This window comes from Hibiscus syriacus, unplaced genomic scaffold (genome assembly GCF_006381635.1).
Source record: "Hibiscus syriacus cultivar Baekdansim isolate YM2019G1 unplaced genomic scaffold, ASM638163v2 tig00111540_pilon, whole genome shotgun sequence".
Taxonomy (NCBI): Eukaryota; Viridiplantae; Streptophyta; class Magnoliopsida; order Malvales; family Malvaceae; genus Hibiscus; species Hibiscus syriacus.
In genome coordinates this window covers 5,623-77,711 of record NW_024063114.1, presented here as the reverse complement: position 1 = coordinate 77,711, position 72,089 = coordinate 5,623, and the positions used below count along the sequence as shown (strand labels likewise).

The following is a 72,089-nucleotide window of genomic DNA, read 5'->3' as shown; positions in this document are numbered from 1 at the left end:
TGTTTTTGCGTTCCAAACGGAATTTTAAATCAAAAGCACTTTTACAACATTCTAAACGACCCCTAAATTTGAGTAATACGAAAAAGATGATAATCAAATTTAATTAAAAATAAAAAAATATATATAATTAATTAAAAATAATTAAATTTATCTTTATATCTTCATTAATTATTATTGAAAGAATTTTCTGACTTCTATATTGAAAACCCCTTAAAGTATTATAATTTATTCAAATAAATATTTATAATATTTTGTCATCTAAACAAGACCATATACTTTTGAGTAATACTCATGTAGGTTCCTTGAATTTAATTAGTCAATAATTTTCATTTTATTTTATAACATGTCGCACGTTCATTGATTTAATTAGTTGGGATTTTCTATTTTATTTTAAGACATGCCACAATTTTATTAGTGATAAAATATTAAATATAAAAATCTAACCATTTAATTGTATCTTATTAAAATTATACTTAACAAAATTTTAAATAAAGAAGAAAAATATAACAATTATAATAAGTTCTTGTATATGTTTTCCGTCTCTGAACATGCGTTTCCCTACCGATAACCTCGATCAAAGCACCGATACAAGTGGAGGACGGCAAAGAATTGCTTTTGCATACTCAAAACTTCCATCAGTCTAAAATACCAAAAATCCATGCCCCCTGCAGTATAATTCTAATCTCGTAGCCTTTTTCTTGATCTTTTATGCAATTCTTCGGCTTTGCCGATTGTCGGTGACGGTGGCGACCTTCTTGTGGTGATCACAAAGCAAAGGTTATGTTTCACCCCATGACGAAACATCCAAACAGTGACGATATCCACATATTTTTCCAGCCTATGTTGTCTGCAAAACGATAGCCAGCCGCTAGAAGTAAGCACGTACATATTCGAACCCCAGAGCTTGAATATCATGTTGTATCCGTTCCCTTCTGAATCGAACACCATCACCGGGATTCCGTTTCGAACATTCTCATCTTCTTTCAACGATGGTATCATGAAATTTTTGACGTGATCCTTGCACAAAAGCAACCTCGATTGATCTCTCTTTAAGTCGGTCTCCGTCAGCCGCTTTTGGTGAGGCTTGCTACATTCGGTGATGATACCGGCGAGAGCTGCTATCGGAGGGATAAACGGGGGTTCATAGCCGTCCAAGATTCTTTTGTTTCTTCCAACAATAATATTTGAACTCGCTTCTTCCTCTTGTTCTTGCTTGCCTTGGCCTCCAAGAAACAATTTTTTCTTCTTATTTAACGTTAATTTAGCTCGTTCGTCTAACTTTTCATGCTTCATAAGAATAAGGAATGAAGCAGCAGAGTACACCTCATAAGTCAACCGATCCTCTCCATTATCGTCATTATCGATAACTTTTGACTTGTGTTTATCAAGCTCTTGCTTCATTGTTTTACAAGATAAAGGGCACAAGGGTTTAAATCTGAAGAATATCTAAAGCTGAAAGTAGGGTTTCTTTGATAATGGCAGAGCAATGTAAGGAGGAATTGTAATTTATAAGTTTTTTTTTAATTTAATCTGATTTTAATATAACTAAGTTTCTATACTACTCGGATTAGGGTTTCCTTTTTCTCATAAAAATAGAACAAGAAGCATACTATGAGACAATATACGTCTGCAATTATCATACTACTTTACTATGTATAACACTTTAATAATATGATTAATTTAAAAACAGTACCCTAAACAGAAAGTATATTATCAGTCGATGTTTAAGAAGATTTGATTTTTAAATTTAATTATAAATAGCCAATGAAATCACAACACTGCCTGTTTAAGATTTGATCCAAATTTAATTTTTGATTTAAATTTATTCATGTACAAAACCTATTTAGAATTGAACTCTATATAAGTTACCCTATACTAATATCTATATCCAAACCAACTAATTAAACCCATTTACAACTTAATCTAACTAGTTTTAATTAAACTTATTCACAGATTACAAAACTGGAAAACCTACCTAATCGCTTGACCGAAACCTAAAATTACAACTTAAAGAATGGGTTGAATGCCTAACGTTCTGGGGGTCTGGACTGGTTTTGGAATCTGACTATCTGAGTAGGGGAATTCGCAGCTGCAGCAGGTTGTTTGTTGCGAGTATTACTGAAACTAACGTTGTATTATATGTGCAAGCTTTATTGCATCATTATAGTTTTTGTGATAGCCATTGAGATCGCTAACAAAACAAGTCGCTATAACTTTTATTATAGATTCGTGCAGACTGTTCTTTCCGATAACCACTCAAAGTGTTAACAAAGTAAGGATGCTTGGTTTATGCAGTACTAAAATAATGGATTGGCCCAGAAATCATCTACAGTATCATAGTAGTGTTGATGATGGCTTTGCCACAACTGAGAATTTGGTGATGATGCTACACAATCGAAGCCTTCTGCAATTAATGGCTGCTCCATAAAACTCAGTATCTCCCAATAGTTCTCAGATGAAACAAAAGTGTCTCTCATGCTATAACTGTTTTCAGATGAAGTAAAAGTACCACTGTAAGTCAATGGTTCTGGGAAACCAGCCATTGTAGGAATGTTAAGCAAGCTTGAGGACTCGACATCAGGTAAATTCTCCTCAATACTGGAATTATTTTCTGTGGTTGCTAATGCTTCACAATCGAAACCTTGTGCTATTAATGGCTGCTCCATAAAACTCGGTATATCCCAATAGTTTTCAGATGAAACAAAAGTTTCCCTCATGCTATAACTGTTTTCAGGTGAAGTATTGATGCAACTCAATGGTTCTGGGAAGTCATCCATTGTAGGAATATTTAGCAGGTTTGAGGACTCAGTATCAGTTGAATTCTCCTCAATAATGGAATAGGTTTCTGTGGTTGCTGATGTTGACTTGTTATTCTCCAATATTACCCTTTTCTTCAAGCGAGTGTTCCAGTAGTTTTTTATGTCGTTGTCAGTTCTTTGTGGAAGCCTTGCTGCTATGGTTGACCATCGATTTCCGAGCTCCTTTTGAAGTTGGATTATGGTTTCCTCTTCTTCCCTGCTGAAGTTTCCACGCCTTATATTAGGCCTCAAGTAATTCATCCAACGAAGCCTGCAACTCTTCCCTGACCTTTGCAACCCTACAAATCAAAAACCAACTGCTAATTAGAAAATCTTGACAAAATTAAAGTTTTTGATTACATTTTGTTCATTAAAGTGATCATACCAGCAAATCTGGGCATCTCATTCCAATTCCAAATGCCATATCTCATGATATAAGCAATCAGCTTCTGGTCTTCATCAGAATTCCACGTTCCTTTCTTTAGATATGGTTGTCTCACCATCTTTCAGACTTCTCTATAACTTAATTCTTCAACCACTTATGGAATTGTGAATCACTCAATCAATTCCATCTATATTTATATCGGTTGTAGATAGTGATCCGAAGATTTCAATCATCCAATTAATCAACCTGTCAAAGACGCGGGTTACTAATTACTGAATTCGTAGGTTTCTTCCAAGATCGTGACTTACGTTTGAATCCCATTCATAGTAAACAGTTTACTTGGAAAAAATGGATGAAGAAGTCTTTTTCTATTACATATATAACTTGGATCTCTGAAGTCATCCATGATTGTACATTGCATTTGCATGCAACTGTTCGGAAAAAAACAAGAAAGTGCTTTTCTAACATGGGAATAGTGTTAATGTTTTGTCTAAAATTTGGGGCTGCAGTAGATGTTGTCGAATATTTAATTCTTTTTATTCTTGGAATTAGGTTAAGTGGCAAATTTTAAATTAATAAGATCAAGGAACACGGTCTAAATTGTGTAGTTTCTAGGATCTAGTAGTGAGAAAATCCTAAAGTGACATATTTTTCCAAGGATAAAAGTCTTCTAATTTTGTAAAGTTGTGGATATTTTTTACTTTATATTGTTTTTGTTATTTTAGTCCTTTATCGGAGTCTTTGGAGTTTCTCATGGTACTGTAATAGGTGGAGTTGTTAAATCCTAGGGATAGCTTGAACTATTCGGTGCAGTACAGCTTCCCGCGGGGCCTCCACATCTTCCGTATTAGGAACAAAGGAGATAATTTCCAAACCCTACTCAAGATAATCTTCGAAAGCGTTACATGGATCCATTAATGCGACCTACAGACTTATTCAGTTGGCAGGAAATTTTATTATGGAGAGGCCAGCGTTATTTCAATGGTACTGTTGGTTGCTATTTTGCTGAAGAAATTATTTTTTGAACCTTTTTACCATCTCATCGATGGTTCCTAACCAATTAAATGATGTTGAATAATCGGGTAAAGACAACGGAAAGAACACAAGAATTTTAACGAGGTTCAGCAATGTGCTTACGTCCTCGGTGCCCTAGGCTGCGTTAGAATTTTTATTCAACGTCTCATAGGTTTTGGTTACATCTCCTTTTATAATAATAAACTCTTGTACATATTTACAAAAATAACCATATACCGTACCGCGGAGCTGCGCCCCCGCACCCCCAACCCACATAATCATAACCCCCACTACGAGACTTTCTTTGTAAGTATATTTATGAGTCATACCTAACAAATCTCCACCTTGGCGAATATCCTGCCCCTTAGGAAACATTCAATGTGGGTTGGGTTACCTTACTTCTTTAACAACTCGAAACATTCAACAAGTCCAAGCAATGCATGAACTTGTCTGTCGTAACTGGCTTGGTGAACATATCAGCATCATTCTCATCAGTATGTACCTTCTGAAACAAAATCTCTCCAGATGCAACCAACTCTCTGATCTAGTGAAACCTTACATCAATATGCTCAGTTCTAGCACGATATATTTGATTCTTAGCCAAGTGAATAGTACTTTGATTGTCACAAAGCAACTGAACTCCACCTTGCTGAACACCCAACTCTTTCACTAAACCAGTAAGTCATAAAGCTTCTTTTGCAGCTTCAGCCACTGCCATGTATTCAGCTTCAGTTGTAGATAATGCCACAACATATTGAACATTAGACTTTCAACAAATAGGCCCTCCACCAAGAGTAAAGACATAACCTATTGTAGATCTTCTATTATCCAAATCACCCGCATAGTCTGAATCCACATATCCTACAACCAAAGTATTATCCCGCTGACTACCAAAAACAATTCCATGTCCCACAGTACCCTTTAAGTACCTAAAGATCCACTTGACTGCTTCCCAATGTTGCTTACCAGGTTTAGACATGTACTTACAAACTTGACTAATAACATGAGCTAAATCAGGACGAGTACATACAGTTGCATATATCAAGCAGCCAACAACATTAGAATACAAAACATTTTCCATATCTTCAGCTTCCTTATCTGTCTTAGGGCACTGTTCTGATGAGAGCTTAAAGTGATTCGTCAATGGAGTGCTCACTGGTTTTGCGCTGCTCATTGCAAACCTTTCTAGCATTTTCTCAACATAACCCCGTTGAGATAGCCACAATTTCCTTGAGTCTCTGTCCCTGCAAATTTTCATTCCGAGAATTTTCTTTACAACACCTAAATCTTTCATATCAAATTCTTGACTCAATAAAGTTTTCAAACTGATAACATCATCTATGTTCTTCGCAGCAATTAACATATCATCAACATACAATAATAGAAAAATAAAATAACCATCATCAAGGCTCTTAACATAGACACAACAATCATACTCACATCGCTTGTAGCCAATCTTGATCATATAGGAGTTAAACCGTTTGTACCATTGTCTCGGAGACTGTTTCAACCCGTACAAAGATTTCTTCAATCTGTAAACTAAATGCTCGTTTCCAGGTTGAGTGAAACCTTCAGGCTGCTACATGTAGATCTGCTCCTCTAAATCCTATACTAAAAAGTAGTTTTTACATCTATCTGCTCTAAATGCAAATCCCAACTAGCCACCAATGCAAGTACTTCTCGGATTGAAATGTGCCTGATTACAGAAGAAAAAATTTCATCATAATCAACTCCTTTCTGCTTTGAAAAACCCTTTGCTACCAAACAAGTCTTGAACTTCTCCCTATATTTTTCTGTTGCTGCTGGTTTCTTCTTATACACCTATTTGCAGCCAATAGGCTTCTTGCCTTCAGGAAGAAGAACTAACTTCCATGTGCGATTGTGATTCAAAGACTCCATCTCATCAACCATGGAAGCCATCCACATGTCGCTTTCCTTACTAGTTGTCGAAACGATTTTTTCTTAAAAGATGAAAAAAGGGTGAGATTTTAAAAACCACATTAATTCTTAATTATCTCTTTTTAATTTAAAAACAAATGCGATTTAAAAGACCTCTCGTTTCGAAAATTTTTAGATTTCCTTTACGATCGAAAAATACAGTTCAAGGAGTCGCCACCAATCTTTGATTAGGGTGTGATTGGGCACCCAAAAATGCTTTGTCATTTTAAATAAAAATTAATTTTAATTAAAACAACAAATTGAGGTCTGCATTACCAAAATCTGAGTTCGGGAGTCGGTTACGTGTGGGGAAGGATTAGCACCCCCACAACGCCCTAAATCAGTACCTAGTCGATTAATTAACGTTTTTGCAATGAACTTTACAAATTCGAACTTAATTTAATTTTTGATCCCATAAAACAAAAATGTAAATTTAAAACATTCAAAAACACTCAAACAAATTAAATTAAAATTACCAAGTCATTTTAGAAAGATAAAGAATGTTCGATTATTTATAAATATCGAGACCAGATCTTAAAGATATAACAACCTTTTCTCGATATATTTAAATAAACGAACATTTCTTTTTCTTTCGTTCCCAAATTTTAGGTGACGAATCAAATTTTTTGGTTTCACTTTCGGGATACACTTTTAATTTAAAATCATTAAAAGCGGACCTCAAATCAGTTATGACTGCCCACTTACAATAATTTTAAATTAAAAGGGCATTACCCTTAATCTAATTATGCAATATGTCAAGTTATGCAAATGAGATTATCATGTATATTATGCAAAATAATGTCATGCAAAAACTAATTAAAATATGCCATGCGCTCAAACAAACTTCTAAATCTAAAAAAAAACATGTATTTACGACATTAACATACATTAGAATAAAACCATATATACAATAAAACATACTATTAATAACTCGACTTCACATTCAAACTTACCATGAAGGACCATAATAAAATAAAATTAAACTAAGCATGCAAAATAGGAATTAACTTTTAAATTAAAAAAACATGCTAAGTGACTAAATGGTCAAACAACCAAAATTACAAGTTACATTTCAAAAATAAAACATAAAAACATTTCAGGACTAAAATGAAAAGCGCTCATAAATATGAAGACAAAATTAATAAGGTGCAAAAGATTCGTTCAAGGACCAAAATAAAAGTTCCGTAAATTACATAACCAATGTAAGAACAGTGCAAAAATGACCCTAATATGGAATTGGACTAAAATATAAAACGTTTAAAATTAAGAGACAATATTAAAATAACAATAAAGCTCGAAATGTCTGATTTTGGGGACCGAAATGGAATGCGCGCATAATACTGGGTCAGAAATAGAAACTAGGAAAGTAACGGCTGAAACGACGGCGTTTTGACATATGATTCTAATTTACTTCTTCTCTCAACCCCTAAGCCAGACAACTCTCCCCCTCCCTCGCCGCTTTTCTCTGGTTTTTTCCCAACCTCATCTTCTTCATTCTTTAAACCATAGACGAAGCGTAGCCCTCAACCATGGCAACCACCACGGCTGCCACCTCCCCGACAACGAGCCTCTCAACCGCTAAACCAAAACCCCAACGCCTAGGCTCTAATTGTTCCCTCGAGACCCCTCAAAACCGAACCTACGTCCACTGTAGGTTTCCTTTTCCCTAAGTTTCGACGAGAAAATGATAAGAACCCCTATATCCGAGGACAATCCCGACCGAGACCTACTTAAAACCCATCAAATAAGGTTTAAAACCAACATGCATGAGATAGCAAAAAACAAAAAAGTGAAGGATTTACCTTCTCACGGGTCGTGGGTTCCTAGCAAAGACGACAAAGGCTTCTGGATTCAAGAGGTAAGTCTATTTTCTTGGTCTTTTTTAGAATGGTGATTTCTATTTTTTTGGATTGTTTTTGGTTTCGCTGTGGTTGATGTTTTTCTTCCTCTCGTGCTTGTCAATGGTTGTTAGTTTCTCTCCTCCTTTTTTGTGTTTTTCGTTGGTTTTCTTTTCACTGTTTCTCCTTTTCTTTTTGATTGTGTTGCCCTCATTTTCGTCCTTTTCTTTTTTTCTGAATGTCCCCCCCTTCCTTGATAGTTTCTAGTCGTTTTTTGTTTTCCCCCCCACTTGTGATGCCAGTTTCCAGTGGTTAATTATAACTTAAAAACTGACCATTACAGTTTCCTCATTACTCATGTATCCGTCCCACGACCGAGCAGTACTTCTCTCATTTTTCTACTTGTTTCCCCCATAACCGTTCTTATTTTGCAGGACTTCACATTGACTGGAGTCTGGAATCAACTATGCTGTCTTGGGTTGATTTGGGCTCCTACTGGTCCAAATTCGTATCGTGTATTGGATACGAAGCCTCCGATGAATTCCCCGGACGAAATCGAGCATCTACAGCTGCCCCTCTTTGCTCATTGTCGTATAACAAGAATAGAGCAAAGATCAAAAGATGATCGAGTTTGTACGGTCATGAGAACTTCAAAAGATTAAAGCACTCCACTGTTCCTTCGGGATAAATGAAACTTGAGAAGTCTTCAAATGACGGGTCCGCTCTCTATTCCTTCAGGGAGTATAAGACTCAAACAATCTTAAGCAAACGTGTCTGCTCCCTATTGCTTCAGGAGTAGAATTCGAATAATCTTCTGCTTACGGGTTCGCTCCCTCTTGCTTCAAGGAGTAGAACTCGAATAATCTTCTGCTTACGGGTTCGCTCCCTCTTGCTTCAAGGAGTAGAACTCGAACAATCTTCTACTTACGGGTTTATTCCCTCTTGCTTCATGGAGTAGAACTCGAACAATCTTCGACCAGCGGGTTCGCTCCCTCTTGCTTCAAGGAGTAGAACTCAAACAGTCTTCTGTCTACGGGTTTGCTCCCTCTTGCTTCAGGGAGTAAAACTCGAACAATCTTCTGCCTACGGGTTCGCTCCCTCTTGCTTCAGGGAGTAGAACTCGAACAATCTTATGGTTTGATTATTCTTCACTATTCTTTCATGAAGGCTCAACTTCGAAGGTTAAACCTGAAAAACAAACGTTGCCACTCATTAATGTATGCTTACAAATTTGAAAAACATTATACTCGAAAAATTTAAAATTTAAGGGAATCTTTGAGAATCCATTTCTCTTGCGGGATCTTGTCTCGCAACAGCTAGATATGAGAATCTTCTTGGACTAGGCTGCCATCTGAACATCTCTCTTTCTAAGACCTTGAATTGGTTAATGACTCCTCGTGCACATTTTCTTTTAATCAATTGATCCACTTCTTTGTACTCGAGAACCTTCAATTTCCTCTCACATCTGATGATCTGATAGCTTGCTCCAACGCTCTTCCGAGAAGGCTTAAAATGGCCCGAATGACTTATCACCTTGGTGTGAAAACATCCTACCCGAAGGACTTATGGATGACCCGAAGGATTTAATCATCATGCTCGAAAGACTTACTGATGACCCGAAAGGTTTCAACATCCTGCTCGAAAGACTTACTGATGAATTTGCTTACTCTTCCGTGAAGGCTTACCAGTTACCCGAAGGATTTAATCATCATGCTCGAAAGACTTACTGATGGGTTTGCTTCACTACTCTTCGGTGAAGGCTTAAAAATTACCCGAAGGATTTAATCATCATGCTCGAAAGACTTACTGATGGCACTTACTGATGGATTTGCTTCACTACTCTTCAGTGAAGGCTTACAAATTACCTGAAGGATTTAATCATCATGCTCGAAAGACTTACTGATGGCCTGAAGGATTTAAGCATCATGCTCGAAAGACTTATTGATGGCCCGAAGGACTTACTAAGTGAGAAATTTTGGAAATCGCCTTTTTAGTTTTCAAAGGTTTCATTTTCTTAAAACACCACTTTCTTATTTTTCAAATTCATGTGAAAACATCCTACCCGAAGGCTTTATGGATGGCCCGAATGACTTATCATCTTGCTCTAAAGACTTACAGATGACCCGAAGGATTTCATCATCATGCTCGAAAGACTTATTGATGGCCCGAAGGACTTAAATTATTTACTGGGTAAGAAACCTTACTTGTTTTTCAAAATCTCAAATTTCATATTTTAATGAGAAATCCTTCTCATTTCACTTCATAAAAATGACTTAATGATCGGTCCACGTGCCCCGCTTCAAAGCAATGCTTCCTCTTATGGATTGACCCCTGCGTTCTTCAGGTTCTGCCTCACTAAACATGATTCCCTGTATTTGATGTTTAACTTCTACCTTTCAATTGTCAGGATTTTAACATCCTGCATCTTCTCTTTTCACTGAAAGATCTGTCAAAACTATGTGTTTATGCATGAAACACGAATGCAATTAAATGTATCAATGTAATGCATTTTCTTTTATGCAAATGACGTTCTCATGAATGCATAAATATTGATTCAATCTTCATTTGACTTCAAAGTGGCGAACTTAGTCTTCTTCTACTTGATCATTCCTCTCTGGGATTTGCTTTAAATATCCGTATAACAACTCATAATTTCCAACTTGCATTTTTGAAGAACCTTCTGATCTTCTTCTATCTTCTTGTTGTCTTCGTTTTCTATCTTCATTTCGAAGAAATTGCTTTCTCTCTCAACTTCTTGCTATGGTCAGAAATATGACTAAGTTGCCCCATTTCCGTCTTTGGCTCAATTACGCTTTCTGAGTTGTTCTTTCAGGACTCTGCCATTGATTGATGCTCGGTTGGTTTGTTTTACAAGGTAAGCTATGCTCAAATTCACGGTCTGCCATTGACACTTCAAGTCGTGAGACTCATTCTCAATATCTTCTTGGTCTGAATCTTGTCATCCCAACATGATATGGGTTTCTGGTTATGGCCCAATGTGGGTACTCATGGATTTCTTCGTGCCCAACATATCCTAACTTGAATGTTCTCATTCTGGTGTCACTACATAGTAGTGTTGTCAAGTAGTTTGAAGGAGTCTCTTCACATTGTCATAAACACTTAAGAATTGACCAATTCTTCTAACAAAATATCTTGCATTTTATACAAGCTGTAATAAATGCCCCTTCTGAATAACGAGACCATCTTTTTCTTGATGGGTAATTGACAACGTCACAAGGAAATGTAACAAGTTTTATTCTTTAGTCTTTCTAATCTCTCAGACCACTTGCTTTCAATACTGTGAAATGTTTCACTATTCTGGCATCATTTATTTTTTCTACAACAGAGGCAGAATGAATCATTCCAGCTTCAAGGACCCTTGACATTTGAGACTGTCCTGTTTGAAAATGTTTTTCTCTTTCTCTTATTTTAGGGATCAAAGAATGAAAGAATTTTATAAAAAATTGTCCCTTAATTCAGGCTTACAATCAAATCAAATCATAAACATGAGTTCAAAGAATATCAAAAGAATCAATAACTATTTAATTTTTCAGAGTTATAACTCTTTGACAAGTGTCAAAATTGATGGGTTGGCTTGAGGTTGGCTTCCTATTTTTTAAGGTTTCGGCCAACAAACTTACATTTCTTTCTCGGTCCTTGCGAACATCACAACATGCCCCTCCTTCTGGCTTGGTATTTTAATCGGATACGGACAAAATGAAGCAACTTGTATAATCAATTACTAGACTTTATAGAACACTTCTATTTCAGTTCTCTGAAATCTTCCATTTGTTCAAGCCTCGTAGACTCCTCTAACAAAGGCAGTATAGAAATATCGGTCTAAAAATGAAATTCCTGAGTGCTCGTGTGAAGTTGACTATAACAGATTTTCCTTAACTCCCTTAGTCCATCTTTACCGAAACTCCTTATTCATAAAATTGATTTAATTTGCCATTATATGGCTAGCTGAAATCAGCTTTATTGTAATTTGCCTCTATCGGGCTAGCTGAAGGGTTCATCTCATCACAAAGTCTTTGACTTGACAATCACAGTGGAGCATACACCAAATTGCCAGGTACCCGATCAAGGTCATGGTTTGAATATAATCTATTCATAAAGCCAGGGCTTTCGAGTTTCCTCTATAACCAATTGCTTTAGCGGAATAGCTCAGCTTTATTGTATATATATAATATCATCACCTTTATTAGGCTAGCTAAATTATGTCCATAAAGCCGGGGCGTTTAACCAATTGCTCTAGAGGGACAGCTCAAGCTTTATTGTATACATATAATATTATAATTTGGGTATACGGGTCCAATTTCTTAAGCTTGTCAAGAAGAACCTGTCATAGTCTAGGTGTTGTTGAAAGTCAGAAAATCTCATCGTTAGAGTTCAATTTCCAAGCAACTGACCTAAACTAGATTCACCTACTCGACTATTCCATCTGTAAAGATCATAATCATCCTTGAACGTCATCAACAAAAGTGTGGTCTATTCAGTTTCGTGACATCATACACAAAAGATGCCACACGTTGTCCGCTCCTATACATACCTGAATACCAAACCTATTGTTCATCTCCTTATGATAGAAGAAGGCTATATCGGTCCTTGCAATAGAAGGATATGGTGTTCGATTGTATCTTCTGGAGATAAGGTAAAGGTCTTTGTTTTATCAGGTTTCAACCTTGTCATCTTGTCAAATATTTATAACTCTAATCATTTACAGAGTTTTTAATTCAGTAGGTATTCAAAGAATTTCAAGTTGCAAATTCAATTCAATGTTCACCATCCTCAAAGTAACATGAATTTATTTAAACATCATTATAAAAAAAACTGAGAAAGGATGAAAAACAAGTTCAAACATGATGTTGCAAATGAAATAAAGCTCCATAATGAATGAAATGATCTCTTCCTAATTAGGATGCCCCATTACCCATCTAATGTCGTGGTACTTAACTCAAACGGATGTTACATATTGTTCTTTGATGCCCCACTCAAGCTCGTCATCCACTGTTCCACAAATTCCTCTGTTAACGTCTCATTTGCCACAAGCATCTCTATCTCCTTTAACAGCGGCCTACAGTTTCCCGTAGAATGTCCCAATGCCCCCAAGTGGAAATCACAGACACTATCTTGATCATAGCTATGAGCAGAAGGGTCTGGTTGTACTTTCACTGGCCTTGGTGTGAGGTATTGACCTTCAATCAAATGGGGATATAGATCTGAGATAGGAGTTTGGAACACTTTCAAAGTATTTTTCGATCTTGGGACTTTCTTTGGACGTCTCGAGTAACCCGCTACCCCTTTTCTTTTACGGCTTTGAGAGCTCTGGACGTAACATTCATTCACCTCATTAGTTTTTTCCTTTTGATCGGTTGGGTTTTTAGAAGTGTCTTTCAAGTTTCCTTTGCTGATTGCATCCTCAATTAACTCTCCAGCTGTCATAAGATCCTTGAAGTTATTCGTCGACTTTCCCAACATTAACTCAAAGAAATGAGCTGGAAGAGAATCGTGAAACATATATGATATTTCTTCTTCTAACAAAGGAGGTTGAACTTGTTCTGCCACTCCTCTCCATCTTAGGGCATATTCTCTAAAGCTCTCAGTAGCTTTCATTCTTATCCTTTGAAGGTCATGACGTTTTGGGGCTAAGCCTTTAACATATTGATATTGCCCCAGAAAAGCATCAGCTAGGTTGACCCATGTCTTGATCTGTTCTTTGTTCAAATGGTTATACCATACTATAGCTGGCCCAGCAAGACTATCATGGAAGTAATGAATCAACATATTGTCATTATTTAGGTACCCTTCCATCTTTCTACAAAACATCTTTAGATGAATTATGGGACAACTAGTGCCATCATATTTTTCAAAATTAGGCACCCTAAATTCATGTGGAATGACCAAATCAGGGACCAAACAAAGTTCTCTAGCTTCTAACTCTTTGTGAGGGGCATTAACAATCTTCATATCTTCAATGGCTTCATTCAACCACCTGAATTTGTCTTCAAATTGTTCAAAATTGATGAGGCTCGTCCCTAGGTCTGAGTTAGACGCTCCAGGGCAAATTATCACTCTTGATGTACCAGTCTGATGAGATTGATTTCCTTTATCCTCTATTTTCTCTTTACTAGCAGCCTGTGGTACCAGTACCTGGATCATTTGATTCGATACGCCTTGCAAAGAACCCGATGCTTGATTCCCCGTATCTTGTTGTGACCCGACTAACTGCTCTTGCAACTGATCTTGTGATCCCTTATGAGATTGCTCCATTATTTCCATTTGCTTATTCATGACGATGAGGAAGTAGTATGAATGGATGATATTGTTATTACTGTCACATACCTTCCATAAATTATTTTTGTGTTTTTATAATTAATGCATGTAAAATGCTTAAATAAATACATGTAATGCAAATGCCAGATGCAAATACAAAAGGTGTCATTCCAGAGTGACCATCTTAAAACAACTTTCATTGAACACAAAGGTTTCGGTTCATCAAACAAACTTTACATATAACGGACAACTTTCACTCCGAACTTTTCTATCTCCTTCAAAAGCCAATTTAATTTCCACTCATGCTCGGGGGTTGAGTTGTCAATCTGCTTTAATTCTCTTGCAAAGCCAGCTAAATCAACCCATTTCTGAGCCACATTGCTTGCTTGGGTCATAACTTCTTTCATGACTTTGTCCCTTTTCTCTATCTTGAGTGCTGATTCTCGGAGCTGTAGACACTGCTGTTGAATCTTCCTTGTAAGAAAGTCATTGTGGTTATGAAGCTCTTGCATAAGATCACTATAATCATCCACAATCTTCATCAACTTCTTGTTCTTGGCTTTAACGGCTTCTAGCTCAGCGTCATTCTCCCGCTTATGGCGTTGATATGAGATTTCCATATTGGCAATGGATCTGTTCAACGTCTGAATTTCGACTTGATATTTTCCCAAATTATCAACAACTATATTGCGTCTTATTTCTGCAATATGTAAATCATGAGAAAACTTCTCGGCTCGACCCTCGTGTACCTTACAATTCCTTCTCCACTGTTCAGCGTCATTCCTCAGTTTAGCGACTCCTGTTATCCACTCATCTAGTACATTTCCCATACCAGCAAATTTAAAAGTCTGATTGATCCTTTGAAAATCATCTCGCATGGCTTCCATCTCTCTGCTCAATTTATCATTTTCACTTCTTAAATGACGAATCAGAGCTTCGTATTTTGGCAAACAATTTTCTTCCTGGATTTCCTTACTGATACCCTTACCTTTGGTCACTGTTGGTTCAAAATCAACAGGATAATCTGTTTTCAAACTGGGTTGTCCTTTCAATTCAAACTCCAATACTCCATGATCTAGAAGAAGTTGGACTCGACGTTTGAAGGTAGAACAATTCTCAATAGAATATCCTTGAACTCCAGCATGATATTCACAACGAACGTTGACGTCATACCAACTTGGATATGGAGGTTGCAAAGGTTTTACATAATGCGGTGCCACTTCTCGGGCTTCTAACAGTTCATCATACAATTCCTTATATGATATTGGGATGGAATCACAATGAGATCCACCTCTCAACTTGGGTTGAATTGGAGTTTCCATTTTTATTTCCCTTGATGTTGGAAGTAAACTATCAAACACCAACGAGTTCTGACTGCATGGCTTCTTTTCATCCTTCTGAACTTCTATAGTTGCCACTATTTCCTTGGCATTTCCAAACAACTTGTTGATACGAACAATGATTGTGCGTGATTTCTGATACTGACTAGAATCAACAGGTTCTAAAGTAGTCCATTGCGTATCTGACACCTCGAGATTGTTTTCATTGAGTTCTTTCTTTTCTTTTGTAGAAGTCTCTATTCCTTTGGACAAAACATCTATTCTATCCATCATCTTGGACATTTTCTCTTTTATCTCTCTTATCTCATTGTGCTCTTTGTGCGCCATATGATCTTTATGCACACAACCCTCCACTATTCTCGAAGCTTTCATAGGATGCCACTTCTTGACTATGTTATAGCCTGCTTGATCACGAAACCCTTTGTCCGTCATGAAAACCTTTTACTATGATGACCACTCACAAATCAACACCTTTTGAATATGTCATGATCATGCAATGCGAACAAAGAGAAAAAAAACAATATAGAAACAAGTTAGTACAAATGAGATAACAAAATGACAAAAAGCAACAATAACAAAATAAATAAATTAATGCTAATAAGAATGCAAATGCACATGCACAAGGTGTTAATCCTAAAAGTGACCACTATAGAAAAACCTTCATTTAGACAACAAGAATTCAGTACACCATGTAGTCAAAATATAAATGTGATTCTTCATTTCTTCATTTCCTTGAGCCGTACTCTTCATGGAATCTAATATTGCACCCAAAGTTATCGGCGTACTTTATCACCTTTGATGACGTCAGATGTCTTTAAATTGAATCTTGAGGTCTCCATTTTTACTTTCAATACGAAGTGATCTTCATGTCTTTGTGAAGGGTCTTCTTGTCCTTGGTATAACTGTATCTATCTCTTGAATCAACATCTTGGCCTTTGCCCCATTAAAGGAAGTCTTCAATCAGTTTGATTTCTTCATTCAGCAGATATCATTCTTCATGATCAGTCGAACATCTTTGTATCTCCCTGTTTTGACTACATGGTTGAGAATTTTTTGTCTCAATATGTCTAGCCTTCTCATTAGTCAATCACTTGCAAATTAACACCTTGTGATGACATGAAGATGTAAATGCAATAAAATCAAAATAAAATAGACATATAACAAAAAATGGGTTAGTGCACATAATATAAACAATAAAATAATAAGTACTATAAATATCAAATAAAACCTACCCTCATATATTGGCTACCCAATCATAATTTAGTTGATCCTACCCAACATGATATCTACCCCATACTTTGTCATCCACAAAAAATCCTAACCGCATGATATCTAATTCGCATGTTTGTTCGAGAAAAATAAACCTAACCGCATGATTTCTAGTTCATATACATTTATTCAAAAAGCAAAATTAAATGACTCAAAAAGCTTTTCCTTGTGTACCCTCCTCACGGGACTCTTAAGGTTCGGGTTAGGCTCGACCTAAATTCGGGCTCTATGTTCACTATATGCTGGGTTCGGTTCTAAAGTAATAGGTTCTCGAATTGTCCTTGTCGGTGCCCCCTTGGGCTGCCGAACCCTCAATCCTGGCCCATCACAGGCTTTAGGGGATCGAGTTCAATTTCGAGGGAACACACCTCCTTATGTCCATGCGGAGGTGATTACCATCACGAGGACCATAAGGCGTGAGCTCCAGGAGCGATCCACTATCCCATGCGGAGGTGAAAACCACACGAGGGCATAGTCTCTCACTCCTACTTAAACAGGACGGAGCGGGGTTTTAGCTCATGTTATGATAATGCAACTGTGCAGTGTGTGAGGAAAAGCGAAAAAACAAACAATAAAAACACTCAAAATCATTTCCCAAAATACACAATTAATCTGAAACCATTAACAAACAGATCAGTACAACTATTTATTGGTTAATCATATTATAAACAAAAAAATATTAAAACCAAATAAGGGATCAAAAACCAAATTAAAACAAATTTATAACTTTCAATTGTAAAGACAGATAATTAATCGACTATTGGCCTGACTCTCTAAAAAAATGTCCCCAGCGGAGTCGCCAAGCTGTCGAAACGATTTTTTCTTAAAAGATGAAAAAAGGGTGAGATTTTAAAAACCACATTAATTCTTAATTATCTCTTTTTAATTTAAAAACAAATGCGATTTAAAAGACCTCTCGTTTCGAAAATTTTTAGATTTTCTTTACGATCGAAAAATACAGTTCAAGGAGTCGCCACCAATCTTTGATTAGGGTGTGATTAGGCACCCAAAAATGCTTTGTCATTTTAAATAAAAATTAATTTTAATTAAAACAACAAATTGAGGTCTGCGTTACCAAAATCTGAGTTCGGGAGTCGGTTACGTGTGGGGAAGGATTAGCACCCCCACAACGCCCTAAATCGGTACGTAGTCGATTAATTAACGTTTTTGCAATGAACTTTACAAATTCGAACTTAATTTAATTTTTGATCCCATAAAACAAAAATGTAAATTTAAAACATTCAAAAACACTCAAACAAATTAAATTAAAATTACCAAGTCATTTTAGAAAGATAAAGAATGTTCGATTATTTATAAATATCGAGACCAGATCTTAAAGATATAACAACCTTTTCTCGATATATTTAAATAAACGAACATTTCTTTTTCTTTCGTTCCCAAATTTTAGGTGACGAATCAAATTTTTTGGTTTCACTTTCGGGATACACTTTTAATTTAAAATCATTAAAAGCGAACCTCAAATCAGTCATGACTGCCCACTTACAATAATTTTAAATTAAAAGGGCATTACCCTTAATCTAATTATGCAATATGTCAAGTTATGCAAATGAGATTATCATGTATATTATGCAAAATAATGTCATGCAAAAACTAATTAAAATATGCCATGCGCTCAAACAAACTTCTAAATCTAAAAAAAAACATGTATTTACGACATTAACATACATTAGAATAAAACCATATATACAATAAAACATACTATTAATAACTCGACTTCACATTCAAACTTACCATGAAGGACCATAATAAAATAAAATTAAACTAAGCATGCAAAATAGGAATTAACTATTAAATTAAAAAAACATGCTAAGTGACTAAATGGTCAAACAACCAAAATTACAAGTTACATTTCAAAAATAAAACATAAAAACATTTCAGGACTAAAATGAAAAGCGCTCATAAATATGAAGACAAAATTAATAAGGTGCAAAAGATTCGTTCAAGGACCAAAATAAAAGTTCCGTAAATTACATAACCAATGTAAGAACAGTGCAAAAATGACCCTAATATGGAATTGGACTAAAATATAAAACGTTTAAAATTAAGAGACAATATTAAAATAACAATAAAGCTCGAAATGCCTGATTTTGGGGACCGAAATGGAATGCGCGCATAATACTGGGTCAGAAATAGAAACTAGGAAAGTAACGGCTGAAACGACGGCGTTTTGACATATGATTCTAATTTACTTCTTCTCTCAACCCCTAAGCCAGACAACTCTCCCCCTCACTCGCCGCTTTTCTCTGGTTTTTTCCCAACCTCATCTTCTTCATTCTTCAAACCATAGACGAAGCGTAGCCCTCAACCATGGCAACCACCACGGCTGCCACCTCCCCGACAACGAGCCTCTCAACCGCTAAACCAAAACCCCAACGCCTAGGCTCTAATTGTTCCCTCGAGACCCCTCAAAACCGAACCTACGTCCACTGTAGGTTTCCTTTTCCCTAAGTTTCGACGAGAAAATGATAAGAACCCCTATATCCGAGGACAATCCCGATCGAGACCTACTTAAAACCCATCAAATAAGGTTTAAAACCAACATGCATGAGATAGCAAAAAACAAAAAAGTGAAGGATTTAACTTCTCACGGGTCGTGGGTTCCTAGCAAAGACGACAAAGGCTTCTGGATTCAAGAGGTAAGTCTATTTTCTTGGTCTTTTTTAGAATGGTGATTTCTATTTTTTTGGATTGTTTTTGGTTTCGCTGTGGTTGATGTTTTTCTTCCTCTCGTGCTTGTCAATGGCTGTTAGTTTCTCTCCTCCTTTTTTGTGTTTTTCATTGGTTTTCTTTTCACTGTTTCCTTTTCTTTTTGATTGTGTTGCCCTCATTTTCGTCCTTTTCTTTTTTTCTGAATGTCCCCCCCTTCCTTGATAGTTTCCAGTCGTTTTTTGTTTTTCCCCCCCACTTGTGATGCCAGTTTCTAGTGGTTAATTATAACTTAAAAACTGACCATTACAGTTTCCTCATTACTCATGTATCCTTCCCACGACCGAGCAGTACTTCTCTCATTTTTCTACTTGTTTCCCCCATAACCGTTCTTATTTTGCAGGACTTCACATTGACTGAAGTCTGGAATCAACTATGCTGTCTTGGGCTGATTTGGGCTCCTACTGGTCCAAATTCGTATCGTGTATTGGATACGAAGCCTCCGATGAATTCCCCGGACGAAATCGAGCATCTACACTAGTAACAGCATCATGAAAATTAATTAGATCATCACTGCTAACAATAAGTGCAAAAGAGACCAAGTCTTCAAAACTCAATATGTTCGGAGGCTTTATATTCGTCCGTCTCACCCAGTTTCTGGCGAGACTATAATCTTGCAAATCAACCGTAGCGGAACCACCAGAAGTCGGTTAAGAAGTTTCTGTTTTCTCAACTGGAAACTGCTCGAAATCCACCACTTTCGTTTCTTTCTTCTGCTGCAACATGGGTTGTTCATAAAAAAACACATCTCTACTGAAAACAATTTTCTTCGTAACTGGAACCCAGAACTTAAATCCTTTGACACCTCTCTTGTAACCCAGAAAAATGCACTCTTTCGATTTTGCATCAAGTTTGGATCTCTCATCAGCAGGTACATGCACATAAGCAGGACAACCAAAAATCCGTAAGTGATCAAAAGTAACATCATGACCAATCCATACCTCTTCTGCAACTTTCCCAGCCAATGATGCCCTTGGCGATTTATTGATAAGATAACACGTCATGTTAACAGCCTCAGGCCAGAAGTGTTTGGGAAGCCCCGCATTCAATCGCAAACATCTGGCTCTTTCATTCAACGACCTGTTCATCCGTTCTGTAACACCATTCTGTTGTGGTGTCTTGCGCACTGTAAAATGCCTCTTAATCCCATGCTCCTTACAGAAGTTTAGAAATGTGAATATGTGTACTCCGTACCGTTGTCAGACCGCAAACACTTGATTTTTCGTCCTGTTTGGTTTTCTACCTCAGTTTTCCACAGCTTGAACTTCTCAAAAACGTCAGACATCTATTTCAAAAAAGACACCCAAACTTTCCGTGAAAAATCATCAATAAAAGTAACATAATACCTAGATCTACCCAAAGACGATGTCATGGAAGGCCCCCATACATCAGAATACACATAATCAAGAATCTCTTCAGTTGTGTGCTTCCTAGTCTTGAAATGAACTTTAGTCTGTTTACCAAGAGCACAATACTTGTAAAAATCAAGCTTACAGCTTTTAACACCATGCAACAAATTTTTTTATGTAATTCAGCCATACCAAGTGAGCAAGACGTATATGCCATAGTTTGGTAGTATCATCACAGGACTCAACATAATGAACTCCACCTACAACGGTACTCCCTAACAATCTGTAAATATTCCATGCAGTCATCTTTCCTTTCATCACAGTCAAAGCTCCTTTAACAATCCGAATGGTTTCCTTATCCTCATCAACCTTAAGGATAAAAACATTCTTATGCAAAGTGCTCAAAGAAATCAAATTCTTCTTCAAATCTGGGATATGTCGAACACCACACAACGTCCGAACAGAACCATCATACATCTAAATTCTGACATCACCAATACCAACAATATTGCAACATCTATCATCACCCAAATAAACAGAACCAGAATTAACCGATCTGTATGTCAAAAATTATTCCCTATTTGGCGTGATATGATAAGAACATCCAGAATCAAGAATCCAAGCATCCGTCAATTGAGTCGTTGAAATAGAGAGCATATCACCCTCACTGCAATCAGAATTATCATCCTCGACCACATTTACAGACTTGGATGAGTCATCATGCTTCTCATCAGTTTGTTTTTTCAACTTCGGACAGTCTCGCTACATATGTCCTGCCTACTTGCACTTGTAACAGTGAATTGTCTTTTTATCCCTAGATTTGGATATGAAATTTTCTTCCCAGACATTGTCTTCTCTGGCTTCCGTCTACTGTCTCGATTACCCTTGACATATAAGCTATCATCTTGAGAGCTTTCCCTGCATTCTGCTTTCGCTAGTTGTGAGCCAACAATGCTGCAGTAATCTCCTCAACTTTGATAGTCTCTTTCCCATATGTAAGAGTAGTCATCATGTGTTCATAAGAGGGAGGTAACGAACACAACATAATCATCGCTTTGTCTCCATCCTCAATTTTCACATCAAGCTGAGCCAAATCAGAAACGATTTTATTGAAGACATTCACGTGTTGCGCCAAATCATGATCATCCTGCATCTTCAGTCCATACAGCCGCTGCTTTAGATATAATTTAGTCGTTAAGGATTTGAACATAAACTGGCTTTCCAACTTCTTCTAAATTTCATCTGGAGACGATAGATGCATGACGTGATACATGACCTCGTCCGCCAAACATAATCGTATGGTTTCTACCGCTCGTTGCTGCAATTCTTCCCAATCTTCCTCCTCTATTGACGCCAGGTTTGTAGGTCGCAAAGCCTTCAGGATCCCTTGTTGTACTAACAGATCATTCACCTTTGTTTGCCATAATTCGAAGTTACGGATTCGAAGTTACCCTGACCATCGAATTCCGTAACTTCGAATTTGGCTCCTGACATCTGATACCAATTGTTGAATAATCGGGTAAAGAAAATGAAAAGAACACAAGAATTTTAACGAGGTTCAGTAATGTGCTTATGTCCTCGGTGTCCTAGGCGGCGCTAGAATTTTTATTCAATCTCTCATAGGTTTTGGTTATATATCATTTTATAATAAATAAACCCTTGTACATATTTACAAAAATAACTATGTACCGTACCGTAACCCCCACTACGAGACTTTCTTTGTAAGTATATTTATGAGCCATACCTAATAAAGGAGTACACATCACATTTATTTTCCACATCATATTTCCTTATAAATTAAAATTTTCAAATCATCATCTTCTTCCTTGCCATATCCTCTCCCTTCTCAATCTCAATGCATCAAATCTCTATATTTTGCTTTGCTCTTTCTTTAATTCAGCATTATAATATAAATTAAAAATCATCTTCTTCTTCTTTATCCTATTCTTTTCTTGATATAACCATCTGATTCGCCAGCATATGCAAGGTTTTTTTTTGTTCGGAAAAATTAAATTTATTAATTACAACCTAGATTAAGAGCGTCATTAAAAACCTCCTTAGACCTAGATGAAGAAAAAGAGACTCTTAACTAGGTACTAAACTAACACCAAAACAATCTAGTGTTTCAATTACAACAAACACAACACGGTTACCAACTCACACCACAACCAGCAAACACCAATCAACAACCATCAAAAGGAGACCAACTTATTCATTATATTTTTTAATTAGATTTTATTGGTTAAGAAAAAAAGAAATAAGAAAATATATAATAAGAAAATAATAAATTCAAAAATATATAAAAACATGGAGATTTAGTGCTTAATATTGGGGAAGAACATGATGGGATAAAGAAGAAGAAGATGATTTTTAATGTAGATTATAATGGTGAATTAAAGAAAGAGTATAGCTAAACATGGAGATTTAATGCTTTAAGATTGGGGAAGGAGAGGATGTGATAAGGAAGAAGATGATGATTTGGTGAAAAGGGTTCATAAAATAATTTCTCCCTTTACTGGCAGCGAGGTGACTTGGAGTGTTATATTTTTACGTATTTGGTGTGGTGACTGCTGAATGTGTGTAGTTAGGTCCCGTCTTGTCTAGTTGATTCCTAGATTCGTTTTGTTTGTTTTGTTATTGTAAGTTTTGTCTGGTCAATTTGTATGTACTCTTTTCCTCCATTTAGGATTAGAAAGTTTTTAACGAGACATACATTTTGGTTCTTAACCATTGATTTTAATAAAATATGCTTTTCCCAAGCAAAAAAAAATCTTTTCATTCTTTAGAAAAAAACAAGTAACGATTTGAGCCAGATAACGAGCAATAAATTTGTTTAATGAGTAATAAGTCGAGTCAAACAATATTGTTTTTTAACGAATACTAGTTCAGAAATATCTTAACCCGGATTATGTGCCTCATTAAAAACTTCCTAAACCTAACCGAAGGAAAAGAGTAAACACAATCAGGATATTAACAAAGAAACACAGGAACACCACTTCAAAACAAACAAAACAAAAAACAGCCTCATACAATCTTTCAAAGAAGCAGCCCCTATACACAATCTGAAGCCAATTAAACAATTAAAAAAACACCCCACTAGCCCCTAATAAAATTATTTTTGTCAAGCAAAAGAAATATGAGTTGAACAGAATTTTATCGAATCTAAAAAACAATGAATTGAGTCGAACAATAAATTTTTAATATACGAGTTGAACATTATTCAACTCACGATCGATTTGTTCGATAAACACCCCTAGTTACATGACCATTTAAATTGCCTTCAGGGTAGACGAGCTTACTTGTGAAAAAAATGGCTCTCCATCAGTCTTTTCTTATCCCACCAATAGCATGAGATCGGTCTGTTTTGTATTTTTACATGCAGAAAGCATCAGAAAATATTTGTAGAAAACAATCATATTTATAATAATTAAGTAAAGAGTCAATTAACTCTCAAAAAAATCTATCTAATAAATATTTGATTATTGTCATTGTCAGTCTAAAATTGGGGGCTGTAATTGATAAAATATTTTTTAATTGTTCATTCTAAGAATTAAGTAAAGAGTCAATCTAAAATTAATATTTTTGTTTGTTTTGTGTTTCGTTTTGTCGTTGTTGTCTGTTTAGAAAAGCTGGTTTGTTCTGTTTTTTGTTGTTGTTTCGTGCAAAGTCTGTTTTTAAATGTTTAGGGCTACTTCGGCTGTTTTGTTGGGTGGCTAGCCATACTATCATGGATCTTTGGAATTGCTGTGTTTCGGGGAGATGGGTGTTTGCGAGGCTATTTGGAGGGGGTGTAATTGTCTTCTGTGTAATTGGCGAGGTCTTCCTGTCGTGTTTTTTTCCCTATCCGTGAATATTTTTTTCCTCCAATTAGGTTTAACGAGGTTTTTAATGAGGCTCTGGATTTAGCCGTTTATAATTATGAAATGATCATCCAGCTCAGTTGGAAGAACACAATGTTCTTAATCTTGAGGTCGTAGGATCGAGTCTCATGGAGGACATTTCATAATTTGGAGGTCTCCTACGAAAGCTGCTCTCAACCTAGTGTTGGAGGTAGTCTACTATCTTACCTCCCCTTATCCCATTACATATGAGAACAAGGGATATATATATATATATATATATAAAGAAGGTTCACTAAATAGCCTAAATTTTGTATCTTCTAACATTCTAGGTATATCTGTCTACCTATCATTGACATATCTTTTATTACGTATAAATATAGCTAGTTTTAAATCTGTAGATTTATATCTTATTATTTTTGAAAAATAAATATTTTTTGAAATGTACCATCTAATTATAGAATAAGATTATATTTATAAAATTTTAAAAATAATAACTAAAAAAAGTAAGAATATATAAACAAATATAATTGTTAGTGATGATATAAACATTAGGTATGAGGAAAACTCGATTCGAATTGAAAAATTAATTTTTTGACTCTATTCTACTCGAATTGATTTCGAGTTATAATTTAATAAACTCGACTTGAAAAATTTCAAGTTCAAATCGAGTTATAAAATACAACTCGATAACCATAACAATAATTTGAATAACTCAAAATTTTTAGTAATTAGTGGATTGATTTTTTCAAGTTTGAGTCGAGTCAGTCGACTCTATATGATATATGTATTTCACGTATGAAAACAAATATGAAGAAATATATATACATTGTATATAATTCTAAAAAGTAATTTACATTGGAATCAAATAGTATCATAATATTATTATTTACAATTAAATTTAAATAGAAACTCAAAACATGACAACTCGACTCGACTCAAATTTTATAAACTTGATTTGACTTGAAAATTTTTCAAATCAAATTTGAGTTATAAAATAAGACTCATCAACTCGAATAATTCGAATAACCCAATTTTTTTACTCGACTCAAGTGTTCACCCCTAATAAACTGATCGACACTAACATAAAAATAGAATACGACAACATATTGATACTTAACTTTATCACAAATCAAGCACGATATATTTAAAGTACTACAAACACCAATTAGGATGAGAAAACTAATTCAAAAATTCAAAACTAAAATAAACCAGTAAGATTAACTGGAGAAATTTAATTAAAATATAATTCTAAAAAATAAATCAGCATATTTTTAGGGTAAAGTATACAAATGATCATCCAATTATATGGTGTCGTTTTGTTGAGTCTCTCGATTATTAAAAGTTATAAAATAGTCTTCCAACTATAAGACATTTTTTGTTGAGTCCCTCGACTATTAAAAAGTAAAAAATTGTCAACCAACTATTTATATATTCCAAACTAAACCTTTTCCGTTAAAAAATTGGCAACCAATTGAGTTGGACGTTCATATTTTAATGATGTCTATTGACAATGTCATTACTTTCAAGATCTGGCTCGACAACATAATATTTCAAGCAATAATTAGGTTGTATAATATAAACAGAGAATTGATCCAATAAATACAACTCAAACGTTATGAGATCATATTTTATAATATCATATTCAACATGTTAACATAAGGTCGTCATTTTTAACGGAAGATGACGAGTTTGAAACATATGAATTGTTAAGTGATCATTTTATAATTTTTAATAGTCGATGACTCAACAAAGCAGCGTCATATAATTAAATGATCGTTTTATAACTTTAAATAGTTGAAAAACTCAACAAAGTAATATCTTATAGCCAGAGACCATTTGTATACTTTACCCTATTTTTTAACATTAAGTGAGAGGTAATTATATGTGTTTCGTCGATAACCATCTTATCTTTGCAAATGGGTCTCTTGACTCGATTGCAGGTGTTTATGGTGTTCTGAGTTGCTTCTATGATATTTCAGGGTTGAGATTAATCCCTCAAAATGTGAGCTTTATTCGACCGGTGTCCATAAGAAGGAATTGGAGAGGATGAGGAGTTGCTCGAGTTTCAAGTTGAGCATTCTCCCTATTTGATATTTGGGGGTGCTATTGGTTACAAGGAAGTTGTCCGAGCAGGACTGTCTAGCTGCGATTGGTAGCATTAAAAACAGGCTGGATAAGTGGGCTGGGAAGAATTTAAGCTTTGCTGGAAGATTGTAATTGGTTAGATCGATTTTATTTGGCTTTGGTACTTTTTGGTGCAGGCACGTCATCCTTCCAAAAGGTGTGGTGAAGCGGATTGATCAGCTTTGCCTTCGATTTTTCTGAAAAGAGTAGGATGTTCAGGTTGGAAGGCAAAGGTGGCTTGGCGGCAGGTGTATTTGCCTAAGTCGGATGGTGGTTTAGGCCTTATGAACCTTGGGTGCCGGAATAAGGTTTGTATTCTTCGGCTGATGAGAAACATCCTTGATGAGGGATCATTGTGTGTTGTGTGGGTGAAAATTTTTGTGAATAAATCGGCTGACTTAAGGCAAATACCAGCTAGAGTCTACGAAAATTATTTTCGTTGAGAAACGAGGTTGGTCCCTTGATGGTCTTGATGGTTAGAGGGCGAGTTGCAACGAAGGAGATTTGGTGCAAGTATAGGGGGCAATGGACTAAAGTTATCTGGCACAAGCCCATTTGGTTTGCTTTACATGTGCCTAAACATGTTGTGATAGTATGGATGGTTATCCTAAGCAGATTGAAAACCAAAGACGATTGCTGAGGATGGGACTGACGATGGATGACAAATGTGTTGTGTGATATGGGCATTGAGACAAGGTGTCACTTATTTTTTGAGTGCAGGTTTTCTGCTTGGATTTGGGAAGAAATCCTTGGACTGTGCAATTGTATGAGACCGATATCATCATGGGATGCTAAACTTTCTTGCGCGGTGAGCTCCCTCAAAGGATGTTCGTTTCGGTCTACTATCTTAAAGTTGGCTTGGAGTGTGATGATTTACTTTGTTTGGGAAGAGCGTAATCGAAGGATTTTCAGGAGGTCAGCTAGAAGTAGTCAAGATGTGTTCAAATTGATGAAATCCAATTATTGGGCTGTATACTATGGCCGTTATGGTAGAATATCGAGAATATTCGGATTGCTTAGTTGTGCAGGTAGTTGGGTGCTTGAGAGTCTGGAAGTTAGGTTGCTATAGCAAACTGTATAAAATGAGGGTTATAAAAATCTAGTTTTCCCTATCTTGTAATCAAGCTAGTATTTAATGAAAAGCTGTTACACGTTCTATAGTTTCTTGATAACTCAATATGGTATCTTTGCTAAACGTTCCTGAGGTCTTTTTGCTTCTGCTGCTTCACCTTTCTGTTCGTGGAGTTTTCTGTGGCTGCTGGTAAATCCTTCACGAACAAGAAGGCGAATATAATCCTTGATGAGATGAATTTTTTACTATGGAAGAAACAAGTTCTGTTGATTGTTAGTAGTCATCGACTTGAGCGCATGCTGACCGAATCTTTACAACCACCGCTTGAAACAATGATTGACGAGAATGGTGAGACGATTATTAATGATATGTATGAAGAATTTGTGGCTCAGGATAGTGCCCTTGCGTTGTGGCTACTATCGATGATCAGTCCCCATTCGCTTTTCTAGTTCGTCGGAGCAAACACGACAGTGTCTAATCGGAGCATGATCTTGTTGTTCTTTGTGAATTGCTCCACCACGGTAGTTATCAGTTTGCACTACAAGTTTCAGTCATTCAAAAAAAAGGCAATAACGACATGAGGGCTTATCTTACTCAGATAAAGGAGTGTTGAGAGAATGATGCAGGCTCACATGAATAAAGAGTGTGCTTGTGTAATGCCATACATAAGCATGCAGCTCATACATGTCCAGGTTCTAGAAGTTAGTCTGGAAGCTAGGTTGTTATGAGTTTGTTAACCAGTTAGGAGGTTTTCTGTATTACTAAGGCTGTGTATAAAAACATAATTGTATGTTGTGTTGAGCAGAATTCTTGTTAACGAAGCAATGAATTAAAGAACTATTTCCTTGCATCTTGAAACAAGTCATGCAATATTCCAATATAGTATCATTCGCCAAACGGTCTTGACTTTGTTTTTTCTTTCGTTGCATGGAGTTTGTTGGCTCTATCGTGACTGCTTCATATCTCTCACTTGATCCCCAAAGCCCCTGCACTTGTGTTACTGGCACTGAGAGTCCTAGATCCTGTTAAAGATGAAGGTGATTGAAAAGATCCAATCTTCGCCACAGGACCAAGGGAAAGTGGTGTCTTCCTTTGAGTTCTTCCCTCCAAAGACTGAGGATAGAGTGGAGAACCTGTTTGAAAGGATGGATCGAATGGTGGCTCATAATCCATCTTTTTGTGATATCACTTGGGGTATTAGTGGTTCGACGGTGGATCTCACTTTGTACATTGCTAACAAGGTGCAAAACATCATATGTGTTGAAGCAATGATGCATCTCACTTGCACCAATATATCTTTTGAGAAGCTTGACCATGCTCTTGAGATCATCAAGTCCAATGGCATTCAGAAAGTTATCGCCCTTCGAGGCGATCCTCCTCATGGCCAGGACAAGTTTGTCCAGGTTGAAGGCGGCTTCTCTTGTGCCCTTGATCTGGTTAAACATATTAGAGCTAAATATGGTGACTACTCTGGCATAACGGTTGCCGGTTATCCAGAGGCTCATCTCGATGCTATAGGAGATAACGGTGTTGCGACACCAGAAGCTTATCAGAACGATCTTGCGTACTTGAAGAGAAAGGTTGATGCAGGAGCTGATCTGATTGTTACTCAACTGTTTTATGATGAGATTACTGCTGCCTTAGAGCCTATCAAGGACAACGATAAAGCTGTCAAAGCCTATGGGATTCACCTTGGAAAAGAAATGTTTCGCAAGATTTTAGCTAATGGGATTAAGACGTTACACCTTTACACGTTAAACATGGAGCATGATCACATCTTGAAAGCTAATGGTATGTTCAATTGTTAAGAGTTTTTTGAGTAGTTTGTTTACATTTAGAGTTTGCTGGGAGTTCAATTTTTTGCTGTCATTGGAAACAAATTTTGTTTGTACTAGTTTTTTGTGGATGTGTTGCACGCTGTTGCATTGCTGGCTTTTTGGATTGTGCATCATCATGATTTGTTTCTTCTATCTCAAAGTGTCATGGGACTTGAAAGCTTCACAGCCAAGTGTCCATGAGAAAAAATATATATATGTCAAGGAACCTTGTATAAGAGGTGAAGAAGAAAGAAATGAAGGTGAATAAGAAGAACGAAAGGAAGCATTGACACTTTCGATTCAAGTGAACGGAAGGAAGCATCGGCACTTTCGATTCAAGTCGAACGAAAGGAAGCATCGACACTTTCGATTCAAGTCGAACGGAAGGAGACGTCGCACTTTCGATTCAAGTGTTCATCTTTTCATTAAGAAGGTTGAGAAAGTAGGGAGAATGTTGAGAGAATGATGCAGGCTCACATGAATAAAGAGTGTGCTTGTGTAATGCCATACATAAGCATGCAGCTCATGCATGTCCAGGTTCTAGAAGTTAGTGTGGAAGCTAGGTTGTTATGAGTTTGTTAACCAGTTAGGAGGTTTTCTGTATTGCTAAGGATGTGTATAAAAACAGAATTGTATGCTGTGTTGAGCAGAATTCTTGTTAACGAAGCAATGAATTAAATAACTCTTTCCTTGCATCTTGAAACAAGTCATGCAATATTCCAATAAGGAGGTATGTGATGCACTAGTTTCTTGTAATAGTACGATTCCTCAGGCTCAACATGTTGCGAACATTTTGAGAGGACTTCTCAAAGAATATCAGCCGTATGTGGCGTTCATTTCCACCATGCAACATTTGTTATCTCTTGAAATGGTCTCCTCTATCTTGATGGATGCATAAACCCAGCTTATTGTGTACGATACTGATTAATGCTTAAATTATACATTATTTTATGATCAATTACTCCTTTATTAGCTATTTTAAGGTTCTAACTTGGCCCTTTTTGCTCATTTTCAATATAGGACATTGAATTCCAAAAATTATGCTAGAACTGATGAAATTGTGTAATTTTGGATTTTCTGGATTCATTGTCAGAGTAGTGGGCATGACATTGTTGATGCGGCATCCAGTCAGCAGCTTCTAGAAGATCAAGTCAGCAGTGGCGTGAATACCAAAGACTCAGCTGGATTTTTGAATTCAAATTATGATTTATTTTATTTTTATTTTACGAATTATCTTTTTAGTTTTAAATGTTTTTTTAAGGTTTTTGAGGGCTATAAATACCCCATTGGGGTAAATCTCAAATATCAACTCGATCATTCATAATTCATTTTCCAACTCTTGTTTATTCTTTCTTAGTTTAATAAAGTTTTACTTTTTTCTTTTTTTCCTTTCTAGTTTTATTTTATTTTTCTTTCAAAATGCTAATTATAGTTTCTACCATGCTTAGCTAACTTTTCCATAGCCGAAGGCTAAAGTAATGACTCGATTCTAAGTCGTGAGAATCGAAAAGCACATCATACCCTCAAGGCTTACATTTTCAATTTTTGGAAATCAAGGATCAGTAATCGACAATCCTTTTACAATCAAAGCGATTTCATTTTAAAAAGTGCGCGTTGAAATTGAATTTTGATTTCGATTAATAGTTGGGATGAAGGATCAGCATGTGGCACATTCGACTTCATGTGAACACACTTAGTGGTGGTCCGCTAAGGGAAATTGAAATCAGGTTAGATTCTCAGTTGAGACGATAAAATCCGAGTCGGGTTTTTCCAGAACTTAAAAACGTTGAATTAGTAAGCAATTATCGCAATTAATTCACAAAAGAATTAAGATCTAAAAATTGATTTTAGATTCTCGATTCATTTGAGAGAAGAACAAGTTATAGGGGTTAGGCCCTATAGATTGTAACCGACGTGAGCCCGGAGGTAAAATCCTATTCAATGATAGATTTAAATCGAGGTAGAAGATTTAGCCCAAGGATGATTTAATCATATTGAATCTTCGTCTTTAATTTCATTTTTACTTTCTTTTATTTATTTAATTGTTTTCATCTTTAATTACTTTAATTTCTTATCAAACCCCCTTTTTATTGTCCTTCATATCACGCCTAAATTGAAAATAAGAGATAGAAATTAATCAGTCTCTTAGTCCATGTGGATCGACCCTTACTCTCCCTATATTATTCTTTATTTAATTTTATTTTGATATTAAGGCTATTTTTATTTTGACATCAGAACGCCACACTGACAAAATTGGCACCGTTGTCGGGGACTACGACAAGTTACTGATTTAATTTTCTTGTTTTTGATTTATGACCAGGAAAAATCCAAGCACATTAGAAGAATTTGATCCAGAAATCGTAGCTTGAGCCAGACAAATTCACGGTCAAACACTTCGAGAGAAAAGGAAGAAACGAAAAGAGTAGGCAAATTCCAAAGATTCAATTGATGCCACACACGAGGAATCAAAGGATTCCACGCAATCCACCAATCCAATCGACGTCGATCACACACCCATTGTCGATCCAACGTACGACGTACAATAGCAAAACCAATGGGCGATCAAACCATCCGTAAACTAGCCGCAACTCCTGCGATACAACAACCACTCTGCATCACTTTCCCTCAAGGAAAAAGGCCATTTCAACTCAAAACATGACTGATACATCTACTTCCTACCTTTCATGGTCTTTCTAGTGAGAGCCCGCACAAGCCGATTCTATCGTCTATTTTTAGATCTCAATTATTTGTGAATTAATTACGATAATTGCTTACTAATTTAAAGCTTTCACGTTCTGGAAAAACCCAACTCGGATTCTATCGTCTTAATTGAGAAACTAACCCAATTTCAATTTTCCTTAGCGGACCACCGCTAAGTGTGTTCACAGGAAGTCGAATGTGCCACAAGCTAATCCTTCCTCCCAATTATTAATCGAAACCGAAATTCAAATCCAACGTGCACTTTTTGAAATGAAATTGCTTTGATTGTAAAAGGATGATCGCTTACTGATCCTTGATTTTTAAAAACTAAAAATGTAACCCTTGAGGGTATGATGTGCTTTTCGATTCTCACGACTTAGAATCGAGTATTGCTTTAGCCTTTGGTTATGAAAAACTTAGCTAAGCATGGTAGAAACCATACTTTAGCGTTTTGAAAGAAAAATAAAATAAAAACTATAAAGGAAAATAAAATAAAACAAGAAAAACTTTATTAAACTAAGAATTAGACTTACCTCAATGGGGTATTTATATTCCTCAAAAACCCTAAAAGATAACACTTAAAACTAAAAAGATAATTCGTAAAATAAAAATAATAAAATTCCTAATTTGAATTCAAAAAATCGGCTGAGTCTTTGGTCTTCATGCCACTGCTAACTGAACGCCACGTCAGCGATGTCATGCACAAAGTCATGCCCACTACTCCGGCCATGAATCTAGAAAATAAAAAATTACACAATTTCGTCAGTTTTAACATAATTTCTAGAATTCAATGTCATATATCGAAAATGAGCGAAAAAGGCCAAATTAACAACTTAAAATAGCTAATAAAAGAGTAATTGAGCATAAAATAATGTATAATTTAAGCACTAATCATATACTCAGGAGGAGTCTCTGCCGATGAGTGCTCATCTAACTCATGTTACTCCTAGAGCAAAGCCAATTAACAATCACTGTCACGTTTGATAGTGTTCTCATGAGTCCAGCTCCCGTGGCCATTCTGGTGGAAGGGGGTGTAGCGGACCTAGGGTTCAATGTCAACTATGTTGCAAAAATGGTCATCTCGTGGTTAATTGTTGGTATCTCTTAGATCAGACGTTTTCTGGGAGAACCTCTGATCGTAATTATTCTAAAGATGATTCAGGGAATGCAAATTATTCCAGTCTGGAGTCAGAATCTGTCAATGACGATGGTTGTTCGTGTCGCACAAAAACTCAAGCTGAAGGACTGATGTGCTATCCATCTCAACCTCGGGCTCATGCTGCTACTACTCGTGAACATTGAGTTGTTGATTCAGGGACTACACATCATGTGACCCCTGATACTACCAACATTGCGCATAGGAATGATTTCTCTGGTCCAAGTAATCTTGTTATCGGTGATGGTGCTTCTTTGGTTGTTAATGTCTCTGGTAAATTTGCTTTGTGCACAGCTTCTCGAGCTCTTTTATTGAGACTTATTGCATGTTCCTAAGATAACAAAAAACCTTCTCTCCGTCTTAAAACTTGCTAGGGACAATGGTGTCTGTTTTATGCACAGCTTCTCGAGCTCTTTTATTGAATGTCTTGTTGCCTAGGGCTCTAGGAAACAAAAGATAGTGTCATGATCAACAATGAAGGCTGAGCACAGAAGCGTTGTAGATGCGACAGCTAAGGTTTTGTGGGTGAGCTCTCTGTTGAACGATACATCACCGAAAAACAAAACAGCCACCGATTGAGAGAATAGGAACATAACTAGTTCAGTAGAAAATGCAATTGAGATTTTTCACATATTGTCTAAGGCTCGAAGCCTTCAAATATAATTCATATTAAAAATAAATTTTGTAGGAATAATAAGCATAGTTGACTTTATGCAGAGTGATGTTAGATAAATTTTACAAAAATAAATAAGAAAGTAAATAAGAGGGAGTTTGTATAACGAAAACTACATTAGGAGATTTAATGAAAAAGAAAATAATTAAAAATAAATTATAATTTATTGATAAGAAAAAATCTAGTAAAGTTAAATTATAGAATTTAATTCGATCACTAATTTTAATATAAGATTATTTAATTTTTTTAAATAAATTATTTATTATGACATCGTAAACTTGTCCCATAATATAAAATGAACTTAGGATGCCACATTAGACCTTTTAAGTGATCCTAAATTCGAACCTTAAATTCCTTTTATGAACAAACTTACAAACATATAAATATAGAGGCATGTCATAAGCTTCTGGTGTTAATCACGTTCCTTTCTTTAGATACGGTTATCTTACCTTGTTTCAGACTACTCTGTAACTCCAGTCTTCAACTAATTATTGAACTTGAATATATCAATCCATTTATATTGGCTGTAAATTCCTTTCTTGTTAGTGTTTTTCCGGCAAGTTAAGCGGACATTGCATGCAACTGTCGGAACAACGCTTAACAAAAAAAAATTTAATCTTATATTAATACTACCATACGTGAGCATTTCCAGTTAAAATACTGAAAGTTCTATACTACGATACCTTAATATAATTCTAAAATAAAGCGTTATCGGGTTTATAGTATGGTTTATTAGTTTATGCTTCTTTCTGGAAAATACTTTTATATTTTAATTCTGTTGTTAAATGCGCGCCGCCATAGTTGCGCCGCCGTCTTACGTTTCATAGTACCTAGTTCGAGTTTTCTCTCCAAAATAAGGAATATATGTTGTAAGTATAAAATATTGATTTTTTATTCTCAAATTTATTTGAGTAAAGTTTCGCTCATTTATAATAAATATGATATTAAAAATTGAATTAAAAGACAAAATACATTTTTAAATTTTTAGTTTTTGGGTTAGATTAAAATATGTTTCATCTCCCTGCACTATTTGCATATTTAGAATTTTGTCTTTCTATTTTAATTTCTAGAAATCTAATCCCTTTTCTTTTCAAATTTAAAATTTTAAGTCTGATTATTAACATCGTTAATGTTCTTTTGTTAAATTCAAATTCATTATAATGTCATTTTCTGGTTAATTGATTGCTAAATTAACATTTCTTTTTTATTTTAAAATATCAAATCAATATATTTAAAGGAATAAGTATAACAATATTAATAATTGAACTTGAATTTTAAATCTAACAAGTAAAGAGACTAAATTCTTATAAGTGAAAGTAGGACTAAATTCTAAATGTATGAAAAGTGCATGAACTTCGAGTATATTTTAACTTTTTTAAACTAAAAGAATTTTTTTATTAATCTAGGGTAATTACAAGTGGTAGTAATTGTTTTAAAGACTCAATCATTTGACAATGAAAGCTCAAATATCCTACAATCGTTGGCGCTCGAACCTAAGACTTCTATGGATAATAATAATCACTTTAATCACTAGTGTAAAATTAAATGAATTTACTACACATCTATTAGTTTTTTTTTTTACATTCCCATATGATATTAATTGGGTATTGTTCTTAGGATAATGCTGAAATGGATAACTATTTAATTACTAATTTTGATTTTTGTAATTTAGGGTTTTACTAAATTTTCTCTAGGCAATTATATTTTGTTATCAAATACATCTGTATAATACTATTTTTACAATAATGTTATTAAATTACAAAAATCAAAATTAGTAATCTAAATATTGTAAATATTTGCTTAATTTATCGTAAAAAATTATAATAACATAAACTAAAACAAAATTTAAATATTATAAATAAATAAATTACAATAAATAAACATAGATTTAAATAATTACATGTTTAATTTCTGGAACAACATTTGTGGGGAGCTGCGCAAAATTTTCGTCTAAAAATTTAATGTAAATCTTTCTCTATCCAAATCTTCCTCCATTGGAGTAGCTCCGAACAGTTCCTCACACAAGGTTCCCCAATTCCCATGAGCCTTACCGGTAATATGATTTCCATCGATAGGCAGCCCAAGATGATATGTGATATCTTCAAGGGTGTGTTTGGTTCACGGAATGTAAGATTATCAGTGGGAATAAAAGATTACCAGGGAATAGGATTACTGGGAATGTTGTATTTTGTGTTTGGTTGGTTTAGCAGGAATGTAAGATTACCGTGTTTGGTTAAAGGAATAAAAGATTATTGGAATGTATATTTAACCAAATTGTCCTTATTATATATTTGTATAATATTACAAATTGTAAAATATTTATATATTTTCTTTAAAAAATTAAATTCATAATATTTATATTTTTTTTACAAAATTAAAAATATAAAAAAGGTTTAATGAAAGGGTAAAAAAAATTTAATTATAGACTTTTTTTTAAATCTAAAATAAATTAAGGATAAATTTGTAATTTAACCTTTGTAGAATTTTTATTATTCAATGACAGAAGAATGATATTTTTGAAGAAAAAAAATTTAAGGGCATTTTAGTCCAAAACACCAGTAATGTTACAATACCTAAGGGAAGGGATGTAATGACATTCTCAGTAATATACCCAAAAAAATCTACTATTGGTAATAAAACATTACCGGGAATGAGATTCTCGGCCAACCAAACATTGGTAATAAAAATTTAATGTAAATCTCTCTCTATCCAAATCTTTCTCCATTAGAGTAGCTCCGAATAGTTCCTCACACAAGGTTCCCCAATTCCCATGAGTCATACCGGTAATATGATTTCCATCGATAGACAACCCAAGATGATATGCGATATCTTCAAGGGTAATAGTCGCCTCCCCACAAAAAAATGAAACGTGTGCGTCTCCGGTTATCTTTTAATCAACGTATTTATCAATGGAGGGTGCAACTTCGTACTACCAATTACGGTGGATAAAAAGAGAGGTAATCCTATATGTGTAGTTTAAAGTATTTTTTAACAAATCTGTTAAGAGTTACTATTCAAAAATAATAATTAGATAGCCTTCAGCCTCCAAGTCCAATCCCTCGAATTGACCTTTGTTTCTCCGCTTTCGTTCCTTTAACAAATCCCAGTAACCAGAACTGGCTATTTTTTGCAAAAACCTTCTCAAATCCAAACGGCCAGTACTCCCCGCTGCTTTTCACAGCCTTTCTTCCCGAACCCAGGACAAACTTCATTCCATTTCCTCAAGTCGATGCCCAGAAGAAGAACAAAAACCCGGAAACTATGCCACCGTTTCCCTCTCAAACCATCCTAACCCCGAAATCTCTTGCTTCTACCAGAAGGGTTTCTCTCAAATCACCCACGAAACCACGGGAAAAGCCTTACATGCACTTTGCATCAAAGGCTTAGTCCCTTTAAGCCTGTTTTTGACGAATACTTTGATCAGCATGTACTCGAAGTTTGACCTTGCTGATTCCGCTTGTTACCTGTTCGATCATTTGTCTGTTAGAAATGCTGCTTCTTGGAACACTATGATGTCAGGGCTAGTTCGCGTTGGTTTATTTGGGGATGTTATGTTTTTGTTTCGTGAAATGCTGAATTCTGGTGTTATGCCTTCTGGGTTTCTTGTTTCGAGCTTGATAACTGCTTGCGATAGGTCGGGTCGTATGTTCCTTGAAGGAATTCAAGTTCATGGTTTTTCTGTTAAAGTTGGTTTGTTATATGATGTGTTTGTGGGAACGTGTTTATTGCATTTCTATGGAGCTTACAAGAGAGTTTTTGATGCGCAGAGGATCTTTGAGGAAATGCCTAAGAGGAATGTAGTTTCTTGGACTTCATTGATGTTTGGATATTTGGATAATGGAGATTTTGATAATGTTATACATTTATACAATGAAATGGGGAAAGAGGAGATTAGTTGTACTGAGAACACATTTGCTACAGTGATAACAGCTTGTTCGTTTCTTGAAGACAAATTGTTGGGTCTTAAAGTTCTTGGTCATGTCGTAAAATCTGGCTTTGAAACTAAAGTATCTGTTGCCAACTCTCTTATAAATATGCTTGCTTGTTTAGGGAGTCTAAAAGAGGCCTGTTATGTTTTTAGTCTCATGGATGAAAGTGACACAATCTCGTGGAACTCAATAATTTCTGCACATGTTCAGAATGGACTTTGTAGAGAATCGATGAGCTTTTTTCATTTGATGCGTCATCTTCATAAGAAAATAAATTCTACTACTCTTGGAACTCTGCTTTCGGTCTGCAGTTCTGTAGATAATTTAAAATGGGGAAAAGGAATCCACAGTCTAGTCTTTAGGTTGGGACTGGATTCAAATGTTTGTATATGCAATTCACTTTTAGGTATGTATTTTGAGGCTGGAAGTTTGGATGATGCTGAATTTGTCTTCAAGGAAATGCCGGAGAGGGATTTAATTTCTTGGAATTCCATGATGACCTGCTATGTTAGAGGTGGGAGGAGTCTGGATGCCTTAAAATTATTGATTGAAATGCTTCAAATGAATAAAGCAACTAACTATGTGACTTTTATGAGTGCATTGGCAGCTTGCTCAAACTCTGAGTTTATTGATGAAGGAAAGATTGTGCATGCTCTTGTAATTCTTACAGGTCTTAGTGAAAACTTGGTAGTTGGAAATGCATCTATTACAATGTATGTAAAGTCTGGTATGATGGTTGAAGCGAAAAAGGTTTTCCAAATGATGCCGAAGCGAAATCAAGTAACTTGGAATGCTCTCATTGGTGGCCATGCAGAAAATGAAGAACCAGGTGAAGCAGTAAAAGTATTTCAGTTGATGAGGGAAGAAGGTATAAAAGCAGACTACATTACAATGTCAAATGTTTTGGGTGCTTGCTTGACCCCTGATGATTTATTGAAATGTGGGATGCCCATTCATGCATATATTGTCTCAACTGGATTTGAATCAAATAGATATGTGCAAAATTCCCTTATCACAATGTATGCCAAGTGTGGTGATCTCCAATCAGTGAATGTATCTTTGACAGATTGCTTGATAAGAACACAATCTCATGGAATGCAATTATCGCTGCAAATGCTCATCATGGTCTCGAGGAAGAGGTCTTAAAATGTATTGCGAAGATGAGAAATGCTGGTGTAGATTTAGATCAATTCAGCTTCTCTGAAGGTCTTGCTGCTGCAGCTAAGCTGGCTGTTTTGGAAGAGGGACAACAACTCCACTGTTTAGCAGTCAAGCATGGATTTGACTTGGATCCTTTTGTTATGAATGCTGCAATGGATATGTATGGAAAATGTGGGGAAATGGAAGACGTGCTAAGAATACTTCCCCAACTACTAAATCGATCACGATTATCATGGAACATACTAATATCAGCTTTTGCCAGACATGGCAATTTCCAGGAGGCTAGAGAAACTTTCAGTGAAATGCTAGAAATGGGGGTGAAGCCTGACCATGTTACCTTTGTCTCTCTTCTTTCTGCTTGCAGTCATGGGGGGCTAGTGGATGAGGGTCTTACATATTATGCTGCAATGAGCAAAGAGTTTAATGTTCAGCCAACTATAGAGCATTGTGTATGTATAATTGATCTTCTTGGTCGATCAGGAAGGCTTATTGAGGCTAAAACTTTTATCAGTGAAATGCCTGTCCTGCCAGATGCCCTTGTGTGGCGGACCTTGCTGGCTTCATGTAAAATCCATGGGAACTTGGAACTTGGGTGGAAAGCTGCAGAACATCTTATTAAATTGGACCCGTCAGATGACTCAGCTTACGTTCTATATTCTAATATTTGTGCAACTACTGGAAAATGGGGTGCTGTAGAGGATGTAAGGAGACAAATGGGGTCATATAACATAAAGAAGAAACCTGCATTCAGTTGGGTGAAGTTGAAGAACGAGGTGGTTTTGTTCGGAATGGGAGACCAAACACATCCTCAGACCAATGAAATATATGCAAAGTTGGGAGAGCTTAGAAAGTTGATTAAAGAAGCAGGTTATGTTGCTGACACTAGCTATGCATTGCAAGATACAGATGAAGAGCAAAAGGAGCATAATCTTTGGAACCATAGTGAAAGACTTGCCCTTGCATTTGGATTGATAAATGTTCCAAATGGTTCAACCATTAAAGTTTTCAAGAACCTTCGTGTTTGTGGTGATTGCCATTCTGTTTACAAGTTTGTCAGCGGAATAATAAGGCGAAAAATTATATTGAGGGATCCCTACAGGTTCCACCATTTTAGCGATGGCCAATGTTCTTGTCGTGACTACTGGTGAAAGTATGTGTTTTGGGGCTGAAGTAGGATCTTACAACAGGAAAAGCAAGTAAGATGTTGGTGGCGTATAGGACAAGATAGGTTTAGATCTATCATGGATTTGGGCAACCAAAAACCTAATGACCTAATCTATCCAACTTGAAGGTACTGATAAAATTTCAATTATTCAGTGTTAAGAGATTTTGATGTGAAGCTTCTTCATGCTTTCATTTTTTGATGAACTTCTAATTCTTGATGTTGATTTCTTTTAGTTGGTTGAAAGGATATTATTCATAAAGGAACGATAAATTTTCAAGATTGAAATTTAAATTTATGTTAGCCATTTTATGAGATTAAACTGATTAAGATTTTCGAATATATCATGTAGCTTTAAATACCTTATCCTTTTATTTAAGGTGGGATTTCGAAGCCAAAAGGAAGATAGAGGGAGAACGTGAAGCCAACAATGTAATGGATGTGATTTTGTTTTGTTTCTTTAGGAATCATCTTGCTTCTATGCTTATAAAGAAGTTTATGTTTCATGCTTGTTTAGATAACGGTTTATCGTTGATCTTGACATTTTCTTATTGTCCTTGCAAACTTGCATTGCCTAATAACGTATTTCAGGCATCTCCTTGGAACGCCCTATTTTAACTTCTTACGGCACTGGTGTAACTGCTTGTATTCTGGCCTTGGTACTTTCCTCCATGATTTATTGTTCTCTCTTCCTTTAGGCTTGTAAATGTCTTGGAAGGGGAAAAATATAACGTGGTTCCCAAACGAAGTTGGATTCATTTGATTCTTTACTAATATTCTAAAACAGTTTTCTCGTGCTAATGCTTTACAGTGCCTCCATCAACTTGGGAAGACTAATGTTGCTGTATATGATGGATCTTGGACGGGATGGGTTGTGCAGTCCGACACACCTGTCGATTTGCAAAGCAGTCAAAAAATTGAGAAGTGTCGAGCTTATGATCGGGCCGGTTTCAGTACTCAATATACTGGGACACGAAAAAGGGGTTGTATCTAGAAAAGCTTCAACTGTCATTCTACCAATTGATGAGTTCCAATATGAACCTGCCTGTGTGGTAGCCCTTCAGAATATCAGAAACTTTGTTTGACAACAGAAATGTCGAATTCTAGAAGTGTATTTATGGTTTTTATAGAAGATGTCTGCTGTTTTTACATGGGATGACAACTAAGGATTTTGGTTCCTGGAATTACTCTTTTGGCAGCAAAAAGACTGCAGAAAGTGGATGACAGTAAAACCTCTATAAATTAATAATAATGTCGGGATTATGTTATTTTATTAATTTAAAAAGGTATTAATTAATCGATAAATTAATAATTTATTAATTTAAAGAGTTTTTTTTATTCAACGAACTTATATTATTTTTCATAAATAAAATATATACATTGTATTGATTAATTGAATGTTTATGTACAATGTGACTGCATACCCCTAAAAAATAAAGTTTAGAGGTCATGCATGGTAAGGGACATTCATGACTTGGATGGACTTGATACAATGATTAATGACCTTTGATACTACAACAAAATGAATATTAAGTACTATTGAATTATCTGAGTGAAAATGATACATGTTCAGAGGTCCAAAGTTTAGAAGAAATTGTAACTAGTGTTATTGAAAATTCAATTGAAGATGAAATTAAAGACGATACAATGTCTTTGCAACCAATTATGTGAAAGTAAGTACTCATAGAGGCAACAACTCTTCATAACTTTTCGTTAAGTATGAGAATACATCACTGGAACTTTTAGATGCAGTAAAGAAAGATAGAGATGAAATACATCTAAATTTAAATTTTAAGAAGAAACATAAAACAATAGAAATTTTTTTTACTAAGTTATATTTGTAATTTTATAGAATTATTAATTTATCATATTGAAGGGACCATAAATTTATATAAGGGTTTTTCGGAAAATTATTATCTTATTAATTTATCGAAATTATTAATTTAGACCTTGGGATCAAGTCGAGACTGAGAAAAATTATTATTATAGAGAGGTTATTAATTTATCGAGTATTAATTTATAGAGGTTCTATTGTGTATAGATTATAATATTCTCAAGCTTTATGATAGGAGCATGTATTCATAAATGAATCTTTCTACATGTAACAAATATCCCAGGAATGTATATAATATATCCTAGTACAAATATTCCGACGTTTTGGAAACCATCGCCGTTTCATCTCTTAAAAATGAAAACAAGTACTGGAGCTAAAGGTCGGTTCAACATCTGGAACTTGCAGCAAATCCAACCATCAACACACAATCCTGAAGCAAAGCCTTCAACTGTTTCCAGTTCTTCCCTGTGAATTATGTCTAACATAACGTGAGCAAAGCAAGGTATTTACAAAGATTCGTAAACTCTCTAGCTCATTCAAGAAAATTTACCTTCCACCTGGATGTCCTACATAAACTACTAGGCTAATAAGCCCTCCCGACATCAGCATTTTCTTTGCAGATTCCAATGCCAACATGGTTGTTTTCGATGTCGTAATAATGTCTTTGTTGCCTCCAGGAAGGTAGCCTAGGTTGAATGCAACAAGTCTAAAAGCAGGCAAGGAATTAATGCTATCCCGATGTGAAAAATATATCATGGCTTATGAAAATTTTGATAAAGCCACCGAAGGTACTAGTAATGAACATCAAAAACCAAATGAAAGGTTCAAAATTCAGAGTTTACGATATAGAATCATCATGATTTGACCTCTCAAGTATTTCCAACTATACATTAAATGGAAATTTCTTATATTACCTTATTAATAAATGAATGAGCACAGAAACAACTACCAATTAGGTAGCCATGGACATCTATTCTAAATATGAAGTTAGTACTGTATGTGCAAAAAAAAACATCACTTATAAAGGATGCCAATGGTAATTATACGCATATTGTAACTAGAAACAAAAACTAGTGCAGAGTTCCATTTGAGAGATAGTTTTGGTCAAACCGTAAAGTTAGTACTCTATATAAACTAGCAGCAAATAGATTAAACAGCCAAATCAAACAATAACTCCATACTAATGAGTATCAAATATATATTAAAACGAGAGAGAAACTTGAGCACTAATGAGTAGTACCTAACGGCAATCTTTTCAGGAAGTACTTCATCCATTCTGCTATGGCAAATGGGGAAGAGCTTGACTAGCTCTTTCTGCAGAAATCAGAAATTTATTAGGAGCTACATGAAACACAGGAAACTTTACAAGCTTAGTAGTTGAACATATGTTCTATCCAGAAGACCAATAAAGGTAACTAAATGATAAATTTAGAATGACAGGATAAAACAGGTCAAATGAACTTGAATTGCTGAAAGATAGAAAGAACTCAGAAAGAAAGAGAATTGAATTAGTAGTAGAGTAGAATAAAGATAAAAAATATATTTCTTCTTTCTTAGGTGTGCTTGATAGGAAGATGGAAAAATGAAAAAGAAAAAAAAATTCTTTCCATTAATTGCTTGGTAGTGTAGAAAAATGAGAAAAGAAAAGGAAACTATTCAAAAAACGCATAATTTTGAACACTTAACTTACATCTCTCACATTTTCTATCCTCTTATCATTCCAAATTGGAATGATTTATTTTTATTAATGAAGATGGAAAATGATCATCCTTACTATCTTCTTTCCTACCAAGCACACTCAAACTTGATTTTCTTTTCACCTTTCCACTCTACCAAACACACCCTGAAGTTAAACTTATATGCCAATAACGAGGTATTCTGAATCTTAAGGATAAAATTTGAAATGTAGTGTAAAATCTGGATAGGGTTTCCTTGAAATAATCATAATTTACTATTTCTTTGAACTTTTTATGATAAAGAAGACAAGATCGAGAAGAAAACAAGAAGCACCTCTTTCTGATTGACAATTTCATCTAGTAAGGAAGAAGTACTCTCTAAAGCCTCTGTTTGAATGTCCATTCCAAAAACACGACCACGACAAGATTCATCAGCAACCATTTTGAGCATTGCTACGGTATCATAACCATTCCCACATGTAGCATCTATGGCAATATCCCCTTTATGTAGGACATGCCTCCAAACCCTGGTGAACATAATATTATTAAAAGAAAGACATATTTGAAGTCGAGCACAGTTGCTGAGAAGGGTAAGGAAATTTACCATGAAAGATTTAATGATATATTAAAAATCAGCATCCTTACTATAAACAACAAGAAAAATGCTTTATTGCTAAGAAGATAGTACAAGAGGGATTGTATCATAAACAGGCACCATAGGTCCAAGTCAAATTAGCTCATCCAGTTCAGCATCAGTGCAAAATTAATGGGAAATTTCTTTTTTTTTAAAAAAAAAAAAGTTTGTTTGCCTAAAGAACAGGATGCTGAAGAATATATATAAGCAAGAAAATCAAATTCCACAAACAAATTGAGTGTTTTCTTGCTTCAATTTCAACATCTATACCCCTCAGACAGTGAATTCCAATTTGCACTTCCTGGTACCGGTATCATATCAGGAAATTCTGGCCTTTAATTGCTATCATATCTTAGAAAACAACTTTCGATTAACATCAACAAAATGCTTCAGTTTACATAGTCCCTAAGCATGTAAAACATCAACATTTATAACAAAGCCAATGAATTTACAATAATGTTCTAGGAAACGCTAAAGGGTTTGACAGTCCAGGCTAACACCAGACTATAGAAGCAGATAGAGTACAGTTTCAAACATTGCATTCAAAACAATAATAAGAGAAACAAAAAAGAAAAAATGGGCAATCAGGCACCTACAAATGAGCCATTTCAGTTGCCTTCTTCTTGCCAAATATATATCCCACCAACTCATCCTCTAACCCTGAAATTGTATCGCAAAAGATAAGTCCTTTTATTTCAATTTTACATCCAAAAAAGCAGATAATATTAACCATAGTAATAGAAAATACCTGAAAGCGGAGAGCTTGTTGAGAGGGGACGCGAGGTGGTTCCATTATTATGAAGAAGGGAATTGGAAGAGCAAGAAAGAGCTTTGAAGGGTATTTTGAGCGATGAGGAGAAAGAAGAAGAGAAGCTAAATAATAATGAATTGGTTTGACAAAGGAATCTGTTTGATAGCATCGGGCTAAAGCGTGAAGTAAATCCCAAAGCTGACATTTTTACTTCTTCTCGGTCGTTATTTTCTGAGTGTGAGAGTTGTCTTTATTTCGAGTTCAGTAGCCGTCGGCTACAAAATGGATCGGTTTTCGGGCCGAGAAGTGGCACAGATAGAGCTTCGTGAAATCAAATTTCTGTAGCAAATAATTAAAGGGTAATCTACAACAGATAACACTGAACTTTAGGCAGTATAAATTATATACCACTGAATTTTTAATTGCTATAAATAGCCCTAAACTTTGGCTTTCACTTCAATTATGTCATTGGGATATTAAATTTTAAAGACATGATTATGTGGATGGTTCTTTCTATCACTGTGATAACGTAGATAAAATATGGCATTTTGGCATTGTTATCGATGTAAAAATTAACGCTATTTTAGATAATAAAATTTAGAGGTGTCAATTTTGTTACTAAACTTTAAAAATATTCAATTTTAAGCACTAAATTTCTCTGATCTTTGTTTCCAGCTAATTGTTGCCCATCACCGATCGTCTTTCGCAACAAGATTGATATTAAAATGTTCGCATTTCACTCTGATTTCTTCTATTATGATTGATTTTCCATGAAACTCACTCAAAACTGACGAAAAATCATTTAAAGGTTTGACGTGCTAATATTTTGATCTCCTCACATCATCGTCTAATAAGACTACTTTTAAATTATATTGTTTGACTTCTCATCTATAAATTATGGGACATTATTTTATTGGTGACTAAAAATCTTATTTTTAAAAGTATCAATCTTAACCTAAGCTATTTCTATGTTTTATTACAATAATCAAAAGGATTGTAAAATGGGTAGCAAAAAGTGACGCACCTATAAATTCAAAGCTTAATTTGCCAAGGAAACTAGCAGCAAATAGAAGTATTATTTTTAGTGCTAATTAACCATAAAACCTTCTTACTGGTCGTTTTTATATGTTTACCAGTGGACTGACATATGGAATTTAAATAGCGGCCTAAAGCTGAGTTGCTATTGCTATATATATATATATATTCCTCGACCCCACAAACTTATTGTTTGGTACAATCTGTTGGAGCAAAGGAGACAGTTCTCTTCTGAAGATCATACTCCACCTGGAAATTTATCTGTGCATAGTTTCCGAAGATAGATAAGGAGTCGCTTGGAACTATCAGCATACACTGTAAGCCGCCCATGGTCCGAAATGTGTTGACGGGTTGCAAGTGAAGGTCAGCACCACTGAAATGGAACACCATTTCGGGAACGTTGATATTAGTTTCTGCCCCATAACACAAGCTAAATGTTCCTGAAGGTTCTTGCACTGGAGCTGCTCCGATCGTGTCTTTCACTATAGTCTCTAAGCTGTTATAAAAATTGGATTCCAAGAGCGTGAGCGTTGTTCCCGAATCGATTATGATATTCCCTTGGCTCGAACCTGGCTGTGCGGTCTTGTCTCCGATGCTAACACCTTCGAGACTAAGGAAGTAGAAGGTAGGAGGGGTTTTGGTTATCAACGGAGTCGAAACAGATCCGGGACGAGATATTACTGCTTCCTGGCCGAAGAGCAGTTTACCACTGGAGCTTGAAGTGTGAGGGACCAAGCAGTAGGAGAATCTGTTATCAATTTGAGTGCTTATTTGAGAAACCAGGGACAATGGCCCTCCTCCCAGTCCTACAAGTCCAGCACTTGGGCTTCTGAATCTGCCTTGATTGATGTGCCCACAGCCAAAAATGGATGTGGGGAATGCTGCTTTTTTACCATCGGAGGAGTCAAAAGTCAAGGTATCAGTGCTGAGGGTTCCAACGGTAAACGACTCCCTGTCTCCATAGCGATACGTGTATTGGCAGTCATTTGTGCTGGTGCACTGTTTCAGGCGCAGAGCTTGGCAACTGTCGGAACCACAAGGAAGCGTTTTGTAAGTGGACGATGCCCGAGGATCGAAAGGAGAAGAACCTTGTTGATAGCACCGTCCACATGGAAGACATTGAATCCATATAAGGTCGCTGCCGGTGTCGGCAATGGCAAAGTATTCAACTGGTGGTGTTCCAAATGAGAGTTTCATAAGATAACTACCTCCACTCGGAATCACTGCAGTTTGGATGGCGTTTTGATCGATCAAAGACTGGAAGTGTTTGAGTCGGGACATTGAACGGAGGTAATTTTTTCTTAGGATCTCCGTCGAGGTGAGAGAAGCATTATAGAAGGGGGATGCTGGCGAATCACGGTGAATAAGTTCCACACCGAAACCCGTCGATGCATTTGCTCCAACTACTGATTGAACCACCAGGCTGGAGAAAATTAAGGCAACCACAAGAAACAGAGGATAATGCATAATTTCTTTGCTTTTTTAAAGATGCTGTGAGGAATGACTGGCATGTTTGAGGATGCATTTATAGCACTTCTCCAGATGCTTGAATTTATGGGTTAGAAATCGTGTAAGCTTAATGAAAAAAAGTTAAGGTAGATATGATTTGGAGTGTCGTTTGCACCAATTTCCATGTACTTTCTAAGAAATAAACCACTAGTGCGCGGCCGCGGTCTTGAGACGCTATACGAGTCTTAACACGTCAACCAGCAATCATTTTTTTCATGTATTAATAATTTAATTAATACATTTTGATTAAAAAATATTTTATGTTTATTTTATGTTTATATGAGATAGATATATTTATGTTAATGTAAAACTAAAATAATTTTATATGGTTTTAAATTTTTTGTGTAATTAACATTTTAATAGTATAACTATTACATTTTAATATAATTATTGAAAATTAACGATTTAATAAAAATAGTAAAAAATATTAAAGGATAAAATGAGAAAAATAGATAACATTAAGACTTATTCAATTATTTTAAAGTTTAAGGTGTATAATCTATACCACTAAAATATTAATTATATGTAAAAAGAACATTTAAAATTATTTCAATATATACTACTGTAAATGGATCCATTGCATTGAAATTAAATATCATATTTAATTACAGTTTAATTATGTAGTATTTTAGATTGAAAATAAATCCGTAATTATGTTATGTAGTCAGCGGTCGCCTAGCCCGATTAGCACGGACAACATGGTGGGACCATTTTCACCTCATGGGTCCAATCAACGTAGAAAACAAATAGTCATCTCGAGAAATAGAATTTGAAAGGAACCTACACTTACTTTTGTACTCAATTTAAAAAAACAGTGTTTATGCTTCTTTTTTTTTCATTCAGTTGAATTTACAGATAAAAAATTAAATTAACTGAAATTTTATATTTAAAAATTAAATTAATTATGTTTTTATCCATTTTAATATTAGATATTAATGATATGTGACATAGTATAATAATTTTACTGCAAACTTTTTTTTATAGATTTTCAAAGAAAAACTGTAAACAAATATCATTACAATTCTATTTTTTAGGAAAAAGTTTTAAATTTATTAAAAATTAATAATTGTATTTAAAGTAACACTTGATAACATTATGATGTGTGATATGTGATACCATTTAGTTTAAAAATAAATGTTATATTTGACTATCAATATTGGTCATTGAAGAAATCTTTATGTAAAAGAATTATTTGAATGTCAAAAAAATACGAAAATCAATTGATTTTAAAAAAATTTGGAAATTTATGACACCAAAATAATTTTTATTAAGAATTTTTTTATTTTAACTAATTACTTCAAAATTTCTCATTTTAATATTTATAAATTTGTTATTATTTTTTGACATAATATTAAAATTCGTTTATAGTGATCTTAATGGAGTAGGCTTCGTGACGATCCATCCAACTTCACTCACAATTGGATGAGGATTGATACATGTTTTACAGCTACTATGGCATAAATAATAATAAAAATTAGACTCGTAGTAGGTGGTGGGACAAACGTATATATAATTTTATTCTTATCTCACCTTTATTTGTTCAATATACATGATAAGTATATTAGAAAATAAATGGTTTTTATAACATCAACTCACGTTATAATATAACCATATGAGAGGTAAAATTAGATATTTTAGATAGGGAATTTAAGTTATTTTTTAAAGTTAGAACATCAACTTATTACGATAAATTTTCTAATGAGATTCAATTATTAATCTCAGCTTATGATATGTTTGATTATCAATTGTCTTTTGTAATTGAAATACCTCAAATAGCATCAATTTAGGTGTTCCAATGTGTCATATCATACTTTTGTAGCTTCAATAATAATTGTTAATGACCGAATGATCAATTTAATACAAAATAATAATATTAGTGATAATTTTATTATTTTTAAAATTTAATATTAACAACATTCTTTTATATTTTGATAAATATTTTCAAACAAATAATTTTTACGATTTTAGACGTTGACGTAAAGCTCATGTGTCCATTCAAATGAGAAATTGTTCTCATATGGGATCATCTTTATCATTTTAGAGGTTGTGGACACATGGTCTTGGCTAGGTTTTCGGGGGCGTTTTATAAATTCTTATAAAGGAGTCTTTATTTTTTAGATATATTCGATTTCGTTGTAACAATAGTGGCGTTTTTTTGACAAACTCCACGATAGATTCATCTATAATGGTATTTTATCAATAAAGCCGTAATAATAGTGACGTGTTTTAAAAAAACGTCGTAATAGATCTATCTATAATGACGTTTATTGAAAAAACGTCACTATATATATACTTTTTTGAGGCCTGGGCGATCGCACAGTTTGCGCCGCCTCAACCAGGTCCTGTGTGGACATGAACGTCATGTGTTCACTCCAATGAGAAATCGTTGTCGAATGAACTTCTTTACACTTTTTCATATTTTTTCTGTTAATAAATTGACTTGATTTTGTTTTTCTATTTTTTATTTAGTATTGTATTAATTTACATCTTGGACTTTTTATTGAATAGAATTTACAAAAAATTTTGTGATGGTATAATGACAAAATTAATTTTTAATGTTTTTATAAATGGTCACTTTAATATTTATTTATTTTGTTGAAATATTTTAATTTTTTAACGTTTTAACTTTTTATTAAAATAATTTATGTTGGATGAAAATCGCTAATTAATTACGGTCAACACATATTTTTAATATGACATATTTACATGTATTCAATTGTTGATGTAATATATCTCATATCACCTAAAATAATACTGTAGAATATATAATGTCACTCAATGATGTGACATGTGTTATATCATCATAAATTATCGCGTCACTAAAATAATGATAATATATTTTACATTAGCAATTGAACACATATAAAAATAACACTTCAATAACATATATTGACAATTAGTAATAATTTTCATTCAATAAGGATTATTTTGACAAAAAATAAAATATTAACAACTAAAATATTAAAAAGAAGTATAGAAAAGAAAATAACTATTTATGAAAAAACAATATTTTTTCCTTATGCCTTTGATTTTATCAAGACATCAAAATAGGTATTCATAAAGATGGGCATGAGATTCGAATTCGATGGGTTTTGATTCGACCTGACCCGATAGGCTCGAGTTTTCTTAAAATAATTCAGGGTCAGGTCGGATTTTTTTAAATGTAATGTTCGGGTCGGTTCGGATTTAGGGTAAAAATACCCGACTCGACCCGAAAAAAATATAATTTTACTTTATCTATTTTACTCTATGTGACATGTGTTATATCATCATAAATTATCGCGTCACTAAAATAATGACATAATATATTTTTACATTAACAATTGAACACATATGAAAATAACACGTCAGTAATATATATTGACAATTAGTAATAATTTTCATTCAATAAGGATTATTTTGACAAAAAATAAAATATTAACAACTAAAATATTAAAAAGAAGTATAGAGAAGAAAATAACTATTTATGAAAAAACGATAATTTTTCCTTTTACCTTTGACTTTATCAAGATATCAAAATAGGTATTCATAAAGATGGGCATAGGATTCGAATTCGATAGGTTTCGATTTGATCTTACCCGATCGGCTCGAGTTTTCTCAAAATAATTTAGGGTCGGGTCGGATTTTTTTAAGTGTAATGTTCGGGTCGATTCGGGTTTAGGGTAAAAATACCTGACCCGACCTGACCCGAAAAAATATAATTTTACTTTATATATTTTACTCAATGATATGACATGTGTTATATCATCATAAATTATCGCGTCACTAAAATAATGACATAATATATTTTACATTAACAATTGAACACATATGAAAATAACACGTCAGTAACATATATTGACAATTAGTAATAATTTTCATTCAATACGGATTATTTTGACAAAAAAAAATAAAATATTAACAACTAAAATATTAAAAAGAAGTATAGAGAAGAAAATAACTATTTCTGAAAAAAAGTGATAATTTTTCCTTATGCCTTTTACTTTATTAAGATATCAAAATATGTATTCATAAGGATGGGTATGAGACTCGAATTCGACGGGTTTCGATTTGATCCGACTCGATCGGCTCGGGTTATTTTAAAATAATTCGGGGTCGGGTCGGATTTTTTTAAGTGTAATGTTCGGGTCGGTTCGGGTTTAGGGTAAAAATACCCGACCCGACCCGAAAAAAATATAATTTTACTTTATCTATTTAGAAATAATTATAATAATACATCTATATATAATTTTTTTAATTAAGTTACTGTTTTTATTAAATAAAAATAATATTTTTTATTATTTCGGGTCGGATTTCTAAGTTATATATCGAGTCGGGTGAACTATTGTGTTGGTCGGGCCGGGCCAGGTCGGATCTCGGGTGGAGGCTCCCTTGTTTTCGGGTCAGGTCGGGTGGACCAAAAACCCAACCCGACCCATGCCCTAGGTATTCAGCACCCTCTGAATGTTGAATACTATTTAGAAATTATCGAAAACTTTATTCTCAATTAACCTGTACACAAGCCAATCGTGAAAGAGAGAAGAACCAAACCAAAACTCGTTTGAAACAACACAACGACAAACTATAGCAGAGACAGTTGAGCTGCAACATCTAGGAAGGAACCAATTAACCGTAATTACTATCATCTTACAAGTAGTTTTCATGTTACCATCTGAACAAAATATAAGGATCTTTCAAGTAAGCAAGAAACCTATATAAGCTATTGAGCAATCTAAATAGCGCCTAAAACTGCGTTAAGATTGTCATCTTGTGATTTCTGTCCAAGTCAAACGATCTTATTGTTTGGTACAATCTGTTGGAGCAAAGGAGGCAGTTCTCTTCTGAAGATCATACTCCAACCGGAAATTTATCTGTGCATAGTTTCCAAAGATAGATAAGGAGTCACTTGGAACTATCAGCATAGACATTAAGTCCGCATTGATCCGGAATGTGTTGACGGGTTGCAAGCGAAGGTCAGCACCACTGAAATGGAACACCATTTCTGGAACGTTGATATTAGTTTCTGCCCCATAACACAATCTATATGTTCCTGAAGGATCTTGCACTGGATCTGCTCCAATGGTGTCTTTCACTATAGTCTCTAAGCTGTTATAAAAATTTGATTCTAGGAGCGTGAGTGTTGTTCCCGAATCGATTATGATATTCCGGTGGCTCGAATCTGGCTGTGCGGTCTTGTCTCCGATGCTAACACCTTCGAGGCTAAGGAAGTAGAAGGTAGGAGGGGTTTTGGTTATCAACGGAGTCGAAACAGCTCCGGGACGAGATATTACTGCTTCCTGGCCGAAGAGCAGTTTACTACTGGAGCTTGAAGTGCGAGGGACCAAGCGGTAGGAGAATCTGTTATCAATTCGAGTACTTATTTGGGAAACCAGGGACAATGGCCCTCCTCCCAGGCCAACAAGCCCAGCAGTCGGGCTTCTGAATTTGCCTTGATTGTTGTGTCCACAACCAAAAATCGATGTGGCGAATGCTGTGATTTTCCCATTGGAGGAGTCAAAAGTCAAGGTATCAGTGCTGAGGGCTCCAACGGTAAACGAGTTGTCTCCATAGCCATACGAGTATTGACAGTCATTTGTGTTGGTGCACTGTTTCCGGGGAAGAGCTTGGCAAGTGTCGGAACCACAAGGGATCTCTTTGTAAGTGGACGAGGCCCGAGGATCAAAAGGAGGAGAGCCTTGTGGATAGCACTGTCCACATGGAAGACATTGTATCCATATAAGGTCGCTGCCGGTGTCTGCAATGGCAAAGTATTCAACTGGTGGTGTTCCAAATGAGAGTTTCATCAGATAAATGCCTCCACTCGGAATCAATGCAGATCTGATGGCGCTTTGATCAATCAAAGACCGGAAGTGTTTGAGTCGGGACATTGAACGGAGGGCATTTTTTCTTAGGATCTCCGTTGAGGTGAGAGAAGCATTATAGAAGGGAGATGTTGGCGAATCACGGTGAATAAGGTCCACACTGAAACTACTCGAGGCCTTTGCTCCAGTTACTGATGGAATCACCAGGCTGGAGAAAATTACGGCAAGGACAAGAAACAGTGGATTATGCATCATTTCGATAGTTTCTTTGATTTTTAAAATGATGATGTGAGGAATAATCGGTAGGTTTGAGGATGTACTTATAGCACTTTGCATACATGACTGCGTTAGAGATCGTGTAGCTTAGCGAAGAAGCCAAGGTAGGTATTATTAACATTGGCTTAATCACTGCAATAATATCCAATTACTTTCTGAGGGGAAAACCACAAATTATTCATCTTCAATCTAAAGGGCTCCGTACATGGAAAGTTCCGGTGATTGCGCTCACTACTCATTTCTCCTCCTCATTTGAAAAGAAAAGGGTGTATGTATGTTCTCAGTGCCTCGGTGTTCTTGTTCCCGTTTGTTATGAAAATATGAAATATGTTGATAATGCAATGTTGGGCCTCCGTCACGAAAATAAATATTACTTGGGAAACAAGAAAAAGTTGGTGGTACAACTTATTTGACGAAAGAAATAAAATTAAAAGAAAATTTTAATTACTAGTGGGTGCAGAGATCTTTAGGCCCAATCATTCACAACTAATCTCGGTCATGATACATGCCTCTTCTCACATTGAATTCATATATAATTATGATATTCTATTAAACATTGATTAAAAATAAAAATATTCAATTACGTAAATTTATTGTTAAAAAATTTTCAGTAAAATAAAGGGAACCTGATTGAACATACAATAAGTCGACTGTTTGCTTTTATTTTCAAGACTAAGACTGGTTGAATACGAATTTTCAATAATATCAAGTTGTGTCGGACGGCGGACCGAGTCGGTCAGACTATATCTGCCTATTGAGCTTCGTTTGACTGCTAGCCTTAATCTGATTTGGTTTCTTTGTAGTATTATGTTATATTTACTTGGAACTTGGGCCTTATTGGGACAATTGGACCGCACATTTTGTGGGCTTTAGATAAAGGTATAAATTCAATTGAATTTATTCTTAATTAAACTGAAAAAATCGAATAGACTGAATATATACATTTCTTTTTCTTTTTAAGATTTATTTATTAAAAAATAAAAATTATCATTGTTGAATTCGACATTTATGCAATAATCTAATTTATTAAAGAATTTAATTAGTTTGTACTTTGTAGTTAAATATTTAATTTTATATTAATATTAAATTAATTAAATATACATATAAAAACATACAATTACCAATAATCCGTAGATCTAGAGTATATGTAAATTAGGTTGGGAGAGTCGCCATTATAATGAATTTCCACAATATTTGATATGGATTCGTCAATCAAGACACCACTGATTATATAAAAAATAATATACATACAATCAATTATTTGATTAAAATTTTTAAAATCAATAACTAAACTAAATTAACCATTGAAACTATAAACTCTAGAAATAAATAAAAATTTTTAGTTAATTCTAATTTAACCAACTATTTATTCAACCCTAATAGACTAGACCACTTTTAAGTTAGATAACGGTTCACACGTCCACAATTTTCTCCGACCAAATAATAATTCACAGTTTCACCCCTCCTTCGAAGAAAATTAATTGAGCATCGAAAAAAAACTATTTTATTACTATAAAAATCAATATGTTTATTTTTAAATTTATAATAGTGTTATTCAATACTGAAATAGGAAATTAGTAAAAAGGACAGGAACATAATTGTTAAACAGGCACGGGGTGGATGAGGACATTGGAGATGTGGTGTTTCAGAATCTTTTCAGACATTGTAAACCCATCCTCGTCCTTGTAAGTAAGGTCTATCACCCGTGCAATGTTAACAACACGCTCAAGGATCTGAATAGGAACAACCCTGGGCCTCGTGATAAACTCCTGGTTCAGCTCATTCCATGCAATCCCAAGTCTTCTCCGGAACTCTTGTATTGCTTCCTCTTTCGAAACGCCGTATTGCTTCATGTAGCATTTTATTCCACAAGCAACCAGTCCTCTCTTTTCCTCGTCCTTCAATCATACCAAAATAACATTATTTTGTGTACCGACTCGTATATAACATACATCTATAACCGATAATTCGAGTAATAGAATACCTCGTTGGTCGCGATGTCGTCGTAGAGACGAGCTATGAGATTTATAGCGGTAAGAGATTTACTTTCACCAGTTCTCAACCATTCAAAGACATTGGCATCAGCTTCTTCCATCCCAACCAAGACTTGAGCAATCACTAAAACGGCGGCACTTGAATGCAATGCTATTTCCAAATATTCATCGAATGTTGGCATGTAACCTTCCTTCGTCCACTTTGCTTCCATCAAGTACGAAACTACAATTTTCTTCAACTGAAATAATAATGATAATAAGTGTTAGAGTTTGATCAGAATTCGATCGGAATAATTGTTTTTTTTTATTATTTGTTCATTAGGCGGATGATAAGAAAAATATACCTCATCTTTGGTAAAAGACATGCTGTAACATCGTCCATTGTTGCTCTCCATCCTATCCACTTCATCGTAAACATTCAGAACTGCCCCATATAGTATTTTCAAATAATCTTCAGGTAGCTGATCAAGGGCACAAATATCCCACCTAAAAAATGAAGATGTCAGCTATTATTAATTTTTGAAACTACCCTAAATTGAACTTACATACAAGGATAAAAAAAAATCTTACCTTTGTATGGCATGGGTGAAGCATTCGAGTTCTTCAAAGGTACCGTATGCATCATACGTATCATCTATAAATCCCAAGATTATGAGAAGTTTCGCAAATATGTTTCGAGCAGACGCGTAACGCGGCTCGAAATAGAATCCAACTGCCCAGAAGAATATCTCCACCATCCTGTTTCTTGCGTAGGGAAGTCTTGATGCTATGTTCATTTCTTTGGACCAACTTGAAAGGGTGCCTAGTTCTTGTTGGTATAGACACTGGACTCGGTTGAAGTCGAGTTTTGCGAAATTGAGCAATGTTTCGTTTGGTGATTCATCTTGTTCATACAAGGATATGTATTGTCTTGCTTCCACTCTCGGCATGCCTTTGTGATAGGGTCGATTCAAAGCATTTTCAATGTATTCTCTGATATGGGAACCTGTTGATTGTTTTGCCAAGGATGACTGTAGGTGCTTCGTTGTGAAAACAAGTGCTTCGTCTAAAATTTTCTCCCCATTTATCCTAAATTGGCTTGCTTCGTACAATCTTATAAGGCCCTTCACATCACTTGCAAGTTCTTCCTTGAACTCTCCCTCATCGTCCGTAAACTTGTTAAATACATCTGAATCAAAATCCACCGTATTAATAATAATTCTTATGTTATAATTTAGCCCGTTTGCATGAAATATTGGAAAGTGATGCTTACCGTGATGCATAGGATATCCATGTAACCTGAAAACTTGAAATATGGTTGCAACGGTGTGCAAATCCAAGTCTTCATCATCAATTAGTTTAGACATTGAATGAAAATGGTAGCTTAATAGCTCTTGAATCTCGTCCTCAAAGTGGTAAGATAATCCTAAGCGACATAGATCATTGATCAACATGATTTTTTCTACTTGGTCAATACAATCCTTTAACATGCCCTTCACCTTTTCTTTCAACGCCTCCACTTGCTTGGAGGATGATTTCAATTCCTGTAAAAGATAAAAAGAAAAGACACATTAGAATTTTTTTTTATAATTGTTCCTTTTACAACTGAGAAAGATGAATGTTTGATATTCACGCACATACATAAATATCAAACTATAGGAGATGCATGTGTGATTTACAAGAGAAACACGGGAACGTGATTACCGAATTGTTGAAAGAAAGAGACATGAAATAGTCGCCCCATATATCCGGGGGGAAGTCCGCCAATGGACGAAAGGTTTCTCGGTGAGTGTTGGCCGGCACTTGAGAAACTTGCACGGAATCCACCAGATGTGTTGATACCAGGCAACGGGGTCCTCTCCCACGGAAATTGACCCGAGGAGCTGGCATAAAAACGCCTTGGTTCAGTGCAAATTTGGTAAAAATACTTGCTTGAAGTGCCATAGAAACAAATAGATAAATTAGATGAAATGAAATTGAGGAATGGTTGTGTGATTTTATTTGATTTTTCTTCTATTTATAGACAACTATTACTTTCTTGGAACTCTAAATTTGGTCATACAGTCAACATTTATTTTCAAATGGATTAAAATATTGTTGCATTATCAGTTTCTACAAGTGGATAATTGAATAAACTAATGCATTTAATAATTCCTTGGGCAAGTGGCATGATCTCGTGCCTATCTGTCTCGAGGTTGGCCCTTGGCAGCCCCTGCCCCATGCAACCATGATTTCGATTAAATGAAACTGAAAGCTGGTCAACATTAGTTTTTTTTAATTATTAATAGCTAAAAACCTAAAAAGTTAATTTATATGGATTATTTTCCATCAATATATATGAGTTATTTTATCTTATTTTGTTTGTGACTTTGTCATAAATATTTTTTTTAAATATAATATAATATTTTTCATTTTAAAATTAATTTGAAATTAAAAAGTTTATAAATGTATATTGATCCTATCATTATTTTGATTTACTAAAATAATTAAAAAAACATCACTAATATTAGACACAAGATAAATAAACTTGCTTACAAATATTTACCATTCTACTTGTAATTATTTATTGAATAATCTTATATAAATATATTTTTCACATAATATTTTTATTTATTCATATCATAAGTGTAATGAAATTATTGGACGAAAATACAAAAATCAACAAATTCATTGTTTATAATGTATTGAACGAAAATATTATTAATAGGGTTGTAAACGAACCGACCGTTCAATAACTATTCGTGAACTGTTTAGCGGAAACTTCATTTATGTTTGTTTATTTATTAAACGAACAAATATGAACTAGATTTTATATTCGTTTAATTAAATGAATAAACACGATCAAAGTACATGTTCGTTCATTTATGTTCATGAACGTTCGATAATTCGTTCGTTTGTTTACGTTCGATAATTTGCTCGTTTATGTTTATTTGTTTAATTAAATTTATATTTGTCTTCGTTTATATATATTTTTTCTTATGGTTTTTTCTTGATTTAAAAGAAAGTTACATTTTGTGTTCGTTTATCATTAAATTGTCCATATATTCCAAATTCATCATTTCTCGTTAAAAATTTATGATAGTCTGAGTTGGATGTAACATGTTGATTAAGATATGATAGTATTTCGAGATTTAGGAATCATATTTTAGCATATCATAGTCAGTAGGTTAGTGTCCAACTTAGATTGTCGACAAATTTTTAATAGAAAATGACGAATTTGAAACACATGAATAGTCGAATGACTATTTTGTGACTTTTAATAGTCAGATGACTAAAAAAATAATTTCATATAGTCGGGAGATCATTTTGTAACTTTTAATAGTCGAAGGACTCAACAAAATAATTTCATAATTGGGGACCATTTGTGTAATTTAGCCATTTTTTATTAGAATAATTGAATTGAATTGATTGAATTGAATTTTTTTTGAAAGTCAAAAGGTGATTTTACCATTACATTATTTAATTTTAAAATTTTTGAAGGGGCTAAAACTGAATTTTCCCCATTTTTGGGACCAAAATATACTTTCAAAACATGAAATTATAGTGTAATGTTTCCATTTGTAGAAATAAAATGAAAAGGAAGAATGAGAAAACGTATAAACCCAACAAGTTTGAAAACTGGGTATAAAAGAAAGGAGAAGAAAAGGGTATTAGAAAACGCCATTATTGCGAGTGCAGTCTATAAATGCAATTGTCAGCGCCGACTCCATTTGCTTGGGATTATCTTGCTAACACAAATATCTGATTATCCATTCAACCTGTTGGATTCAAAAATTATTCGATAGATTCAGTGGACCAATAAATTTTTAAATAATTTTTTTAAATAATTGCTCACTTCTTGGATTTTTAGTTTTTTTTTTTCATTTTCAACTTTACTTTTAGAAGCAATTATAATTTTACTCTTATTAATACATAAGCTCTACTCAATTATGTATTTATATATTTTTATTAATTAATATTAAAATCCTTAAAAAATAATTCATTATTTAATAATTTATTTAATTACTTAAAAATAAACAAAGTTCATGGTTTATATTAAAAATATTAATATTAAGTTATTATAAAATATATTTTTATTATGATTATGTATTTTTATTTGTATTTTTTTATATTTTTATTATAGTTTAAATTGATATATTTCATTTATAATATTAATTTCTTTTGAATATATTTTTATTTTTGAATGGTTAAAAGGACAAAGATATCATTTAAATTATGTTATTTTAAACTTTAAATGAGTGATTGTGATTGAATTGGAATAATTAAAAGCTTCGTCTCGTTATGAAATATAATTAATGAGATACCATAATTTCTAGTATAATAAATTCATTTTTATATTTTGGGGGATTGAAAGGAGGCAATGGCCTTAAGCAATTACACCAAATTTAACATAACGAGGGCCAGCAATGTCCTAGTGCATCAAAGGGATAGTGGAACTAGGAGGTTCAGAGAGCCTTTGCATCTCGCAATCAAGGGGAAGACCGAACTTTGAAAGACTATCAGCCTCCATGTTGCCTTCACGGTGAACCCAGAGAAACTCGACATACCAGCTACGATTACACATCTGAGAGATAGCGCGAACAAGGGGAAGCAAAATGCTATCAGCAGTTAGATTCTTGAGGAGGCTAATGACTTGGAGGCTGTCCGATTGAACCTGCAGAAGTTCGATTCCATAATGCCAAGCTTCACACAGGCCATGAAAAATGCCCCAAAGCTCGGCTTGAAGCGGATTTGTGACACCAATACCTTTGTAAAAACCAAAGAGCCAAGTTCCATCAGTCCTTCGAGCAAATACCTCCAATCGAACTGAAACTTGTAGCAGTATCAACGGAGGCATCCGTGTTGATACAACACCACCCGTTTGAAACCTGTAGCCATATCAAATGAGATATCCGTGTTAATACTTTAATTTGCAAGCAATAATGTCTTTTTTGTAATATTCTTTTTTAAAACAAGTATTTAAATTATTATTTCATAATAATTTTATATCTACATGTTAAAACGTATGATAATACATTTTTTCTTAATAAAATATTTTATTTAAAAAATACTATTAATAAATTATCTTAAAATATTTTTTTATATTTTTATTATAGTTGAAGTTGATATATTTTATATATCATAATATTAATAGATGTAGATATAGTTTAAATTCTATATTTTGAATTGACAACATAATATCCATAATTGATATTTTATCTTTTTAAATTTATTTTTTAATAACAATTACAAATGGTTAAATTTTAATATGCACTGTTAAATTCTTTTTCTACATTATTTTCAAAAGTCACTTTTCAAAACTATGCCAAACTAGCCCTATATGTTTGATAAAGAAAGAAAAGTGAGAGAATGGACTGAGGGAAGGCTATCGTGAGTAGTCTCCAAAAGCTTTAAGTTCTTATATAATTTAATATTTCTTAATATTTTCTATTGATAATTTATTTTCGTTCATAAATTTTATAAATCCACCATGGTCATAAATTTCCTGCCAATGAGTTTACTGCTGCTTCAGTAAGTCATAAACTGGGAAATTTTCTGCAGCAACAGTAAGCTCATTGTCTGAAAAGGTTTCCCAGTTTCAGAGCAGAAAGCAGACAAGTAAATTCCTCAGTGAGTCATAGATAACTAGAAGAAACAGAACATGTCAAGGAAATTATCAGATGAAGTTTTCCGATCATCACATGTCACAATTGTAGTGTATGCAAAATAGAGAATTTATGCCATCAGACGTTTCTGATCATAGAAGCAGCCATCTAAAGACTTCCCCCTCTCAATGCAAGCACGAGATGAAGCACAGAGCCCCCCTCGATATTGTATTCACGAGCGGTCTTGTCATCTGCGAGCTGCTTGCCAGCATAAATGAGCCTGCAACCATGGAACAATTCAAGTGAAATTAGACATCATTATTATGCAGCGGATCAGTGAAGTGTCGATAACTTCAAAAGCGAACAACTAAATCCAGGTATGTTAAACTCAACAAGCATCTACCAGGGAAAAAATGCACAGAATTTAAACCAAGATAACAATGTAAAAGGAAAACTCCAGAGAACAAGATGGTAACCTTTGCTGCACAGGTGGAATTCCTTCTTTTTCTTCAACACGCTCTTTAATCCGATCAATGGTATCAGTTGGTTCAATATCAATCTCAATTTCTTTTCCAGTGAGAGTCTTAACCTTGATCATAGTCCCTCCCCTAAGCCTCAAAACCAAGTGAAGTGTCGATTCCTTTTGTTATAATCTGCAAGAGTTCGACCATCTTCAAGCTGTTTGCCAGCAAAAATCAATCTCTGCTGACCAAGAGGTATTCCTTCCTTGTCCTGTAAATTGCAAATAGGTGCATCAGCAGTCATTTCATTATAGTAAGAAAAACGAAACGATTAAAAGAAAAAACGGTGCAGTGTAACACAAACACTCAAAGAAGAAATAATTAAAACAAAAGATGGAGACGCTGTTGACAATTTTGTTACCATTAGACTTGAAGTTCAGTGTGGAATACAAGTATGCATCCGACATACAAGTTCTCATTTTAAAAGCTTTCGGAGGATCATACCCCTCGCTATGTTCGAATATGTATTGAACAGATAGTTTAAATAGACTACAATCAATATAGTTTAGAATCCACTTACGCTGTATAATATTCATTAGATTTACACAAAATATAACCATTGGATAAATCTAAGTGGATCCTGTTCCATAACTAATAAAAAAATTTCCAGCATTTCGTGGAAAACTTCAAATCAAAGCTTCTTAAGATATAAATTAGGCACTAACTTTCAAGCTTAAAAGTGTTGGAAGCGTAGGTGGGCACTCGAGTAATTTATAAAACTCGCACTATTATTAATACGAAACAAATATGTTACAACGACGTTACCCCAATATTACAATAATACAACACTAGTTGTGGCTAGTTTACAAACACAACCTCAATATTTTAAGCTTTGCTAAGCTTCACCTTTTCTCTCATAGCTTTGCTAAGCTATTTCTCGTCCTTGCTTTGCTAAGCTTTTTCATTCTCTAATAGCTTTGCTAAGCTATTTCTCATTCTGGCTTTTCTAAGCCTTTTCATATTCCTTTTCATTCACTTTGCATACATTTATATTAATGCTAAATATATATTTATAAGGGTAATTAACCTCTTTAATGAAAATCTAGGCATTTCCAAATTCTTCTTGTATTGCCACATGGAGTTCCTTGTCTTAATGAAATTCCCTTCCATCATCAATTGTCACATGTTTATTTTCCATGCTTAGTTCTTAAGTACTTCAAGATCATGTTTCACTAATCAAGAAACTTCTATAATTATCCATGCCTTGCCAGCTATTTGTCATATGCAAATTTTCGAACATTCTAGAAATCAAGTTTGATTTCTAACACTTCCCCTCAAACTTGATTTTCCATTCCAAGCTTTTCTCCGCTTATTATCTCTAATCGATTCTTCATTTCCTGGAAAGTACACACTACTGCGGCTATGTATTCTTCTTTGCTTTTCGGCACCTTGAAGAGATTTTTACAAAATCTACCACGCTTGTTTTGCGGTCATCGCATCATAAATTTTTTCAAATTTAGATTCGTCTACTCTTTGAAAAATAAAGAACAACGCTCTTTTATCTTTTTTCCGGGATTCCTTCAATACCTTCTTTTCTTCATTGGTCAGGGTTGCTTCTGCTGCTGCATTTTCAGGCTCGATGTAACCATCTCGATGATATCTCAATAATCTTGGGAGCCTAGTAACGCCTTCATTTAAATGCTTCAATTGTCATAATCCATCTTTGTCAATCTCGGGATTTGAGGTTGAATCATGTTGGTCATCTTCTCCACCACGTTAAACACGAACCAAGCTCTGAGGCCACTTGTTGGAAGCGTAGGTGGGCACTCGAGTAATTTATAAAACTCGCACTATTATTAATACGAAACAAAATATGTTACAACGACGTTACCCCATATGACAATAATACTACACTACAACACTAGTTGTGGCTAGTTTATAAACACATCCTCAATATTTTAAGCTTTGCTAAGCTTCACCTTTTCTCTCATAGCTTTGCTAAGCTATTTCTCGTCCTTGCTTTGTTAAGCTTTTTCATTCTCTAATAACTTTGCTAAACTATTTCTCATTCTGACTTTTCTAAGCCTTTTCTCATATTCCTTTTCATTCACTTTGTATACATTATATTAATGCTAAAGACATACATTTACAAGGGTAATTAACCTCCTTAATGAAAGATCTAGACATTTCCAAATTCTTCTTGTATTGCCACATGGAGTTCCTTGTCTTAATGAAATTCCCTTCCATCATCAATTGTCACATGTTTATTTTCCATGCTTAGTTCTTAAGTAATTCAAGATCATGTTTCACTAATAAAGAATCTTCTAGAATTATCCATGTCTTGCCAGATATTTGTCATATGCAAATTTTTCAACATTCTAGAAATCAAGTTTGATTTCTAACAAAAAGAATAAAGCATCATTCACCCACAATGCTAAATAGTAGAAAACCTATGAAGAAATCAAGGCACAAATATTACATCATGTTTAGATGTTGGGTGATCATGGCAAGTTTTCGCCATTGATGATCAAACTATCTATCTAATCCGAGATAAAATTTGAGTAACTTTTTTTCCCTTTTTAAAAAAAAAGTTCAGATTTCAAAGTATTTCGATTCAGAGTTAATAGCATCTAATCAATTAGCCAAACTTAGCAAACAGAGATTAAAAATCTTAAAACCTAGCCACAGTTTTACTTCACATATCTACATATCTAGAGTTGTTTTCCCTTATCGGTTACTTGTTATTTTCTCATCAACGAAACAAAAAATCAACTGCGACAACAATAACATCACTAATTCCTTTTTAAAAAAGAGAGAAACTCAGATCAAACAAATAGTAAAAACGAAAAACAAAGAGGGGGCCAAACAAGAAAAACCTGAATCTTGGCCTTGACATTATCAACGGTGTCGGAGCTCTCAACCTCGAGAGTAATAGTCTTCCCTGAAAGTGTTTTGACAAAGATCTGCATGTCTTTCCTATTCAAAAACCTTCGTCAAATAAATTGTTTGGCAAGCAATAATTTTTATGCTCGGAACGAATTTTTTTGAAGGGAAACGAATATTTGAGTGTGTATATATTAGTTTTGTGGTAAGGAGGAGGCGAGCGCCGAATGAAATCTCGAGGTCGGAATTTGCTTAGTGGTGGCCTGTGGGGACTTGACGCTGTATTTGGAATTTTGGATTGGCGAGCATCCGGCAAATATCCACTTTGGGTAAACTACTCTCAAGGTCAATAAACTATTGAATCGATTCCATTTTGACCACTAAACTATATACTTGAGTAAAACAAACTTTTAATTTAGTTTTATTCAAAACATCTAATGTCAATAATTAATGAAATTCATGTGATAGTTATGTAAATTCATATAATAGTATATCTTATTTTTATTTTACGTGACGTGAATGATTTGGTACCAACTAAACATATTGTAAGATTTCAGTATGCTGGTTTCTTGGAGGCGCATGCTATTTGTAACACCCCAATTTAGGGGTTAAAATTAAGAAATTATAAAGTGGCAGATTTAATTGATATTTTGAAAGAAACATTGGGGATTAAATTATAAAGTTTTAAAGTTGGCAGACCATTTTATAAAGTGCAGAAAATTCAGTGGCTAAAATCATGATTTAACCATTTCTTATATATGATGAATTATAAGCTCCTCCCTGTGCGCAGGTTTCATATTTTCCAGATTTCCCTTATCCAACAACCCAACTTCCAACTCCGATCTACTCGCCGTCCGACCTCCAAACGACGAGCTGAAACCACCATCGTGTTCGTTGTCAATCGAGGAACAAAACCCCTCAAACCTTTCGTCGTGAATCATCGCCGTTCGTCGTGAATTTCAGTCGGAAGTATCGTCGGTAATAACTCGGTTTTAGTTGGTTTTTCATCGATTCACGACGATCGGGTCATCTGTTTACGACACCTCCCGCACCATCGTGTTCGTTGCATCGTTCTGAGTTTGCCGATGTCATCCTTGGTCTCCGTAGACGGCGGCGTGAGGAGATGAAGCGGTCAAAGTTTCCGATTTGTTGAAATCGAGCTCTCCGCCGTTCAAAATTGTGAACCGAGCTTTGTAAGTATCTCGAAATCGCTCAAAATAATTTTTAGAAATTTTTCCGGGATTTTAGCACTGTTAACGCGCCCCCACGCGCCGCCACTGCGCGTGGGGAAGAAAAAATGACCGGTTTGACCGGTTTTGGTGTATAGTTTGACCGGTTTGACCTGTCACAACCCGACCCGACCCGTTGACCCGACCTGACCCGTTGACCCGACCCGACCCGTTGACCATTGACCGTCGTTGACCACTGTTGACCAAAACTTTGACTAGCTTTGACCGGGCATTAAACGACCTTTGACTTCGACCGAGTATACCTATCCTGACATTTTTCGACGTTCCAAATCCGATTACGCTGTCCGTTTTTCGAAATTCGAACCCGAAGGCCTCGAAATTTCCGGTCAAACCCGTTGACTTTGATTTTGACCAAAAATTCCAAATTTTTGAAAAGTCACATTTTATGCTTTCGACGTCCTGAATCCGAATCCGAAGTCCGTTTCGCCAAATTCGAACCCGGTAAGCCGTATTTCACTGATTTATCACCCGATTTGATCCGTTTATCGCAATTAAGCTCCGTTTGATATAATTTATGTTGATATGTATCTGAGGAATTATTTGAAGTTGAATTGAATATCAAAGGCATTCGAATGGAATTTTTATGGTCGATCGGTATTTGCACGGAAATCGAGGTAATACTTTACTACCTCTTTATGCTTTATGGAACATGTTGATGGTGAATGCATGAATAAGATATGTTGGTCACTTTTGTGGAGTTGAATAATTTATTCACTCGATATGAATGTGGTAGAAATTCTGTAACTGAATACGGATCGAATGACTAAGATAAGATTGATAATTGTTAGAATTAAATTACAAGTTTGTGATTGGTGATAAGAAATCAGCTCTGGATTTGTAACTTATATTTTATATCATCAAGGTTAAATGTTAAAGATACTTGGATGAAAAATTATGAGAATACTCCGATATGGTAAAATTACGAAATTACCCTTATGTTGGAAAATGATAAGAATTGCCACTGGAAGTTGGTTAATAACTCTGAAAAGACATATTGATACGATATAACTACTGATGTGCATAAGAAATGTTAGTTTTATTTGGAAATTATGGATAACCAGTTTTAATCCTAAGAGAGTTTGTGAAGGAATCATTTCAAAATCAAAGAATGTTCGGGAAAGCAATTGATCATAGGATTTCTAAATTATAATTATTTTCGTTAAGAGCTAATATTGAAATTATCTGGTTAAGAAATTATGAAAATGCCCTTGAGAGATAAAATAGTCTGAATTGACCCTGAATGAGAGAGTACTTTGAGGATTTGTACTTAACTCGATTAAGTACGAATTTAATTGTTAAGATCCTGTCTTTGTACAGAAAAATTTATAATATTTCGTTTGTAAAATCTGAGAAGACACTTGACCCGAAAATATTCGAATAAGGATTAAATACTTGAAGAGTAATTTATCGGAGGTATTCTGCTGACAGAATTGTTCGAAAAGGACTGAAGTAAATGATAAGATTGAATTAAATAATAAGACCGGATGGAAGGAAATGATTGAAATATTCTAGAATTATAAAATGACCAAATTACCCCTGGAATGGAAATGACTCAAGAATGTCACCAAGCTCAGGAATGAATGGATATACTCAAGCTTTGAAATGAATAGAAAAAAATGTTAAGCACCAAAATGACCAAAATGCCCTTATGACCTAGAATAAGTAAATGTCTTGGATTAATTAAGAAATTCAAATAAACATGGATGTTGCTGTAAAAGTTGTGGAACGCAACTTAAGTGATTAACCAACGTTAGTACTATATCATTACCTGAATGGTATAAGTATCACTTGAATGTTTGTTCATCTTATCAAGTTTGGATCGATGATAATTCTGAAGTTGGGGCAGCTTAACTCTAGAGCGCATACAGTACTAATAAGTGGGTAGTCGTTATTCAATCAACCACGAATACCAGAATGACTTTATTATAATAAATTGAAATGAAATGAAGTACAACGTGTATTTGAAATTCAGAAACGTCTGAATTCTGGAAAAAAAGTAATCGGGATAGACTTGCTTACCAAATGAACTAAGTAACATCAATGACTAAGGATTAAATAGGTGATTTGATGAGTTTGGAAACACTGTTGAACTTACATGATGAATTGTCATTATGGGTTATGAGCCATGGATCAAGTACGTCAGTATTTCCTGATATTGTTGAAACGTGGAAATGAAATAAAGACCGTTGGAAGATTTATTCAGTGATGATTATGGGGATGATCTATGGATCTGCACTATGGTATTAAAGAGTGAATACATTGGAAGGATAATGAATTGACTTGTTGACATGCATCAGTTTGAGAGTTGTGTAACTCGAGTTGTTGATAATATGATCGATAGTCGTAGATTGTAAATGACTTGAATCTTCGATTCTATATTTCATCTAAAATCACTTCGGTCATGTTTGAAAAAAAAACAAGTAACGTAGATGGAAAAGATTCTGAATATCTCATTTGGTTCAATTGGGCTGAAATCCTATGAATTTAAAGTATATTCCTGAATACCCCTGATTGTTTGGGTAATGGAATCACTCGCAGTAAATCTGAATTTAGAATTATTATGTATAAAGGTTCCTGAACGTTTTCCTAAAGCACACGAAAATATAGTGGGATTCTAATGTATCAACATTAAATGTCTGGCTAGATCGGTTAGTAATCGATTCTCCTCAATAGGACCTTGTTCCAGGAATTCGTTCAAATTTCGTAAGTTTCATGTTATCCAAAATGATAACTACAATGGCCTCTGGAAATACTTGGATTCTCTAGTGTGTTCCCTACTTATTACTTAACTGTTTTATTGGTTTTAATATGTGGTACACCGAATTCATTGGTTATTGTTTTATGGATGCACCAATTTAATGTGACAATTTATGGAATATGGCTGCTATCTAATTTTTGTTTTGAAATGGTATATGATTACTATGTTTTGGATTTATGGAGTTTATGTCACGGTGCAATTGAATTTTGGAATTGAATTACGATGGAATAGCTCTGATCAAGCTAACTGGGCCTAATGTGACTCTTGAGGGCCCCAAGATGTTTCATTAGGTCGGTTTTCCTTTGCTGTGTGCTTAGGGTAAGCTATATGGACTTATTGACTTGGGCTTAAGGATACAAGCTTCATAGCCTATCCTTAAGTCGACTTTCTTTTTTCTATGTGCATAAAGTAAGCTATATGGAAAATAATTTTGGGAACTACTGATGGTGTACCAGAAAAGGGTTTAAACTATGATTTTCAAAAGTTAAACTCTTTTACGAAATTGTGAGATTTACTGGACTATGATTTGTACCTATTATGATTTTATTATACTGTTGGAACACACTAGACATCCTATTCGATCTCCTGAAAATGTCATACTTTGAAAGGTTTCTTATGAACTGAGATTCATGGCTTCTACTCGATGAACTTCTAAGGGAACCCCAATTATTCTACCATTGGTATACGTATGATTCAATAAGGAAATTATATGGCTTTCCATTTATCTACATGTCATGTAGCATCATCTGGTAGTTCTGTATTACTGAGCTTTCCAAAGCTCACTCTATTACTCACCTTTTCAGGTTAAAACAATTGTACCAGTGCATCTATCGACTTCAGTAAAGGAGTTCTTCCGGCGTGGTTGCAGAGTATGGTACTTGTGATTAGGGGGCATGTAATTGTATTTTGATTTATATACGAGTTTGGAAATCTGTTTTATTTTTAAATAGGGATAAATGATTTTATAAGTTTACATGTTCTGATAAAAAGTTTTAAAATTTCCGCTATTTTACGGTGGGTCGCTCCGGTGGCCCTAATGTGACTTCCCGAATCGGATCGGGCTACCCGCATCAGTTTGGGGTGTTACATTTAGTGTATCAGAGCTATGGTTTAAGTCAAAAATTTTCAAGATAGACCGGTCGGTCGAATGTCAAAATATGTCTGATCAGTACATGCCCCTAGACTGCAATCATACCTCTCTGAGCCGAAACTCCAGGGCTGAGTCCCTATCTGTAACGAATAAACCGAAGTTTCTATCCGTTAAGGCTATACTTGTACAAAAAGGAATACCAGTAACATCTGTCTTAACGCAGTAAAGTACCTTAGCCATGTGAGAGTTATTCATCTGAGAAATTCTGACTCGACTCCATAAATAAAATTGAGATATGTTGCTGCTCTACGAGCCTATTCACGTAACCAAGGCTGAATTGATTTCACAAGGATAAAGTTGTTTTGATTACTTACTTGGACTGAGGGAGAATTCTGAAGAGATTGATTACTCGAGAAAATTTTCGTTCAAATTCTTTTATTGAAATGAGGAAGAGTTCTGAGAATGTATACTCAACTGGTTAAGGATTAGTGGAGAATCCGTATTTCTATAAAAAGCTACTCGAATATATGGAAGAGTTGATGAAAGTTTCATTTCTACAATTATGTGACATGAATGAATTTCGAGGACGAAATTCTTTTAAGGAGGGGAGAATTGTAACACCCCAATTTAGGGGCTAAAATTAAGAAATTATAAAGTGGCGGATTTAATTGATTTTGAAAGAAACATTGGGGATTAAATTATAAAGTTTTAAAGTTGGCAGACCATTTTATAAAGTGCAGGAAATTCAGTGGCTAAAACCATGATTTAACCATTTCTTATAAATGATGAATTATAAGCTCCTCCCCGTGCGCAGGTTTCATATTTTCCAGATTTCCCTTCTCCAACAACCCAACTTCCAACTCCGATCTACTCGCCGTCCGACCTCCAAACGACGAGCCGAAACCACCATCGTGTTCGTTGTCAATCGAGGAACAAAACCCCTCAAACCTTTCGTCGTGAATCATCGCCGTTCGTCGTGAATTTCAGTCGAAAGTATCGTCGGTAATAACTCAGTTTTAGTTGGTTTTTCATCGATTCACGACGATCGGGTCATCTGTTTACGACACCTCCTGCACCATCGTTTTCGTTACATCGTTCTGAGTTTGCCGATGTCATCCTTGGTCTCCATCGACGGCGGCGCGTGAAGAGGTGAAGCGGTCAAAGTTTCCGATTTGTTGAAATCGAGCTCTCCGCCGTTCAAAATTGTGAACCGAGCTTTGTAAGTATCTCGAAATCGCTCAAAATAATTTTTAGAAATTTTTCCGGGATTTTAGCACTGTTCACGCGCCCCCACGCACCGCCACTGCGCGTGGGGAAGAAAAAAATGACCGGTTTGACCGGTTTTGGTGCATAGTTGACCGGTTTGACCAGTCACAACACCCGACCCGTTGACCCAACCCGACCCGTTTACCCGACCCGACCCGTTGACCCATTGACCGTTGACCCGTTGACCGTCGTTGACCACTGTTGACCAAAACTTTGACTGGCTTTGACCGGGCATTAAACGACCTTTGACTTCGACCGAGTATACTATCCTGACATTTTTCGACGTTCCAAATCCGATTCCGCTGTCCGTTTTTCGAAATTCGAACCCAAAGGCCTCGAAATTTCCGGTCAAACCCGTTGACTTTGATTTTGACTGAAAATTCCAAATTTTTGAAAAGTCACATTTTATGCTTTCGACGTCCTGAATCCGAATCCGAAGTCCGTTTCGCTAAATTCGAACCAGTAAGCCGTATTTCCCTGATTTATCACCCGATTTGATCCGTTTATCGCAATTAAGCTCCGTTTCTATAATTTATGTTGATATGTATCTGATGAATTATTTGAAGTTGAATTGAAGATCAAAGGCATTCGAATGGAATTTTTATGGTCGATCGGTATTGTACGGAAATCGAGGTAATACTTTACTACCTCTTTATGCTTTATGGAACATGTTGATATTGGTGAATGCATGAATAAGATAATGTTGGTCACTTTTGTGGAGTTGAATAATTTATTCA

At 34.9% G+C, this 72,089-nt stretch overlaps 7 protein-coding genes, 1 long non-coding RNA gene and 2 pseudogenes across 8 annotated transcripts; 3 read left to right on the top strand and 7 right to left on the bottom strand.

Annotated features, from left to right (window-relative positions):
• Nucleotides 1-678: 678 nt before the first annotated feature.
• On the bottom strand, nucleotides 679-1,401 carry LOC120164591 (putative B3 domain-containing protein At4g03170). Its single transcript, XM_039174284.1, has one exon. It carries the CDS (start codon nucleotides 1,399-1,401, stop codon nucleotides 679-681), a length of 723 nt encoding a protein of 240 aa, XP_039030215.1.
• Nucleotides 1,402-2,297: 896 nt separating this feature from the next.
• LOC120164590 (MYB-like transcription factor EOBII) lies at nucleotides 2,298-3,449 on the bottom strand. Its single transcript, XM_039174283.1, has 2 exons — nucleotides 3,184-3,449; nucleotides 2,298-3,097 (listed from the first exon to the last, which is right to left on the bottom strand). The coding sequence occupies exons 1-2, from the start codon at nucleotides 3,299-3,301 to the stop codon at nucleotides 2,298-2,300; spliced, it is 918 nt and encodes a 305-aa protein (XP_039030214.1). The 5' UTR covers nucleotides 3,302-3,449.
• A 25,481-nt stretch (nucleotides 3,450-28,930) lies between these two features.
• LOC120164538 (methylenetetrahydrofolate reductase 2-like) lies at nucleotides 28,931-33,980 on the top strand. Its single transcript, XM_039174240.1, has 3 exons — nucleotides 28,931-29,763; nucleotides 33,598-33,699; nucleotides 33,805-33,980. Exons 1-3 carry the CDS (start codon nucleotides 29,004-29,006, stop codon nucleotides 33,978-33,980), a joined length of 1,038 nt encoding a protein of 345 aa, XP_039030171.1. The 5' UTR covers nucleotides 28,931-29,003.
• Nucleotides 33,981-37,437: 3,457 nt separating this feature from the next.
• LOC120164485 lies at nucleotides 37,438-41,768 on the top strand (annotated as a pseudogene).
• Nucleotides 37,630-61,822, top strand: LOC120164491. Its single transcript, XR_005519740.1, has 4 exons — nucleotides 37,630-37,639; nucleotides 44,759-44,764; nucleotides 45,955-45,964; nucleotides 61,698-61,822. It is a non-coding gene; the product is annotated as an uncharacterized LOC120164491 (long non-coding RNA).
• Nucleotides 42,648-45,755, bottom strand: LOC120164489 (putative rRNA methylase YtqB). Its single transcript, XM_039174195.1, has 6 exons — nucleotides 45,463-45,755; nucleotides 45,311-45,374; nucleotides 44,415-44,607; nucleotides 43,645-43,718; nucleotides 42,955-43,110; nucleotides 42,648-42,869 (listed from the first exon to the last, which is right to left on the bottom strand). The coding sequence occupies exons 1-6, from the start codon at nucleotides 45,668-45,670 to the stop codon at nucleotides 42,746-42,748; spliced, it is 819 nt and encodes a 272-aa protein (XP_039030126.1). The 5' UTR covers nucleotides 45,671-45,755; the 3' UTR covers nucleotides 42,648-42,745.
• Nucleotides 46,615-47,991, bottom strand: LOC120164488 (aspartic proteinase CDR1-like). Its single transcript, XM_039174194.1, has one exon. The coding sequence runs from the start codon at nucleotides 47,965-47,967 to the stop codon at nucleotides 46,687-46,689; it is 1,281 nt and encodes a 426-aa protein (XP_039030125.1). The 5' UTR covers nucleotides 47,968-47,991; the 3' UTR covers nucleotides 46,615-46,686.
• On the bottom strand, nucleotides 52,785-54,188 carry LOC120164487 (aspartic proteinase CDR1-like). The gene has a single exon (XM_039174193.1). The coding sequence runs from the start codon at nucleotides 54,144-54,146 to the stop codon at nucleotides 52,785-52,787; it is 1,362 nt and encodes a 453-aa protein (XP_039030124.1). The 5' UTR covers nucleotides 54,147-54,188.
• LOC120164486 (probable terpene synthase 6) lies at nucleotides 55,688-58,003 on the bottom strand. The gene is made up of 6 exons (XM_039174192.1): nucleotides 57,764-58,003; nucleotides 57,333-57,603; nucleotides 56,651-57,248; nucleotides 56,425-56,566; nucleotides 56,071-56,319; nucleotides 55,688-55,984 (listed from the first exon to the last, which is right to left on the bottom strand). The coding sequence occupies exons 1-6, from the start codon at nucleotides 58,001-58,003 to the stop codon at nucleotides 55,688-55,690; spliced, it is 1,797 nt and encodes a 598-aa protein (XP_039030123.1).
• LOC120164490 lies at nucleotides 61,798-65,149 on the bottom strand (annotated as a pseudogene).
• Between the last annotated feature and the right edge of the window lie 6,940 nt (nucleotides 65,150-72,089).

Coding starts and splice junctions, on each gene's coding strand:
- LOC120164591 (XM_039174284.1), bottom strand. CDS start 1,401: ATGAAGCAAGAGCTTGATAAACACAAGTCAAAAGTTATCGATAATGAC.
- LOC120164590 (XM_039174283.1), bottom strand. CDS start 3,301: ATGGTGAGACAACCATATCTAAAGAAAGGAACGTGGAATTCTGATGAA. Junction 3,098..3,183: donor TGAGATGCCCAGATTTGCTG/GTATGATCACTT, acceptor TTTGATTTGTAG/GGTTGCAAAGGTCAGGGAAG.
- LOC120164538 (XM_039174240.1), top strand. CDS start 29,004: ATGAAGGTGATTGAAAAGATCCAATCTTCGCCACAGGACCAAGGGAAA. Junction 29,764..33,597: donor TCACATCTTGAAAGCTAATG/GTATGTTCAATT, acceptor GGTATCTCTTAG/ATCAGACGTTTTCTGGGAGA. Junction 33,700..33,804: donor AGAATCTGTCAATGACGATG/GTTGTTCGTGTC, acceptor TTGTTGATTCAG/GGACTACACATCATGTGACC.
- LOC120164489 (XM_039174195.1), bottom strand. CDS start 45,670: ATGTCAGCTTTGGGATTTACTTCACGCTTTAGCCCGATGCTATCAAAC. Junction 43,719..44,414: donor AAATTGTCAATCAGAAAGAG/GTGCTTCTTGTT, acceptor TGATTTCTGCAG/AAAGAGCTAGTCAAGCTCTT. Junction 42,870..42,954: donor GTAGGACATCCAGGTGGAAG/GTAAATTTTCTT, acceptor CATAATTCACAG/GGAAGAACTGGAAACAGTTG.
- LOC120164488 (XM_039174194.1), bottom strand. CDS start 47,967: ATGCATTATCCTCTGTTTCTTGTGGTTGCCTTAATTTTCTCCAGCCTG.
- LOC120164487 (XM_039174193.1), bottom strand. CDS start 54,146: ATGCAAAGTGCTATAAGTACATCCTCAAACCTACCGATTATTCCTCAC.
- LOC120164486 (XM_039174192.1), bottom strand. CDS start 58,003: ATGGCACTTCAAGCAAGTATTTTTACCAAATTTGCACTGAACCAAGGC. Junction 57,604..57,763: donor CTCTTTCTTTCAACAATTCG/GTAATCACGTTC, acceptor TATCTTTTACAG/GAATTGAAATCATCCTCCAA. Junction 56,320..56,424: donor TGTCTTTTACCAAAGATGAG/GTATATTTTTCT, acceptor TTATTATTTCAG/TTGAAGAAAATTGTAGTTTC.